The sequence below is a fragment of the Schistosoma haematobium genome, chromosome 3 (assembly GCF_000699445.3).
Source record: "Schistosoma haematobium chromosome 3, whole genome shotgun sequence".
Classification (NCBI taxonomy): domain Eukaryota; kingdom Metazoa; phylum Platyhelminthes; class Trematoda; order Strigeidida; family Schistosomatidae; genus Schistosoma; species Schistosoma haematobium.
The window spans coordinates 38,149,143-38,212,286 of NC_067198.1; the positions used below are offsets into that span (position 1 = coordinate 38,149,143).

General features: G+C 36.6%; 1 protein-coding gene across 1 annotated transcript; it reads right to left on the reverse strand.

Annotated features, from left to right (window-relative positions):
* Nucleotides 1-1,692: 1,692 nt before the first annotated feature.
* On the reverse strand, nt 1,693-52,174 carry MS3_00010665 (uncharacterized protein). Its single transcript, XM_051219060.1, has 19 exons — nt 52,120-52,174; nt 51,949-52,083; nt 51,574-51,917; nt 46,227-46,327; nt 45,998-46,180; nt 40,755-40,991; nt 39,644-39,822; nt 32,934-33,469; nt 30,873-31,054; nt 27,648-27,951; nt 25,467-25,757; nt 22,587-22,832; nt 20,625-20,875; nt 17,430-17,869; nt 14,172-14,248; nt 11,618-11,803; nt 9,953-10,464; nt 7,375-7,645; nt 1,693-3,190 (listed from the first exon to the last, which is right to left on the reverse strand). Exons 1-19 carry the CDS (start codon nt 52,155-52,157, stop codon nt 2,658-2,660), a joined length of 5,046 nt encoding a protein of 1,681 aa, XP_051069825.1. The 5' UTR covers nt 52,158-52,174; the 3' UTR covers nt 1,693-2,657.
* Nucleotides 52,175-63,144: the final 10,970 nt, after the last annotated feature.

The following is a 63,144-nucleotide window of genomic DNA, read 5'->3' on the forward strand; positions in this document are numbered from 1 at the left end:
TTCACTCTTGTGAAGTGTGTGTACTGCCTTTCACCATCACTTTGAATTACATAAGCATTTAACAGAGATGTTCTATGAGAGTGATGTTTTGATCTCATACAGAATTATCAAAACATATAATTTCTTAGCATCCGTGTCCTTATATCGAATATGTCTTCTGTTCAAAATTTGGGGTAGTTTTCATTTCTAATGATTTCAATGGGCATGTTGAATTAAGCACATTTCAACGTTTTTCTTTTCAATGAGCGTGTGTTTTGTACATCAGAGTAATTTTTATGAGATTTCATTCAAAGGTTTATTTTTTCGTCATAGTATGATACTAATCACTGACATGTTCAAAAATTCAGCTTTTTACAAATTCGGATTCTTGAAATGACGTTCTTACGGAAAATTACACTTCAATACCAAAGACTCACCTATTAGACAAATGGCCAAAAGCTGATAAAAACAAAGTTATTAGGCTTTTTAAGCAAAGACGGATAGTGGCTGGCAGTGGAATCCAGGACGCGCGTTTCGACCTACTTGGGACTCATCAGCTGGATGTTCAGTAGCTAAGTGGATAACGCGATGGCATTTGAAGCGGACGGTACTGGGTTCGAGTCCCAGAGTGAACATCAACTCTGAGATGCAGGTACATTCAGTTGACGAGTCGTGAATAGGAAGAAACGCGCGTCCTGGATTCCACTGCTAGCCGCTATCCACCACTGCTTTTAATACTTATGACTGAAGGTAATATCGAGGCAAACCGCACGGGATGCACATATGTCAACGAGAGACTGATTAATTGCAGTCCTAAATAACAATGGGAAGATACACGGAAGTAACACAAAGTTATTAGGCTTTAAAAACATTGTAAGTAACAGCCATTCAGAAAAAAGTGAAAGTTTGTGAATTAACTACCCTATTTAGAGAACACGAGACTTTCAAAACTGTAATACTGAGATACAAACATTCTCGATTATTTCTCAGTTTTTACAATTTGTTTGTTTTGTTCGAATTTATGAGCCTTATTCAACGAGTACATTTCTAGTTCGCCCTCGAATCCCCTGGTACGGCCGAGAGTGGAGAGAGACCGCTCTCCCTCTCGAAATGCTCTCATATGGTCACGCGTATATAACCTCTGCCAGGGAAGTCCTACTCATTGCCTTCTCGCACAACGAGTGTTGTTTACGAAATTGAGAGGACGAAAAGCGAATGTCTGGCGCTTTAACTGGGTTGGTGGACATTGAGAGTCCACTCAAGGGAGTTGGAAAACCCTGATTCCAAACCAACGGTGCACATGGAATCTAGGATCCTGAAGGAACAAATGGCGTATGAACCAATCGTTGGTCACCGGCTACCATGGGACTGCATCTCCTTACGATGCTCCACTGCCTTGCGGATAAGACCTTCAGGTCGAAGGCTTCGGATGTGGCGTCCTAAGAAAACCACCTGCTTCGTTTCGTGCACCCGAGCAGTATCGCAGCCCTCACACATATCAAATGAGATCTGTGTGGCGCATATGTATTTGGTGCCTCCTTGTACCACTATCTATATGTTAAAATAAATAAATAAATAACATTTCTAGTTCGATTGACTACAATTCGTTTAGTATTTCATTAAACAATTCTTTCCATCATAAAATACTAAGTAACAAATTTTCCTGGACATTTCGAAACTTCATTGCTTATTACGAAAAAAAAAGAACGCAATAATAATTGGTAAGTGATTTTTTTTGTAACCTTTGTTTATTCGTCTTACAGTGCCAGTTCAATTGACAACATTGAATAACAGTAATATAATGGAAATTACACTACACTACACCACATCACACATACATACATACATACATAGTTAGTATAAGAAAGACATTTGTTTAAAAAAATTTCTCAATAAATGCAAACATAGAGATAAGGTAATATCAGTAAAATAAAATATGACAACTAAAATACATCATCCAAAAGTGAATACACAATGTCATAATGTATTCATTTAAACAAAAGATATGACAATAATTTTTTTTTGAGAAATGGAATGAATAGGAAAAGGAAACAAACATTGAACAAACTCAAAACACAAAATAAAATGTAAATTATTATCTGCATATTTTCTATAAAAAAGAAAAACAAAAACAAAACCCCGAAAAGAATATCATTATCATTGATGTATGCATATTCATTGGTGAATGGTCAATGTTCTCTAAATCACCAATTAATAATCTTTATTCAAAAAATGATTTGAAATGAGTAAAATTTTACTGATTATAACTTTCTCTTTTGTTTCGTTCTATGTGTGTATGTTTATATGAGAGAAAAAACAAGAGTAAAATAGAGGACATCAAAATAATTTTCAGCAGTATACATATATACTACTTATGAGTAGTTAAAAAAAAAGACGGATTCACATAAAAAGAGAGGAGTATTCTTAAAGAAAACACGTGGAGAATATCACAATGTTATGAGTGAATGACTTATTATCTTTTTTAAAAATCGTTAAATAAACAAAACAACAAAGACAAGTTATAATTTGTAGGTGATTAGACAATATGAACACATACACAACAGAGATACAAGAATTAAAGGAATGGTTTCATGAATTCAATAATTCATTAAAATAAGGAGGAATGCATAACACAATTCGATGTGAGTTATTTATGTAAGTTGTGTTTTTTTGTTTTTTTAAACAAGTTGTACTTCTTCAAATGCATCATTATTGTTTGGTAATTTCGATAAATTTGGAATGTATTTACGAGTTTTATTGTGTAAACGATTAGTAACACGTTTATTATGCTTATTAAATAGTTTTGTTTTAATTAATGAGGTTATTTTACTAGCTTGATGAATATTAACATCATACTCGACTATTTCATGATCACCTGGGTCCTCCTTGTCCACCACATTCATATTATCATCATCATCATCATCATCATCACTGTCTTCATATGCATTGTATTCTTTATCACTTCTATGCTTTAACATGGATTCTAAGCAATTATCCGAATTGTTATCAGAACTGATATGATTGATGTCATCATCTACTGCTAGAAGTGAATATGGTCCACGTTTAATTTGATTGTTTGATGATAAGGATGTTGTATTGTCTGATTTACCAACAGAACGTCGTACAATTGCATATGGTGTACGAGCGTAACAACAGAAACGATAACACAAATATATGGTTAGACCACATGAAAATAATGCAATTATTGAGGCTGTAAAGCAAGAGAAACGTAAAAAGAAGAAATACACTTCAGAAGTGTTGTTTATCGTACAAAAAGAATAAAAGAATAACACACGAAAGAAACAAACACAAATTACGCTTTAAAGAATTGTAATAGAACGATACTCTTTTTCTACAAGGCGATAATTAACAGATCATATATGGGAAGTGAGAACCTCAATTAAATCTAATCTTTTTCTTCAAAATATAAAATAAGTTATACTTTACATTCGCCGTTACAATACAATCTGTAGAATTACCGAATTATTATATTATGATCTCTTGATCAAAAGTAAAATTGTCTCATTACACATTCATGCAATTTACGTATATTACTTTGCAAGTAAATCATCAAGATTTGGGTATAATCTCCCATGATCTGTTCATAAAACAAAATACTTACACAATTTGTACGCTATATCGATGAGTATCACACTTCTGATAGTAACATAAAAACGTTAATATAGTGACAATATATCACTCCGCTAATGAAATTAAAGGGATAATAAATGTTTGATTAGTATTATCGCTGAGTATACTCATTAAACTAAACTGATTGTTGATACTTTACCCATAGATTGTTCATAGTCAATTAGATTATTACTGTTATTATCTAAGTGCATACATGCTGCAAGAAAGAGGCAACAAAATGTATATGCCCCACACAATAAAAATCAGATTGTAAAGGGATAGAAAAATGAAGATGAGTATAATAAAAAAAGAACAGAAAGAATGGAAATTAATGAATGAAAGTGGAATAATAATGGTGATAATAATAATAATAATAATAATAATAATAATAATAATAATTATTATTATTATTATTATTATTATTATTATTATAGTCATAGAAGCGGCAGTTCAGTTAATAAGAATACAACCCAAATAGAATCTTTCAGTTACAAATGTTCCTTTCACTTATATGAACAAATTAAAAGTAAGTTAGAGCAGGACCACCACTAACTTCTCTTAACCATGTCTGATAACCTTTCAAGTCACTATGTTGCACCACCTCTAGAACACCAACTAGGGAGTTATGAAGAGCCGACAGATCCCAGTTCTGTACAAATTTATTTCATATCACGACAAAATCTTATACATTAACCACCTCTCTGCTTTTTACAACCAGTTCCGGAGTCCAGAAATTATGCATCATGTAGAGTTCGCTAGAACAACATTTGCAGAGCATGCTCAAGCCACCAAAGTTGGGGTTTCAAGATGGTAACATCAATTAAATTATTGTCACTATGCCTAAACACACACGTCGACAAAGCTTTGCATTACTAGCATGTTGTTGCCACTGAATGGATATCAGCCACCTATCGGAGACAACGATGATCAAACACGGAGAGTCACTTAACATCCTCAACTCAGAATGTTCAGGTTTCACAACCATAGAACAAAACTACTCTTATCGACGCGTTGTAGTGTAGATCCAACCTCTTACGGCTAGACTAACATCACGAAGGCACCGAAGATGGTCTAGATTGGCATAAGCCACTCTGACATTCATTATACTTGAATCGATCTCATCACTCACTCATTCCACCACTACCACCACTTACAGAGCTATACATAGAAGATGCAAAGTACATGCCATATCTATGGACACGAATCGTCATCTAATTAGGTGTGTATTGCATGGCTTGGGTGTAATCGTACAGTAGGACAATATCATCCGCACGATCAAGGTCGAAAATGTTTTCTCCAAATAGCAGGTCCACAACACCGCTACCTACATCCAACACAACTATTGGTGAGATCAGGCAACCTTGACTAACCCCACAGCTTGAACGAAACACTGTAGAGAGGTGGTTGTATGCACTTACTATGCCTAAAGTATTCGTATATGCGGTCTTCAATATATTGATAAACTTCTTAGTCACATTCTTGTTTAACGGAGAATTTGATTAATTTAAATATTCTTTCTCAGTTCTTAAATCACAAAACAATTTAGCGTATATATGGCGATAAACATATCACAGTATTTTCTGAAGTTGTTGTTCCGTAAGCCATGTTTTCATTTTGAGTTTGTCAGCTACAACATAGGACCAGGCACATATATGCATCGGTCCAAGTTGCCACACCTCATTAGCACAACAAGATAAACACCAAATTCATAGAAGTAGTTACTTCAATTGTAGTAATATATAAAAGAAAGATTGCATATGAGGATATGATACAGGGAGAAATAATTAGTTCGTAGAGAGAAAGGTATAAAGTAATTTTGATCTCACGGTTTAAGGAAAGGCAAAGAGTGTATACACCTACCTCAATGTGACTGATTCTGAGCCATGTCACCAAGAGTCTCCATCCACTGGTTACGATAGTCGCGCTGACCCCAACCAAGTAGTCTGAATCTACCAACATGGCTCAGATCAGAAGTTAGTGAATTCAAGCACTGATGCCACGTCTTGGTTTGACCGTCCCTAACTTTCTAACAACCATCCCCAACACCAGATAGTATTGTGCGTCGTGGTAATCGGGTTCAGGCATATGTAACACGTGGTCCAACCATCTCAGTCGAAGATTCACAACCACATCAACTGATTTACCATCATTCCCTAATACCCTGCGTCTAACCTCACTATTACTTAACCGGTGATCCCAGCAGATGAGAGCAATATTCCTGTGATCAAATATTAGTTAATTACGAGTATCTTCTACTTTTGAAAGCCATGTTTCACAGCCGTCAAGTAGGACAGAGTGAACTGTTGCGCAGTATACTCGTCCCCTAATCGACAAACGGATATCTCGCCTTCTTCATGTGTGACGTAAGCTGGCAAAACCAAAAGAACTTTTGGAATCCGCGCAGAGATTTCATCAGATCCCAACTTATTAGGGCTGATCAGACGTCCAAGATAAGTGAAGTTGTCGATGAGTCCAACTACTTCACTCCCTATCCTTAGTCCAGGTGTTGATGCAGGCCAGTCCTGAAGCAACAATTTGCAATTAGAAGAGGAGAAACGCATCCTAAACATCCCGGCATTGCTGCTCAGCGCTACCGCAAAAGTCTGCATTCTATCAGCGTCTTCACCAAACAGGGTTATGTCATCTGAGTATTCCAAGTCGATAAGTGAACCTCTCAGTAGGAGGTCAATTCCTAAAAATTCAGTCGGCGAGGACGTTATTTCCAGCAGTAGGTTTATGATAAAATCGAAGAAAAATGGAGATAGTGGACAACCTTGCCGGATACCATTTGAGGTTGCGAAACCAAGTTGTACATGATTATTAGTACCCTGTAACATAGGTTACTAGTATTCGATCATAGGTGTGTTTGAAGTATGGCCCGTGTATTTTGACATTATCCAGTGAGTGGTGCACAGGTTAAACACGGAACACTAGGTAAAGATTAGGACACCGCCTACCTCAACGGCTGATGTTGTATGATGTATGAGTAGGTTGGAAGAAATCTAGAAGTGGTTGAGGTTCAAGTGAATACTGTAACCAATGGTTAGAGACTTTGAATGACATAGTCAAAATCGATCACAATGAGTTAGGTGCATTCACTCTTTCCTTAGATCTATAGTTTATAAACCCCTTATAAATTTTTTTATTACACTAATTCATATTCCTTATCAAATTGTATATTCGATGTTTAATCTTTTCTAGTACGACTAATACTGCTACTATCTGTACTACTCTGGGATTTAATTTGACAATTTTATAATGAATGTTGAGGGAGATTAGTCAGTTGCTTTGAAGAGAAAATCTATTATAAATTCTATGAGACCATTTTATTCGTCTATTCAAAAAATTCAAGTGATCTTTTAGTCCCTTAAGGATTTCAGTAAATTCGTGTGAAAATGATCCGAATTCTTTTGAGTCAATAACTATGTACAAATCCATGTATTCGCATTTTGATCCAAACTATGGCAAATAATGAAAGGACATAAACTCAAAAGGAAGTTATTTTGTTGGTATATGTGATTCTTACGATGAGTTTAGAAACGTTGTGAAGCACTAGATAAACGCATAGCCTTCTCACACTAAAGTATTTCATTACTTCTCTGTGTTTAGGACATGACTATTCATACACAGTTTCTTATTCTCACTCAGTTATTCGACAAAATATTTTGTATAAAACAAAAAAAGACACAAAGATAGTAACATACATATACCGTTTAAGGTAAACGTGACTTAAAATATATGCTCGAATCTGAATTGATTTCTTACCAATCATACTAACTACATATAAACGGTAGGCAGGAGATAAACCACCAACATGTTTCATATAAAAAACATGATAAATAGGACTTTTCAATATATCCACATTGATTATTTCACTAAGATCTAAATAACCACGAGCTCGTAATGTGAAACGATACTTTCCTGGCGGTAGAATCATACTAAAATGACCATTTTGATCACTGGAACCAGTAGACAATTCACTACGAACATAATCCAGATGTATACGAACCCAGGGTATTGGTTGATCATTTGAATCCTAGTGAAAACAATTCGGAAAAAAAGAAGCATCAAAATCACATTACAGGGATTATTTTTTAAAAAAACCTCTACAGATAAATATTATCAAAGCCTAAATCACGAACTGCTTTTAGTTAGACCACCATTGCAAACCTGAAAGCGTTGGACAAACGCTTTGTCTTAGTATGGGATAGCTTAGCGGTGAGGATCTACGACCTTGAATGAGGATCTAACCCAGGACCTTCAGTCTCGCGCGCGAGAAATTAACCTCTGTCCTAAACTGATTGAAGTTATAAACTAACGGAGTTAGGTGCCAGCTCAGTGACCTATAGGTTAGGCGTTCGAGCGCGTGACCAAAGGTCCAGTATTCGAACCTCGCGTGCAGAATCGTAGATGCCAACTGTTGAACAGTCCCATACTACAATCAAACGTCCTTACAACTCTTCCAGGCTTTTAATGTTGGTCTAGATAAGATCATTTCGTGACATAAACTTTGAAAACTCTGAAATATCTATAAATCATTTTGCTATAACTGTGACGGCAGGTTAGAGGACAGTGAATTATCGATCGGACCAAAGACGCGCAAACACGTAAGAACAACCTAGGGTTCTGATTGGTCCTGCTTCCCTGTCTAGCCCAGCCAGTTGAGTCCAGAACACAAGTCTCAGCCTCGGAGATATGAATCATTATATTTCAAACATACTCTGTTTATATACCAACCAAGCAGACCACATCGTACCATAAAATAGAAAATAACATTGTACAATATTGACCAGCAGGAAAACGACACGTGAAATAAATATTGACCAATAAGAAAACAACACCATTTCAAGTTCAAGGATAGCGTTAGACTTAACAGAATAATTTTTGGGACATTTTCCCGAATATCCCAACACATTTATACTAATGTTAAATAATTTTTCACAGTTTAAAATTGGAGTCTTGTTACACAGAAGCCTATCAGTGCTAGTACGTTAGAATTTCAATCGTCACTCATATGTAACATATTTACATTTAAAAATTAGAATTTTACACCAAGTGTTACGTCCTACAGGAGGAAGATTAAACACTATTCTAAGAATCATGGGCCCTTAATCTATGCTACTGCTACATGACGAAAACATCTTAACCCTTTTTACTCCCAATGCGTCTAATTATAGAAAAGGATAGTTGGGATTTTACAAAGCTATTTGGATATACCTACAATTTTGTTCGAAAGATAGATGTGATGATGAAAAATTCTCTAACAACTTCAAAGCCTAAGATATAAGTAATCCAAATGAGGTATTGAAACATGCAGCTATCACTTCAAATGCGGTACTGCATTCCTTAAAATAAAACTTGTCTTTCTACCAATCTTATGGTATATTCGAATAATATGCATGATAATGAAGTAGTTCACTGCCATAGAGAGAGACTTTTAAGCTTTAAGCGAGTGAACAACATTGACTTAAGAGTGAAATATGATCTACGTAAATCCTATTCAATCAGTTGACAAACAAATAAATTATATCTTGTAACTGTTTTATACTATTGAAGTATACAGAAATTTATGATTAACTACCTGTTCCTAAACTCAATGCAAGTAGTCATTTGGTTGAATGAATAGATAAGTATTTGTTTGGCAAAAATCAAACTAGAATACAACAATCTGTCACCTATTAACATGACTCGAATCCACGATATTTCAGTAGCTTACAGGCTAGCACCACGCTAGAATTATTTGAAGAAGAAAACAGGCATCCGGTTTATAAAATCGCATCATTAAATTCAATATCAACAGAGTGGAGTTATCATTTATTTCAGACATCGGGGAGTGGATTCGACTAGAATCATGCTAAAAGTTATTGAATAGCATCCATATGACTATCAAACTCAGTGAACTGATTCGTCATTAAACATAATTTATATGAACTATAGGCAGCATTTTAATTATTACTGTATAAGGTTTTTATGAAGATTGTTGCATTTTATGGTTTACATCATGAAATAACTTGAACTAGACCACCATTTTGAAAACACGAAGTTGTTGTATAGTTATTTTGTGCTGATATGGAACTCCTCTTCAGTAAGTATTCAAAACCTCACTATAGGTCGAACCTAAAACCTTCGTTACTTTCCATATAGAAATTAAGCAAGTAACAAAGGTTGGAAGTATTCCATCGCTAGATCAGTGTTATTGAGTTTCATATTAGTTCTTTTACAAGAATTAAATAAATAGATAAACTCGAAGGGAAAAAATGGTACTTCTATATTTCAATAAAGATAAAAATACTGCAAATTGAAATATAAATTCAATAACTTATCAATGTAATAACAGACTTACACGAACATGACCTATTAATCCTAAACTTCCTAGTCCAATTAAACTAGTATGCTCAATTAAACCAGCCATTAAACTTGGAAATCTATAATCTGCCCATATACGTGCAACACCTGATGGACTAGGAGAAAAACAGCCTGGACAAAGTGTCAAACCAATACTTGATGGTATCATGATTGGTAATGGTGGTGAAAATGATAAACTTGACTGTAATTGAAAATGTTCAGTTTCTTCTAAAGCTAATTTTGGATTCATAGAAATTAAACCAAGTGATAGGGCAGCTGATTTAGCAAATTTATTTATGGATTTTTTTGGATTAACATATTGGATACGAAAATCACTGGGTCTACGACGTCGATCAGAAATTTTTGGAAATGTTTCTGAAGATATTGAATGAATTAGTGTACACATAGCAGATGGACGATGAAAGCTAGGAGAGAGTAGTTTACCAAGAAATCGTAGCCAATTATAACTTTCCGATAAAAGATCACGACCATAAGCAGATTCAGTAGGATCTAAAATAAACCAGTGAGTACAATTTTAATACTAAGAATTATAGTTGATCAATGAGATCATTACAGCTCAACATATGGATATGATGTAATATAAGAATTAATCAATAGGAAACTTGAATTGATCTAATTTCATTGTTATTATTCATAAGTGAAAAGTATCAAATAAACCCGATCAAATTCATACTGTCACAGAGATTAAAACACGTACTAGCGTTTTAGAGGTCGCCATCAACCTATTTAGTTTATATATATATATATATATATACTTTTACAAGTGATCATAATACTCGTAACGAATACACGCCGAAGTATTCATCCCATAGTAAGAATGTGGTATGACCACTTCAGCTAACATATATTTTCGTGCCGAACTCTATAACGATTAGGCTTGAATGACGAGCATAAACAACAATATTCACTGACTGAATAAAAAAGTGAACAGGAAAACTTTAAAATCAAATTTTGGACCCACAAAAATACAAAAAACGTCATTATTAAAGATAGTATTATGAGACTATTCAATACATAATGACAAAACATGTTCTAATGGAGAACCAACTGACTATTCACAGACTTTGAAGTTATATTGTTAACCACAGTATTACACGGTATAACATAGAGTTTTAGAGAAGCAGGAACTTCCGACATACATACTTATGGAAGATTACTAAAATGAAAGAAACCAATACTTTCTACCGATCTTATTACATGTAACTCATTTATTAAATATACGTTTATGCACTCATTTAGCTTTAAGGATTCGTCAAAGTACCTAGCTATCCAAACCGAAGCAGATAAAGCTTGGTTTAAACCTAAGACGGAGTAGTTGAAAGTCAAGTTTTAAGCACCAAGCCATCTATTCATAATTTTCTGTGAAAATTTTCAAGAACTAGTTAATCATTCTCAATGAAAGATGATACAAACATATAAGAAAAATGCATCAAACGACGATATATTCAGTTGATACGTTTCGGATAAGACATTAAGTTGTAAATAAAACCGATCAGGAGGTCTACATGCATATGCCTAGCAAATTGTCGACCAAAAGTGATAAGCTTTCAAAATCAAAATCAAATAAATAAACAGCTTTAGTAAATGTATCAGGGCAATCACTACACATATTTCAAAAAGATTCTGAAACTAGATAACTTGCCTGTATCATAATTAATATCAGATAGTTGATCAGTTGGAAAACTTATGATGGAATTTGCTTGGTACAACTGTAACCATTTAAGAAGAGCTATATTCTCTGGTTCAAGTGATTTGTAAGCAAACTCTAATTTCGATTTGGATTCCCACCACCAATGATGACTATCTGTTAAATTACTTCCGGTTAAACCTTGAATAAACAACATAAAACACTGTTTAACGGCAATACTGAAACTACTATTAGTATTCCTCTCTAAAATTGATTATATATATATATATATATATATATATATATATATATATATATATATATATAAACCCTTTAAAAAAATCGAAGACAAATAACAGGAATGAGGAAACATAAAGTTTAACTCTGAAGCGATTGAAAGCCAAGATCACTTCTCTTATTTGTGTACAAGTGTGCGTTTGATCTGAAAACTTGAGTGAATTTAACAGTTAAAGTTTTGGTTCACTAAAATCACTACAATCCACGTTACATAAATCTAGATATGTACTATCACTACTACTCTCCATATTGCTATGCTCGTTAGACGCTAAATTAGTTTTTTTTTAATGGTTAACGATGAGTTAGACAAGATCTAATATTAATACATAAAGTTAGTGAGCTGTATAGGGTGGTAAAAGGATTACTGTCGGAACATTTGAAACGATGAACAATCGATGATATTAATTTCAAAATTGGTTGCTTTTGGATGGACCAATTAATTTCTTGATTTTCCTTTAAGGTTCTATAATTGTTCTAATTTATATCGACAAAGATGTTATTGGCATCTATTTAATTCTCCTTCTTTTATGATCACAGCATTGATGTATGTCAAATTAGACACTCATTTATTTCACATCCTGTGTTGTTTATATACAACGTTTGAGTTTCAAATAGATTAAAATTCATTGTCAATAATCCATCTGGAACAGGTTACAAATAATCGCAAGGATTCAGAAAAGATTAGATTAAAAATATTTCATAGAATGCGATAGACCCCTACTGAGTTAAGGTTACAGAACCATACAATGTAATAAAGGAACGTAAAACGTCTGATAACAAAAGTTCCTTAACAAACTATACTTTATCGATTACGTTTTTACAAATGGAATCGATAAAACGTTGAATAACCACATTATATTGCCCAACTTCATGTAGTCTAGTTCATTGATGCTAATAGAACTTAAACAATCACGTATGTTGTGAAGTCGCTAACCTCAGTGACCACTGGAGATATGAACGGGATATGTAAACCAAACTGATAATCAAGTGCATAAACTACGGAGTTATAATCCAACTAATAGTTAGCAGTCATACATCGTGTGCACCGAACGTTCTAGACACTGAATCAATAAAGAATTCTTGGTTTCTCAAAACCTTTGACTGTTGGACAATGAACAGAAAACAAGGTGGGAAATATAGAAGAAACCCTATTTTGAAAAACTAACTATATATAGAAAGCAAGGGTACTATCAGAGATGACCTTGAGATCCTATACACATCGAGAAAAGATGTCAAGAGTGATCTTAAAAATGTTGACAGTGGTCCAATTAGGTTTAACAAAGTAAAATTGAATCGTTTTCTAAATTTTTCTCAGTTTACAAACAACCTTGATGAACCAAACGATTTTAGATATTTTTTCTCATTCCTGAAGAATTTTTAAAGGAATCACCGTCAACTTCTATCAAGCAGGTTTTTTTATGTTTATCGCTCAGTCACTAAAAATAACTTCACATAGTTTGATTGATAAATTTAAATAGTAAAATATCAGAGTAATTTTGCCTCTGATACTGAAATCTAATCAAATGGAAATCTGGAAAATGATTTACAATTACTTGGTCACTGAGTGGTCACTAATGTCACATATGTCATGTCCTTTTTAGTGCTGATTGAATTCTACCAATCGAGTTGCAGTATGGTCACTAGTTCAGCTAACTCAACATTCATTCTCCTATGTTGAGATGTTAGGTGATGGTTGGAGGTAGTCGACAGGAAACCCTGAACCAAGGTCTCGTACTGTCAGAAGCTCGTCAACAAGGTATACCTGTAAATCTCAAGAAGACTGGTGCTCCATGACGGATTCGATTCAGGGTCACCCAGCTTCACAATCAGAGACGTTGCCACATAAATGGCAGTGGTCATTACTCAATGATCAACCAATTGTAAATATATCTCAGTCCTACCGGAGTTCAGTCACGGCCCGAATAACTCAGTGGCAACGTATCAGTCAGTGAAACTAGGTAGCATAGTGTCGGGTAAGTCCTGCTGATGAGTGTCAAATAGCACGGAATCTAGGTCGTGCAGGGTATCCTGTAGACTAACTCCAACCACCATCTTAAATCTGGGAAAATCATACTCGAAAAATCTAATTAGCTAAAATTGACCACAAGAAATGAAAATAATAAATCAACTTTTAAAATTTTACACGCCAAGTCGTTCACCTTGAATAGGTGAATAATTTCATCATTTTTAATGATATAAATATTTTAATTTACAATTATTACAATGAGTACAAAAATGGTCAGTTATGTACAATCATTAACGATACACTTACTAATCAATTGTTCCCATAAATCTATGCCAGCTTCATTCGTATAACCAGTCAACAATTTTCTACTGCTACTGGAAGAGCTTGACGAGATTGACAATAAACGCAAATAAATAAAAACAATCAAATGAGATTCAACAAAGAAAACAATTATCAGTAACTATACGATAACTTAATTAAAACATTTAAATATATTTTTGATGAAATCAAGATATAAACGATCAACAATATGGCGTAGTTAGTTAGTTATAATCAATGGGACAGTCGGGGGTGGGGACAATCCGCTCTCCCTCTCGAAACGCTCTCACATGGCCAGACCTATATAGTCAGTGTCAGGGAAGTCCTACTGACTGCTTTTTCATGGTGGTGTTGTTTACGAAATTAAAAGGACGAAGAGCGAATGTTCGGCGCCTTAACCGGGTTGGTGGATATGGAGGACCTATCTAGCGGAGTTGGTGCACATGGGCTCTAGGATCCTGAAGGGACAAATGGCACGTAGACATATTGTTGGTCACCAGCTACCATAAGACTGCATCTCCTAACGTTGCTCCCTTGTCTTCTGGATTAGGCCTCTACGTCAAAGGCTCGGGAAGTAGCTTACTAAAAAAACCACCTGCTTCAGTTTGGGCACCTGGATAGTATTCCAGCCTTTACTTTCTATTCAAGTTAGGAAGATTTTAAAAAAAGTGAAGAAACACTACGTAATTTATTTGTTGATACTGGTGATAGCGATTATGATATTAATAGAGATTGTGTGAGAATCACTAGTATGATTTAAAGCATTGACATTCTAGAATAAGAATTCATGGTGCTTTTTTTCCTGGAAAATTCCAATGAATGTCAAATTATAGCAATTCTATTATCTTCTTGAAATGAATAGTCCAGGATTTACATGGTAGCGTGCTGCCTTGATATCTTCATTAAACAGATAAAAGGCATTCACCAAACTAGCACTATTTTTGTGTGCCCAGGTACTTTATACTACTAGCTGATATAAGAAAGTGATCAGTATTTGGTGAGTGAATAAGATGCACAGAATGATATCATGTAAAACCAAGCCAGAGATTTCACTTCTCAGTCCTTTCTACTCATCATAGAACCTAACACACGTGCATCGGTTCAAATTGCTACACTTCATTAGAACGGCGAGATAGAATCATTTCAGAACAAATTCCAGAGTACTAGGCGTTGTAAAAGTATCGGTAGTAGTAGGGAAGATTAAAAAAAAGTATAAGGTAATTTAAAAGGACGGGATCTAAAGGAAGAAAAGGAGTGAATGCACCTAACTCATTGTGAACGATTTTGACCACGTCATTCAAAGTCTCTAACGACAAGTTATAACACACTGGTTACAATAATCACTTGAACCTCAACCATTTAGTCTGAACCTGCTTACGTGCCTCAGTCCAATTGTAGTGAACAAGAACACCGGTGGGGATAATCGAATGTATTTAAACACAAATTTATAGAGCATCTCAATAAAATCTGAGAACCATAAAGTAAATGCTTAATTTGCAAAATGTCCATCAATTGTCTTAAAATGACTCAGACTTTATTGTTCTTGCATTTTCATGTAAATTGCAATCTGTTTCCATTCTTTACTGTCTCACTGCTGCCAGACATTCTGTTTCCAACGTCATATACTACTTATGTCTATATAAGTAGCACACCACACAGTGATCAATATTTTCATGGACGGACGCTGTCTTGGTATGGCCGCGATTAGATTTCTTCCCACCTATTCATACATCAGGCAACACCAGCCACTGAGGTAGTCAGTGGTTAGGTATACGTAACAAATATCTAAAATACCTCTATTGGTGGTTTACAACCTCATCAATCGATTATTTACCTTTATCTAGTGCTTCGTGTTTAGCCTAGGCACTGTTCACTAGATTTTCCCAAAATATAATAATAATAATAATAATAATAATAAGGAGAAGAAGAAGTCTAATGCATGAGTGGGTTTCATGCCAAAATCCAAGACCTGTTATCTTATGCCTGGTTGATTCGTTAATAAATTATAATTTCGTCTGAATTTATTTTATTCTGTACATCTTATTGTTCTTATTCTGTCATAATTGAATATTATGTACATAAATAATCGTTTTAATTGTCTGATATTCATATACATTTTTAATCATTTCACTAGTATGTTTGTCTTTCGGAATTCATTTCGAAAGGAGACAGCATGTGATCCAGCTTTGTGGTTAACTATTAAATAACATCTGCCTAAATCATATTTCTTGAATGATTATTATTATTTATTTATTATTTTAACACATAGATATTGGTACAAGGAGGCACCAAATACATATGCGCCACACAAATTTCATTCGATATGTGTGAGGGCTGTGATACTGCTCGGGTGCCCGAACCGAAGCAGGTGGTTTTTTTTAGGGGATCACTCCCCGAGCCTTCGACCTGAAGGTCTGATCCACAAGGCAGTGGAGCATCGTGAGGAGATGCAGTCCCATGGAAGCCGGTGACCAACAATTGGTTCATACGCCAGTTGTTCCCGCAGGATACTGGAGCCCATGTGCACCATTGGTTTGGAATCCGGTTAAAGCGCCGGACATTCGCTTTTCATCCTCGCATTTTCGTAAATAACACCCCCGCCACGAGAAGGCAGTGAGTAGGACTTCCCTAGAAGAGGCTATATACGCGTGGCTATGTGAGAGTATTCCGAGAGGGAGAGCGGTCTCTCTCCACTCTCGGCCGTACCAGGGCATGTGGGGGCCCTTGAATGATTTTTGATGTTATATGATTAACTGTCGACACCTTTAATTTGCTGAGGTCTTTTTGTTCGTCGAGGCCATTGACTATTACTACACATACAGAGTTATTTCACATTTCAAATTTTGATTTCACTGTTTTTGCTGAATACCAAGCTCTTTCTGAACTCATATATTTCTCCAGGGGTTCCACCACTTCAAGATAATTGTTTAAACAACGTGTATATCAATTGGCGTATTGTCGAGTTTGCATTATTTACTGTCCATATTAGAAAAATCCTAATCATTCGGAATTATGAAATATACTGTAGACCAAACAAATAATTTACAATGATTTAACAAGTTGGGATAGAGTTTATGTTGATGAGTAATTTGTCGATGCGGACACATCAATCAACTTAGCGTCGTACCAATCATCTACTCAAATATAATGATATTGAACTAAAAGAATTTTTCCAGATTATTTAGACTGAGACGCTTGTTCACAAAACATAGAAAGGAATATATATATAATGATAAAATTATATACCTTTCAACATGATGACAATAATCTCTATCAAATGATAACGCTTCACCTGTTTCCCAAGTAGATAATGATAGCATTGAATAATCTTTCCATGCTTTATACAAACCATCAGGATTTGGTATTGGAATAATAGTAATTATAGCAGAATTAAGTAAACTATGTACAGCTAATTGACTATTACGATTATCACATAAAAAATTTAAAAAATGAATTAATAATTGAGGTGTTAGTCGATCATGACCATGTAGATTACCAATAACAGCTATTTTTGGTATATATTTCATTGAATTATTTGAAAGATATGTATCATTGGTCACATCAAAAAGAAATTCAGAGTCCATCATAGTATTTGGATTAGTAGTTGTAGATGTTTTTAAACTATCAGTATTGAATTCTAAAGTTGTGTATTTTGGACCAATTTTAAATGCATAAATAGGTTTACCCTAAAAATAGAATTACACAATGAGAGGAAGTAAATAAAACATGTATCATAGAGTTTACTCTATAGTTCTTCATGTTATCGGTTAGTATTTATCCAATATAATCCATTAGGTTGATAAGATAAAATTAAATGGAATTACAGTGAACAACATGAATAAACAAAAGACACAATTACGCCTTCCCTTAATATTATACCGTGATTTTTCTGGATTATATGAATAGAATTTTTAAAAAACAACTAGTCTATAACTGGCAAATTAACCATTTATGTCATAAAAATACACCGCACTATCGTAATCAAGCTAACATTAAAATATGACAATATTTAGTCATTTATACAGATTCGTTCGAAAAAAAGAATAAACTATTCAAGGAGGTTACTTACACCAAATAACAACATGAATCAAACAAAATCCAACTTCGGATACATCCTATTAACATCACAAAACTTCAAACGTAATGGTTCGATGTACAATATCTCATATGCTACACGAATACAATATAGCAATATCATTAAAACAGTTCATGTAATAAGCTATGAAGTGATACCAGTCATGAATTAAATATTGAAATCAATGTATCAGTAAACCACCTAAACTATCATACAATTTGATCTTTAGTACACTGAAATCGCCTAATATTCGTCTATTTATTGGGTTCAGTGAGTTAATATTTATTTAACTTGAGATAACGCACATATTAAGTAAATAAATGTCTTTAACAATGGGTTGATTTATCTGATTGATACGATGTTCAAGAATTAAGTCTAATATTTAGGTTCTAACTAGTTAAAGAATAAGTAACCTACAAATCCGCCACAACATTCTGGAACATTTATTTTATGCTACTAAATTGTAAATAAGAAAGAGGATGTGTTATCTAGCTTCAATAAACACTTGATTACGCAATGAGTGACACTACGCACACACGATCTGCCTTAGAAGCAAGTATGTCATGTAAATCAGCTTAAGCACCATCCAATTTTACTTTATCGTTGTATAATAGATATTTCCATCGATTTCAAACATTTTCAGAACCAAATATTGCCAATTTTCAGTTGATTAAGAGCAACATACATGTTATTTATCACTGCAATTCGAACATTGCTCAAAATAATTGACGGATCATCTTAACTCTGAATGGTTAATTCAACGCCGTCAGCATATTGTACTTTTACTTATAATGTTATAGTGGAAGCTGATTACTGTGTTCTAGACTCAATGGGCAAAGGAGGGAGAGAAGCTGCCGAATCAAAAATCAATAAGGACTTGGTGTTAGTTCAAGGTTATTAGTGTTTTCGTCACGTGATGCTAGTGAGTATCTTTAAGTCATAACATTAAAAAATATAAAACACTTTAACTCAGCCAGCTGCATCGTTTTACTGAAGTGAGATTATTTTAATAAAATATTAATAAACCATGAATTCATTCAATTATAATAACTACTTTAAATCAGCACATTAAAATAGTGTAAAATCGAACAATGTATTGAATGTAATGAAAAGTTTTTAATTACGCTGTTACTGTGATAGAATTATATGTTAACAATAAAGTAATACTTCTATTTAAACACGAACGTAAAGGCAAGGATTGGAGAACTAAGGGGATATCGAACTCAAAACAACCGTTCACCAATATCAAAGTGAGAAGCCTCAATACCAATGTCAACACAGTTCGACTGTATGGAGCTGGAAATTCGAGAACTATCACAACCATCATAAGAAAGGTACAAGTATTTATAAACAATTGTCTATGCAAGATACCCAATGTCCGTTGGCCGAATAGCATCAGCAACAGCCTACTGTGGAAGAGAACAAACCATCTTCCAAATGAGGAGGAAATTAGGAAAAGATGTTGTAAGTGGATAGGAGACACATTGAGGATATTGTAACTCAGTAGCCTAGTGCAGATCATTTTCGCATTTATATTGACACGTGAATTTCTATTTATCCTTTTTCCATTTTATCTATCTCTTATTATCTGAATAACAGCAACTATATTCAACAGTTCTAATCAGTTGTCTGAATATGTTAAACAATTAACTGGAACAATAAAAACAACACAAACATTCATTTACAAATACATTCTTCCTCTTTAATGTCTCACATCAACTCGGCGCCAAAATACTGTGAAACTATTCAATCAAATTTAGACGGAAGTTTTTATAAATGATATCAGTTACAATCAAAATATAAACATAACGAAAATACTGTAAGAGGAATGCATAAGATAGAAAAGAATCAAGGGTACTGAGTACCGCTGGAATAGAAACACAAACGAAAAAATATATAATATCAACACAGGATAACATTTTGAGTAACGTTAGTTCAAGGTCTCCCAAAGATTTAACGAGAAACTATAACGGGTGGAATTAATCACATCATTTGTAGATATAACATCTTTCTTGCTCTCTGCCTCTCTCTGAGCCATCAAATTCTCACCAAGAAGTTCAAAATTAACTCTATTAGCGTACTGCATAAAATTTAAGGGTTCGACTACTGATGGGATGATAACGGGTGGATACTAATGAAAAATTCAAGAATAGGACGAGTTTTTCAGTGTTCCCTAGTCCTTAATAGTTCTCTAGTTTAAATTCAGTTCGTGATGAAAATCATTTTCAAATAAAACAAATATTTAAAGTTAGTTGATCAAGGTACAAAAATTACCAAGTAAGAAATGGGTTTTTCAGCTTCGGATGAATAATGAATACATATATAATTTTGTTGAAATATATCATTCAGTGAATATATTTACTTACTAAGCGCGAATGACCAATCGAAAACATTTTACCGCATGTAGAATGTGACGATTCAACAGTATGATTACGCATGTGATCATAGATATCATCTGGACCGTTAAAGTTAATTTCATTCAATTCTCTTTCAAGACGAATATGTGATCTTCCGTTAAAACGATCGACATGAAATGAAAGAGCCATAGCCACCTGCTCATAAGCAATATCAAAAGTGGAATTTTCTGGTCCAGCTGCAGCGAACATAAGATATGTGCCTAAAATAATTATCAGGATATGGTGAACAGACAAATTACTCAGTCCTCATAATATACCATATAATTATTCGCTTCAATAAACTAACTGGCCCTTAAACGACAAATTACAAGCTTACAATCAATGTGGTGTGGATATTGTAACTCAGTGGCCTAGTGGAAAACATTTTGGCGTTTATGATAACACGTGAATTTCAATTTGTCCTCGAACAACAAAACCTATCGACAAGACGGTACGTGAACTGATGAGACCGAATCGAACGAAATGAGAGTAATAATTAGTTACAGTGAGAAAAACTTAAGTACTTGAGTTTTATTAAATATGTCGTCATTAATTTCAAAGTACACATTGTGCTCATTGTTTATTATTCCTTTTTATACATTTTATTTTGAAGTTTCCACTGACATTAGTGTTTTCGCTCCTAAATAGTTCGTATCCTTAACTTTGACTGGCTATGCTGATGAAAAGTGTATCAAATTAGGCTTGTTCATTCCTCTTCAAGGTTGACATCAACGACGTTCTGGAAACAGCTTTGATGAATGTGTGTAACGAAAGTGTTACTTGGAGAAAGACTTTCAGACCTCACTCTGCGATAATACCTAAAAATGCTATCCGTACTCAATCAGATAACGATTCGTGTCCATAGATATGGCATGTACTTTGCATCTTCTATGTATAGCTCTGTAAGTGGTGGTAGTGGTGGAATGAGTGAGTGATGAGATCGATTCAAGTATAATGAATGTCAGAGTGGCTTATGCCAATCTAGACCATCTTCGGTGCCTTCGTGATGTTAGTCTAGCCGTAAGAGGTTGGATCTACACTACAACGCGTCGATAAGAGTAGTTTTGTTCTATGGTTGTGAAACCTGAACATTCTGAGTTGAGGATGTTAAGTGACTCTCCGTGTTTGATCATCGTTGTCTCCGATAGGTGGCTGATATCCATTCAGTGGCAACAACATGCTAGTAATGCAAAGCTTTGTCGACGTGTGTGTTTAGGCATAGTGACAATAATTTAATTGATGTTACCATCTTGAAACCCCAACTTTGGTGGCTTGAGCATGCTCTGCAAATGTTGTTCTAGCGAACTCTACATGATGCATAATTTCTGGACTCCGGAACTGGTTGTAAAAAGCAGAGAGGTGGTTAATGTATAAGATTTTGTCGTGATATGAAATAAATTTGTACAGAACTGGGATCTGTCGGCTCTTCATAACTCCCTAGTTGGTGTTCTAGAGGTGGTGCAACATAGTGACTTGAAAGGTTATCAGACATGGTTAAGAGAAGTTAGTGGTGGTCCTGCTCTAACTTACTTTTAATTTGTTCATATAAGTGAAAGGAACATTTGTAACTGAAAGATTCTATTTGGGTTGTATTCTTATTAACTGAACTGCTGCTCCTATGATTATTATTGTTATTACCATTATTATTCCACTTTCATACACTAATTTCCATTCATTCTGTTCTTTTTTATTATACTCACCTTCATTTTTCTATCCCTTTACAATCCGATTTTTATTATTTGGAGCATATACATTTTGTTGCTCCTTTTTATCAATGTTTATGTGTTTAAATGAAATTTTAAAAATTAATAAAATGCACAGTTGTTCCAGGTCCTATAATTTCATTACTGTACAAAACTCTAGAAATTATATACAACTGATTGCATCTAAGTTCATGTTAAGTAACCAGAAAGAAAAAGAAAAAGAAACCACCTGGAGGAATAAGCTCACAAAAACGACCAGTTGAAGAATCGATTTCCACGGACAACCATTTACTACTATTACTACTGTTTGAACCATCGTTCTTAGATTTATTGGACTGTTGAAAAAAATACATAGCAGGTTGCAAAATAATTTGTGAACTTGCAACTGGAACCCAATGACGATGTTCAACTAAACGAGTTACCAAATCTGATGTTAGTGGACCGGACTCAATCAAAATTTGACCACAGAATGATACTAAAATAATGTACAAAATTAAGATTCCTGATAAGATAGACTTCTAAAAATATTACAGTCAGTTAGTCAAATGCAACACAGAACTTGATACATATTTACATTCGTTGAACTTGTCACACCATATCAACACAGTGCGTTAATATTACCAAGACATACTCCAGAATAGCACAAGTAGTAACAATATCAGCAGCCGTATAAAAGATCAGGCATTGATGTGATTTAAAGAAAAAACAAAGGATTTAAAGTAATCCATAGTCTACTTTAATGACTGTTAAAATAATATTTATAGAAATGAAAATATAACTAAATATCCAATGATTTACACTACGAGAGTTAGTTATAGCTAGAAGATCATAAAAAATCAGGGAACATTAGATGACTAGTTCGTCTTCAGCAGTAGCATCAACCTACGATACTGTTAGGAACAAAAATCCAAGACAATGAAGCTTTGTTGTGATCATGTCACCTTTAACACTACTGGGTTTTTATTCAATGATCCATATTTTTTCAACTTCAATTTACTCAAGATATTGTGCTGTTCATGACAAACAGTTTAACAACTAACTCCAGTCGTGACTTATTTTAATGAATTTAGAAAGTCATGAAAAACACTTAGTTGTGTATTTATTGAGGTCAAAAATCGATCAAAGTTAGAAAACCAATGAACACGTGACAGCACTGAATGGCTGTTTCGTCATAATTTGTGATTTCTCAGCATTGTGTGTCTACGATCCTTTCCCCAAACTCGAGCTCTAGTAAGGAGCGTGACTAGTAGAGTTCAGCCATGTCGGGTGTGAGGAAGGCATCCTTCGAAGACAATGGAAGATAGTCGCGTAATATCGCAGATTGTTTTAAGTTAGGCATCAACACTTTTGAATGGTAACTCAGTGGTCTACAGGTTGGAGGTTCGCGTACGAGACCGAGGGTCCTGGTTTTAATCCTGAAATGGTAGGGTCGTCAATGCGCACTGCTGAGGAGTCACATACTATGATGAAACAACTGTACAGTGCTCCCAGGTTTTTAATGGTTATCTAACTTAGATTGGTTCGTGATAACAAGAGTTCGACAGCCTCTATAACCTGCATACTGAAACTTAATTATGTCATTAATGAGATGAAATCTAGTTACTAGTATATATATATATATATATATATATATTAATGTATTGTATACTGAGGTCAAGAATGCTATCGTTATTGGTTCTCTTTACTAACTGTTATTTGGTTGACTCCATGAGTTGCCAGTTAATAAAAGTAAGATTCTATTTCATCTTAATGTAATCAATAAAGATGAAAGCTGAATATTGAAGTAAAAAAGAATTAAATGACTTAATTGAAGTTTTTTATGCAAGAAATATAAACGTGAAAATTAAAAATCTAGAAGAAACATAAGTGTCTATACATATGAGAAATAAAAAGAACAACAACTAACTGACAGAATTGAACAGTGTCAGTTTGTGCATTGTTCTTATAATGAAACTACCATACTCTTATTCACATAATTAGAACGTCTTAAAATGACAGAAAATTGACAATAAATTTTCATGAAATCAATAATTTTATTAACTACTAAACAACTGAATGATGTTTGAAGATAACCAATTTACGATAATGTACGCATAAAGTATTAACAAAATGCTACAGAATTAGGCAAACATAAGACACCACTTACATAGAGATATAAAATTAAAGACAAGAGATAGTTTTAAAAAATGTATATATTACATTATTATATTGATAAACGTTGGACATTAGTAGCACGGATATTCAGGACTGAATTCTGATTAGTCATAGTTGACATATGTCAATAATACTGAACGAATTTTTTTCAATATAGCCATTTTGTCGCAAGTTTTATAACACATATGAGTTGTGATTAACCCTTACTGATAATGATAAAACAACATACACGCTGAACAAGCTAATCGCTATCTGAATTCAGTAGTTCAGTGAATAACGTATTAGGGTTTCATGTGAAAGGTGCTGAGTTTGAACTTCAATGTGAACATCAGTACTTCAATACAGATACAGTTAGCTGACGAATCTTGAATAGGACAAAATGCTCATACTGAGTGCCACTGTTAACTACAATCCATTGATTCCATACTAAGATTATGATCTTCAAGTAACTAAAGTTAAGCGAGTTCCCAGGAAAAGAAAGCACATTGAGTGAAACTGTGGACGTATGTTTTATGCATTACACTGATATATATATATATATATATATATATATATATATATATATATATATATATATATATATATACATTCCTAACATGTGCAATTGCCATCTCCTCCCCAGAATCTATATATATTTTAAGACGGCATATCGATCGAAATAAGCTTACATAAAGGATTATAATCACCAGGAAAATAAAGAAATTTGAGAATCATTCAAATACATATAAATCAATGACTACAAAGTGGATCGGTTTTAAGCTCATTTTATGCATAACAGCTCGTGATATTACCTACTAATGTGGATAGAAGTAAATGAAGCAATATTCGAAATCCCAAACCAACGGTTGAAAGTCAAGAGTTTTAATCATTAAACCACTAATTAAACATACTAATATTTATAACAGATAAACAGATTGCCTAGATGGATATTCATAAATCTTTAATATATACTTACAATTTCGAACAGATGAAAATAACTTGTTTAAACTAATCAGCGTAGAATGCCATAGTTCCGGTAATTGTTGGGCATCTAAATATGAACAGTTCGATAGATGCTTAGGGTGACAACCTGTTCCCAGACGTAAAATAAAAGGTTCATTATGATTATTATTGATCTCGCCTATGTGATCATTATCACTGGAAGTTAAGGGAGAAGAATAAGAGGACACATATGATGCTGACGACGAAGAGGAGGAGGATAAGGACGGTGAAGCGAACAAATCCAATAAACGCTTTTCAGAAGATGCTAATAACATGAAAAAATATACGTACACAAAAGGGAAATATGCAGAGAATAAATAGGTACAACAAATACAATTACCAAAGAAATATGAAATGAGAATGAAAAGAAAACAAAGCTCATGCTTTCCAGTCATTGGAGTATATTAGTCTATTTTACCTATAACACGTATTCCTATGTGATGAGTGATGAAAAAACATAGACTGTTCATTTGGGTTAGTCACATATGATGTACAGCAAAAGATTAATGAGTATTAATGACATTTAGCGGTGATCAAATCATCCAACTACCAAACAACAGATCGTGTACACAAACTCCGCTCTACTTCATTTCACTTGGACAACCATGTAGTATCACCATACTTCAACTAATCAATATACAACACAGCTGAGTATATCAACCTGTAATTGTTAAACAACCAACATATTTATTCTTCTGTAACAAAATTTTTCGACACTACCACTGTTTAGACAGTTCCATATATTGTGAAATTTGTGAGTATTTTGTGTTGCGAAGTAAATGGTAATAAAATTTAACATTTCATCTAGATATATTATCGTTAAGCCCGATTTATCAACTTCTCATAAACAAATGGGTAATTACGGAGACCATTGTGGACACACATAATAAAGAGAAACAATAAAAGTATACATTGTGGAAATTACTTGAAAATAGATCCAACATTTAAAAGCAATAAGTAATGAAAAAGCGAGTTGAAGATAAGTATGATTCTATGAATTATTGATATTTGCTGCTAAGGAGTAATAGAATGCGACAAAACAATGATCCCGTTGATAGAATGAGCAAAAATTGAGTTAGACAGTCAAACCTTAATTCCACGGAAATGTGAGTGATTTACAAAACTCGTGTATCTTTCAATCGCGTTTTTCCAAGTGACATATGATCCTGTTTTGTAGATAACCATGTTAATGTATCAGTAGAAACCTATTTTGCTGACTATTCGGACCGTTTACTGATTTCAGGTCATTTGTGATGCAGTCGATGGCCAGACCTCAACCGCGTCGTATTATATACAATAGTGCACATGAATGAATCACAATAAGAACCGAAATATACTGGTAGTCCCAATAAAGATAAATGTAATGGAACTCGGCTTCTTAAGTCAATGCGCGCTATTATATATAAAATTTAAACATTGCCAGATGTCAATGATACACATATTTTACGGAATTTAGTGTTCTCTAAACTTGAATGCTTGAACAGCGAACCTCCGTTTTTATTTTCTAGACATCATTAAGACGGACAGATAATCAAAGCTTCACAACTGAATCTATAACAAAACAAAATCCTTAGAACTTGAACATACCACTTGAGAATTATATTGGCAAATTCGAAATTAAATCCAGCACTGAAATCTCATATTCTTATCTGTAGACTACATTTAAGACCAGGATATATACGTGACAGCGAGACTATAATTTGTGGACGAACCAATCAGATTTAAGATAGCGAGTCTTAAATTCTGGTGCGAAATTCATTCACTCATTTGGCTAAGTACCATTTTGGTATTATAGCTTATGTCAGTTCGTGATGAAAACATTAAATCTGACTCCTAACCCTAACATTCAACTGTAAATCCTACCCCTAATTCCTAACACCGATCTATAACCCTCATTTAACCCTAGTAAGTAGGTGGACATTCCAAGGTGATTTTACCGTTGCTCAAAGGTTGTCCATAAATTATAGTCTCGCCAAAAATATATCCTTATATAAATGTATTACCTAGCAGTTAAAAGTAGAACATTATTATCAATTGTCATAAACAGATTTTTCAATCGGTAAAGTAACTTAAATGCACTTTATTTGAATACAATGAAAATTCTTTAGAAAAACCAATGTTTCCACACACACAAAAAAAAAACAAATAAACATACAAATGCTATTCATATATTGTGATGTTTCATTACAATGAAATGAATGTTTTGCAGAACATTTCACTGTTGAATTGAAACCAATAGCGAAATTATGAAATAGATCAGTATTTGAAAATTCTTTGTTTAAATCTCTTGGTATGTGAATTGCAGTTAAAGGTAGTTGTTGATTACGTTGGGTATTATTAATATTTGTTGTAGTTCTTATTGAACATTTTGTTAAATTGTTAGATTCAAGAGAAATAATTAAATGTGGTTGAAATTCACGAGTTATCTTTTGAAACTTTTCATTGTTAAATATTGGATTCTAGAATCGAGTAAAAAAAGGGAGGGAATACAAATTAGAACTTCATCATTAAATATAGAGATAGTGGAAAGTAATTAAACCATAAAAATAACTTCATCGGCAAAAATCGACACACAGCAATAAAATATTGTTCAGCGCACAGGTATACATGGATCAATGAAAAAAAGATAAATAAAAGTTCAGTTTCACGCGTTCTGATACAATTTTACATTTAATTGATATAGTTAATCATAGTAAAACTGAGATCATACTGAAAAACCAAGAAACTAAAACAAAACATATTTGTAGTTTACCTCTCTTGATGAACCCAACACATAACAGTGGTACGAGATGTTGTTACGTGGCTAAGCTAATTTAAACATTACTTCAAAATAATGTATTTAAACGTTTACCACTTCGATATGAAATTTCCTAAATGATGCTCAGTTTAAAAAGATGAGTCGCTAGTTATGCATACTGTTATTGTACACGAAAATGATACATGAATTCTATTATTATATTATGATTATCAAGATAATGTATATATGTATAGTCACTGATCAGTGAGTAGTAAGTAATCTCATGATTATTTAGTTCTGAGTATTGATTGAATTTTATTGGCTTACTGCTGAGCAGCATCAACCACATACAAAATTGAACCCATTCTTTACAATAATTAACTTAATTTCGTTAATATTAATCCCATTTTTATTTTGTTACATAATCCAATTGCTCAATGTGTAATACTTTCTTCATTTCTAACCTAAACTAAGTCTTTGTTTATGCAACATTCTTAAATGTCTCACTACCATGATATACTTGATTTCAATCAGCTTCATTTGGAATTAAATGCTATCATGGGACATCAAAAATAAAAGCTTCTTCGCGGTCACACCTTTAATTTATCGTTTTTTAACCAGAATCGGTAGTCACTAGTGGTTAGCTTCAAGAAGTAACTCCTCTAGTTTTAGTGAGATGCCATAACCATTAGAGTCCTACCACGTTGGTCGTGAGACAGTTCACTACCACAAGCAATAGAGAATGATCGCGCAATATCGTAAATTGATTGAATTTAGACATTAATGCAGTTGGATGCCAGACCAGTGGTCTGGAGATTAGTCATTTGCACGCAAGACGAAAGGTCCTGGGTTTGATCCCCAGGTGAAGGATTATGGACGCTTACTGTCGAGAAATCCCATACTACAACGAAACGGCTGTCCAGTGCTTCGGAATTTTCAGCGGTGGTCTAGCTGAAATCAAGATAATGCTTTACAGAACGAATACTTGTGATATTTTAAGGTTCTGGCAGTTTTGATGGTTGTACAACAATATTAGCTAGTCACTGTATAATAAATAATTCCATATTTTGTAATCCTTTGTAATCTAACTAATGGAATACGAAATGAAACACTTGGAACTAAACATTACATTAATTAGTACCATGTAGATAAAACGAAGAATGGGCAATTGTATGGTTAATAAAATTTAGAATCACTTTGAGAAAGTGAAAAATTATTAAAACTTTTGAAAAATGATCAAGTATCTCTTAATGTTTCACCCACTCATTTAATGTAGGCGATCATTAAAATTAATTGATTATTTAGAAAAACGTTAACTGGAAGGTTTCAATATAAGCTAGTGATTAAAACCTATTTCCAACCGAGTAGTGAGGTGTATTTTCAAAGAGAATTTAAATGTTTCATCCCTATAGCAAATGTTTTGCAGACAGGTGCACGCGCACAATTGTTTGTTCTTTTTAAATACAAATATGGCAACCATAAAAGACCATTCAAGAACATGCCGTAAACCACAAATTCAAATATGCAGACACATAAAATAAACACTAACTTGTAGTATAAAACAAAATACACCATAAAAAAATAATATAAAGAAGAAAATCTGAAACATTGCTTTCAATTGGTGCTACAATAACAACCTGTAGTGAAAGGAAAAAAGATGAAAACAATATGACTATTTTTCCAATAACCACATAAATAAAAACGAATTAAGAGTATGTCGAACTAATATAAACAGGATTTCAATGATTAAACAAATCAAGAAATATTGTAGATAGTAGTTGTTCAACGGGAACTAAGCGGGTAGGTTAGAGAAAATGTATTTGACTATTCTCACACATTGACATATGTTCAAAGAAGACTTTATATTTTGTCAGTATCATCTGAAAAATTTAATCAGACTTTCAATTCTTGAGAAGTAGAATGAAGTATTAACTTTCGACGAATTTAATAAAGGTTTGGAAAGTAAATAACGTTGAGAAGTACAAATTGATGTAGTCAATACTCCCCGTGAAATATGACAAGACTAGTAATGTTCAGGTAAAGAGTCATCAAGAGATTGATGTACTTCTTCTGTACGTCCTTCAAACTGAGGTAAGCCCTTTCTATCAACAGAGTATATTACCGCCTTTAAGTTAAGTGATATAGCTAATCGGACGTCGGTAAGTAGGGCTAATTCAAAAGCCGGTTAAAGATAAAGATTTTTTCAATACGTGGCTTTCGTGATCCGGAAACCCCCTTGTTTCTTATGGTTATTAGCAGTTATTAACAAAAAAATTTAGTCTTTTCTTATAAAACAAGACGATTGGCGATCCTGATTAGTCAGATAAAATTACATTTGGCTCTTCAATTTCCACACCACACTCAGTGTAACTAGTAGGTCTAATACACTAACTTTTACAATTTCTAGAGTTGTCCTGCTAGAGTTTGTTTTTTGCAACTTCGATTGAGTCATTCACTATACAACTTCACTGATAGCTGAAAATCTAAAGTTAATTACACATACAGACTGTTAGTGGATAGTTGGGGAGATTTCTAGATTTACATCAAGGATTTAAAAAAATAATTTCCACCTATCAATGACGGTAGGCATAAACACACAAAATAATATTACAAAGGAAATAAACAAAGAGATTAAAAGCTTACCGAACGATCATCAACATTATCTGAAGACAATTTACAAGTGTTCTGACTTTGATTCATCAAATTTTGTTTTTGTTTGACACTAAATAGTGACTCATGAATACCGACCGGATCCAAATATGGAAATATTAATAGCTGACTAGTAGCTAAAAGACGCCAAATATCCGGACTCGAAGCGGTTAATCCTACGATAAGGTAAGAAAATAAAATAGATTCAATCAAATTCACCTAGACAAGTGATGAATGAAATAGTCAGTAAGAAAATGTACATAAGGATTAAGTTCTGTGTACATGACTAGGTTATTGTACACATTTTCGAGCGGGCTAGTAGTAAGTTATTTTGAGTTCAGAATATCTATTGAAACGACAAAATCCAGCTATCTTAGTTGGAACAATTGTTTCTTGAGGTCTTATTACGTCAAGCGGTTCATTTCCTTAACGATAAGATTAAACTCAGAGGATTTCAAATCCCCCAGTGATATTGCACTGGTTCATACAAGACCTAATAAATATCCTCCATCTAACTGAAACAATATAAAGAATCAGAATAGTTTACCCTTCACTAAGATGGCAACTCAATCACAACTTTTATTTATCACTAGAGACATAAGTATGGCAATAAATACGGTAGATGAGCCAATACTCCTAGATAGTTTACAAATTCGATTGATTTACTTCAACGGAAGGATTATTTATTTATTTACTTTAACACATAGATATTGGTACAAGGAGGCACCAAATACATATGCGCCACACAGATCTCATTCGATATATGTGAGGGCTGTGATACTGCTCGGGCGCCCAAACCGAAGCAGGTGGTTTAGTTAGGGAGCCACTCCCTGAGCCTTCGACCTGAAGGTCTGATCCACAAGGCAGTGGAGCATCGTGAGGAGATGCAGTCCCATGGAAGCCGGTGACCAACAATTGGTTCATACGCCATTTGTTCCCGCAGGATACTGGAGCCCATGTGCACCATTGGTTTGGAATCCGGTTAAAGCGCCGGACATTCGCTTTTCATCCTCGCATTTTCGTAAATAACACCCCCGCCACGAGAAGGCAGTGAGTAGGACTTCCCTGGAAGAGGCTATATACGCGTGGCCATGTAAAGCATTTCGAGAGGGAGAGCGGTCTCTCTCCACTCTCGGCCGTACCAGGGCATTTGGGGGCACTAAAACAAACCCCGACGTTGTACTTCGGATAGATCCACTTTGCGAAATCAATGTTTCACAGTTCACCATAACTGGTTCCCCAATATACTTGGTCTTTAATAAACTTACGAATATTTCACCTACGCGAAAAATATTCGAAGTTGGTAAAAACCAAACGAGCGTTTTTTATCTGGATAGAAATTTTTCGACCCAATGTACTTTTTACTTTCCATATCTTTAAACAGACAATCTTGATATGTTGAGAAAAAAACAACTCTAAAACTCAATGAACTAAGTTCGAAGTTACTTGTTTGTAAGTGTAAAACCCAAATCTAATTTACTTCAATCAAACACCAAGTACGACCAATAAACCAGTAATAATTAACACGCCAATCAAGTTGTAGTAAATGAATGAAAGAATATGTAGCTCAAAAAGTTATTATAACTTACAGATTTATAGGCATTTTTAATGATGTATATTGTCTAACTGTAAAAACGTAACAACAGCAGAACCAGTCGCAATACAATTTTACGTAAATAAATCCAACACCGGTAATATTTTCACTTAGAAAAATCTATATTTCAGTCCAAACCACAATTATAAAACTTTCCTTATATCTTAGTTTAGATAAATCATAAGTTGTTAGTTGCATCTGAATTATAGCAGTTTTATAATACTACTTAGTATCTTCGGCAGTTTAATCACTTATAACAAATTAGATTGACATAATAATAATTATTTCCTTTGTATTATATAAACTTATGTTAATTTAATTTCGGTTATTAATTTACTCTGAAGAAGTAGCTTACATCAAGTCACGAAACGTCAGAGATACAATTTTTCTACTCATTAGGATGTAATAAAAATGTATTTATTATTAACTGTTATTACTATTAAAAGACAAAAAAAACTTACCCGAATGTAAATGACGTAGTAAACGAATAGCGATTTCTGTAGAAATTATTTCCTTACTATTTAAACCGGCTAAAATTATAATACGTATTTTATCGTATTGAGGCTGTAATTTCACATTATTGTAATTGTCATTTTGATCATTAATGGGAATAATATGTGAATAATGAGGAAGTGACAAACCAATTCCGTATACTGTTGACAATTTTTCACTATTATGATCATGATTATTAGTATTGTTAGTAGTAAAATTAGAAACGACCGTGTTTGTTGAAGAAACAGTAATTTGATGTAATGTAAAGTATTTCTTAATGGAATGTGATAAATTAGTAAACATATTTTTTATTGTTTCATCATAAGTTGATTCATGTATGAATGAAGGTAGACGATTCAATGTGATATTGTAATCTAATTGACTTGACCATTCCGCTGTTAATTGATTATCAGGCCATAAAGTGAAATTTAACTGTTCACTATTTGTAATTGACACATAAGGTAGAAGGGATGCATTCACTTCATATTTGAGTGAATCAAAATATCTGCAAGAAAACAAAAGGATCCATAATAAGAATATGCATATTACAATCTTATTCTTAAGTACACTATGAAAGTGTCATTTCTTTTTGGCTTTTAAATACACTAGTGGTGGTCACAGATACAACCTGGTTGATCTAATTAGTTTGGGACAAGTGAGCTCTTGAACTTAAAATCAACTTGGGAAATGCAAGTCTACAGACTACTGATTTGCAGCTACACGACATCAATCTAGAACTTATAAACTGCAACTATACCAGATCATAACTACACAAACTCTGCATCCGCATCTTGAAAAAAATGAGAAAAAAAATCCAATTACAGCATTTGAGTTGGATGGCATAGCGTCGAATTGGTCACAGTAGCGGAGTTGCATTGATTTTTTATCACTCTGTAAATTTGAAAATAGTTATCATATGTAACCTTCCATTCCCCCGATAAGATTCGTTCTTGCCAAACCGTACTTTGCAAATTAAAACTGATTATTATATCGCTTTCTATCCTATGCTTCATATTTCGTTGATTACCTTTCGCTGTGCTGATGTATAGTGTCGTAACCTGGACCGATGCGTATGCGTGTCAGGTCCTATCTCGACTACTGACTGATTGACTAACTCTAGTGCTTTAATTAACTATGTTAGCTAAACAATGAATTAATATGCATAAATTTCTCAACGAATGTGAATTAGGTAAACAATGTTGAAAAATTAAGAGCGGTAGGACCACCAACAGACAAATATTGTTGGGTATTATCACAACAGAAAAAAAAATTAAATCAAGTTGAAATGTGGATTCATGACTGTCTATCGACTGATACTACTGATTCAACATTGAATTTAATATTGCTTCACAATATGCAAGATCAAGATTTCAACAAGACAACAGTTACTATGTTTATCAGTAAAGGTTTATGCTATGAGGTTGTTGATATTCAGAACAGAAATTCTGTCAGTCTTCGTTGGCAAGTGGGGATATTAAGCGGACTCTTCGATATTACTTATTTGTTAAATTTTAATTAATTCATTAGTCGAATTTCAGTCCTACGTAACAGTGGGTTAATATAAACCTTACGGAATAAAACTCGTACTCAGTGAACTAGCTAGTGCCTATTTAAACTCAGTTACCTGGTGAACAAAGGCATTACAGTTTAAAGCAACGGCTATCGATTTTGAGTATCCGCGTGAAAATCACCAGGATATAGGATAAAGATATATTCACTTAATGAGTCCTAAATAAAGCGATTGAAATCAAAAACTTCAGCAGCACAGTTTTATTGCTCTCAATGAGTTCCCCTTCCCAGCGAAATTTCCGTACATAAACAGTCAGTATACAAGTGTCAGTCAGTCAGTCAGTAACAACGTAGAACTTCGTACGTACGTACGTACATCAGTTCGAGTTGCCACACCACATTAGCACAGAGATGCAGTTTTCGATTCAAATCCTGTAGTGGTAGAGGTGGTAAGAGTATAAGCAGTAATCGGAAACATTAGGGTTTGAAGATGTTATTCAAGCAGCATAATCCAGTGAAATAAATTTGGAAAGAGTGAAAAAAGAGACATTAATAATTCAGAAGATTAGAATTTGGGAGAACACAGAGAGTGGATGCACCTGCGCCATTGCAAACGGTTTTGAGCCATGTCATTAAAGGTCTCTAACCATCTGTTTTTATCGCTTCGCGGATCCCAACCAGGTAGTCTACATCTACCAACATGACTCAATTCACTTTGTCAGTAACTTCATGAATTTGTAACATGTTTTGGTCTGGCCGCCTCTAGCTTTCTTCCAACCTACTCCTATACCACTGAACATCGCACGTCGGGGCAGTCAGTGGTTTAGCATACGTAACACGTGTCCCAGCCATCTCAACTGATGAAGTTTCACTACTTCATCAATTGATTTGCCATCCTTACCTACTACACGTTTCCTAGCAACTGCATTACTTACTCGGTGGTCCCAGGATATACAAGCAATGCTTAGAAGACACTTATGATCGAATACTAGTAGCATACGAATATCCTTTACTCTTACTGGCCATATTTCACTGCCATAATGTAGGACGGGACGAACTGCTGCGCAGTAAACACGTCCTTTGGTTGGTAGACGGATATCTCGCCTACGCCATAAATGACGCAAGTTGGCAAAAGCTAGTCGAGCCTTCTGCATCCGTGCTGAGATTTCGTCACACACCAAACCACAAGGGCTGATGAGACTTCCAAGATAAGTGAAGCGGTCGACACACTCAACTACTTCACTCTCTATCATTAGTTCGGGTGTCGATGCAGCCCAATCTTGAAGCAACATTTTGCATTTCGAGGGAGAGAATCGCATCCCGAACATGCTTGCATTGTTGCTTAGAGTGATCAGAAGACTGCATTTTGTCAGCGTCTTCACCAAATAGAACTATGTCATCGGCATATTCTAGGTCAAAAAGTGAACCTCCCGGTAGAAGTTCAACCCCTGGAACTCTAGACGAGGAAAGTGTTATCTCTAAAAGCACGTCAACGACAAAACTAAACAAGAATGGAGAGAGTGGACAGCCCTGACGAACACCACTTGAGGTAATCAATTTTGATGACAGTTCGCCATAAGCTCTCACTCTACCAGTTGTATTCGAGTAAAGAGCCTTAACAAGGTTAATATGCTTCCTTGGTACTCCTTTCAGTGACAAACACTGCCATAGAACCTCACGATCAACAGAGTCGAATGCCGCCTTAAGGTCGAGAAATACTACGATTGTGGGGCGTCTGAATGTGTGTCTATGTTCTAGGACCTGACGTAGTGTGAATATCTGGTCTATACAACCACGTCCAGGTCGAAAACCAGCCTGGTTTTCTCTAGTCTGTTCTTCATGAGCTTTGATTAGGCGTCGAAGTATTATTGAGGCTAATATTTTTAGACACTATATTAGTCAAACTGACTCCTCTGTGATTGTCACAAGAGGATTTCTGTCCTTTCTTACAGACTGGCACAATCAGTGATTGAGACCAGTCAGATGGGATTACTTCCACTTTCCGAATTCTACCTAAGACCTCAGTTAATCTCACTGCTAATACTGAACCACCATCCTTAAAAATCTCAAGAGTAAACCTGTCAGGGCCTGCTGCTCTCCCTCGTTTCAGATTTCCTATGGCTTTTTCAACTTCGTAAAGGGACGGAGGACCTACATTAACTTCCCATTCAGGTTGACTAGAGATCGTGGGAAACCGAAGTGTGGCTGAAGGCCAGTTGAACTGATCCCTAAAGTGTTCTGCCCATCGATCCAATCTCCTGGATTGAGAACGTATAATATGTCCATCTTTCTCTGAGAGTGTTTCGCTAACAGTCGGTTTCCTTAACAAGTCTGAACAATTGTCTGCTAATACCTATTGCCGCTGCCTTTTCCATCTCTCTTGCTTTCGCTACCCACCACTGTTCGCGATCATTGCGTAGGCTTCTTTTCAGCTTGTGCTTAAGCTGACTCCGCTCTTCATTATGTTCAGAGCCAGGTGGAATGAGTTTCCGAGCATCTATCAGTGCGATAGATGCTGCTGAGATCCAGTGTTGCTCCCTAACCTTGTGGTTTGCCATACTAGCAGATATCACTGCTGTTTCCACAGCTTTTCGTATATCATTCCATGCTGCCTCGGGGTGGGCATCACATACACGGCTGCCTAACTGTTTTTCTAGTTGTTCCTGAAATATACTCTTAGCTTGACTATAATTAAGTAGGCCCCTAAGAGGTTTCCTGGCAGCGTCTTTCCTACGTCCAGTAAGACGCAGACAAATACGCGCTCGTACTAGAGCATGATCTGAATCTAAGCATGTGCTGCAGAATGAGCGACAGTCTTCTATCGAGCCCCTCCATCGGTGGCTGATAGCGATGTGATCTATTTGGGTCCAACGTTGGGACGAATTATGGGGTAGCCATGTCAAAAGGTGTTTTTCCTTATGCTTAAAGTTAGTATTTGCAAGGAACAGGCGGTTATCTGAGTATAGCTGCAACAGACGGTCGCCATTATCTGTTCTTTGACCAACGACACCATAAGATCCACCTAGGTGTCTTTCCCCATCGCTTGGTTTACCTACTTGATCATTAAAGTCACCAGCCACTATTACTACATCAGAGCGCCTAGCTTTTCGGAGAAGGTCGGAAAGCTTTCTGTAAAACTCATCTTTTACATCATCTGAGCTGCAGTCAGTGGGAGAATAGGCAGAGACGACGAAGAGGCAACGACGAGTGTCCCTATCTTTCCGGATTCTTACTGTTCCGTTCAGTCGGTCAGCGCACACACGACCGTTTACTGGGATCCAGTCTAAGAGAGCTAGTTCTGCCCTAGGACTCAATGCTATATCTACACCGGCCAGACCACGAGAAGCAGCGTCTAAGCTTCCAGATACATGAAGCTTGAATCGAGTCGGTTCTTTATTTTTGCATGGTGAGGTCAAATGAATGACACAACTCGGATCCTGTATGCGCGTTTCGGAGACGCAGCACACATCGATGGCGCGAGATTCTAAAGTCCTAGCTAAGGAAGCCTGTTTTCCTATTTGGCACAGTGTTCGGACGTTAAAAGCCCCTAAATGCAGTTTGGAGCGCGGTATCAGGAGACCGGGAATAACGTTCCGCATACTCGAATCGTTTGCCCTAGCGTTGCGAGGTGATAAAGGGACGTGAGAAGGGTTAATCTTGGAGATAAGAGAGGTATTAAGAGGCGTAAGAAAGATTTGAATGTGACCAACCTGGTCTCGTGTGCTGTTACGGGTATAAGGGCTGATGTCACTTCCCAACTGCCCACACCGTGGAAGGGTATTGCTTGAGAAGCCTAAAAAGGAAGTCGGATTAATGATGGCCTTAACGACTTTGGATTGTGACCACAGAGCCCAAGGTACAACTGCTTGAGGCCTGTCGCACACGGCCTTTTCGTGGGAGGTTTTTAATGTGTTAGCTCCGTTCTTCAAAGGGCCTTACCGCCGGAGACGGAAACCCGTGAGGTAAGGTGAGGTGTGACATTTTTAGGGTCAACCTTTTTTAACCCCTTCCTTCCTTGTGAGAGGCAGCATCGCTGCAGATGCTGATTGTCCGAGGGAAACACCTTACTGTTGTCACAACCCTCTACAGTCAGCAGTACGATTTCGCCCTCAGACCTTTAGTTGTTGCTTTTAGTCTTACCGTTCTTCAGTCGACCTGCCTGGCATGGTAAAACCTACAGGAACATATGTTCCAGCCAATATAGCTCGGTTGGGTCATGATGATAGGCAAGCCCGACCACCGCGTCAAGGTAGCAGCTACGGTCGGGGTATACAAGTGTAGTGATGCAATACTTAATAACTTATTTAGTTTAAGGCATACTCCAGTAGTCCATTCAAATCCATCAACAGATGATTAAACTTGATCAATAAAGACAAAAAATATCATTAACTTATATATATTCAGTCGTTAATATCTTAAAAGGATAAACTTAACTAAATTAAAACTAATCAAAGATTGTACTAAGACAGGATTACAGTCATAGAACACAGACACCAATTGATTCCGCTGTGGTTCTGCATTGATTAATACTATCGGGAATCCCCAACCAACACATGTTTCATGTGCAATTGTTGACTGATTTGACGTAGAGTTGGTAAAATTCTCAACAGACAGGAAGAAGGTAAGAAACGAATTTGAAAAATTGCTTATTATAAGATTCAGCTAGGTTGAGAATTTAACTTTTTGGTTGAAATAATTGGAATGATAAAAATGACTAGAAATCAGTGAGATGGCACAAAACTTTATACAGTTAGATCTAGTTATTCATTCTTAATTTCGCTTTTCAAATAGGAAATTTCACTGTCTCACTTCTATGAACTCATCCCAACCTATTGTCATCCTGTTATTAATGTTTACTTTATGAAGTTACGCTGATAACTTTATTCATTTTAATGACGGTTAACTGATTGTTCCCGAGACTACCGAACAATTTGATAATTTTCGATTTGAAATATGTATTGGTCATACGCTAAGCAATTGCATGGAACCTTATATCTAAGATATTACAAAATCAATTTTAGCGGTGACAAGGCGGTCCAGGTGCTTAACTCTTAATCCACAGGATTTTAGGTCTGGCGTGAACGAAAGACTGGTGCAACTGACACTTTCTAGATAATGAGTAAAAGTGACTATCATGTAGTCAGACCACGTGAGAAGCAAAACCACTTACCCAATTTTTGAAGCCCACACACGATATACACCACCAGTAGGTGGGAGCAAACGCCAATAATCACCATAGTATGGGGTGGAATTAACTAAATGACTTAATCCCTCCACATGTATAGAAGCTCTCCCGACAGGAAGTTTCGTGGATCCATCAAATACGAAACCACGTAAAGCTCGATGAACCTAAATTCAATTTTTACAGAAGACCAATTTTTACTTCGACAGATTTAAGAAGTTATGTAAGGTAAATTAATGAACTGGGATTATCTGGCAAACGTTTTTCTTATTTCTTGCCTTTACTTAGTATGTGCTTGAAAATCATTGTCTATATTTCCATCAAGATTTCTTCATCGGTAATCAGTAAGCATCCTCACAACTTTTCTTCCCACCAGTAACTCTTTATGAGAATATGTCATGTTTATTCATATATATCCTAAGATCAAATACTGGTTAAGCAAGAACCAAGCTATTCTACAGTTTCACTGGTTGAAATCATGAGTCAATTGAAACTAGACCACCATAGAAAATCTGGACGCACTGGACGGCCGTTTCGTCCTGGTATGGGACTCCTCAGCAGTGCGCATCCACGGTCCCGCACTCCGCGAGATTCGAACCCAGGGCCTACTGGTTTCGCGCTCGAGCACTTAACCATTAGACCATTGAGCCGGCATCCAACGGTGTTAACGTCTAACTTCAATCAATTCAATTCTACAGTTACAATTTAATTCTAAGATACAAGCTGATTCATTTGCGGGACGACTGGGTATGAGCCCCACTCTAGGTGTGAGGGCTAGATACAATACCTGGTTGATCTAACCGAAGTAGGTGGAGCGGGATTTAAATTTTGGACTTAGTGGCTGAAAGCCAATCGCCCTGACCAACAAGCTGTCCCTCCACTTAATTACACAGAAAACCATTATTTAAATATTAATAAAGCATTACATGTATTTTGGGACATTGACACCAAGATATTTTAGTTCTCATGACGTGTAAGTACATCAACTATGGCTTTTCATATAACAAATGTTTCTTTATGAACTAAGATTAAAATGCGAAATGAATAGAAAACTAACTTTTAATTAATACAATAATTATAACAAAATATGGAAACTAACTTCAGATAGAAACGCTATAAGGGAATATTTATTGTCATCCCAATAAGTGGATATTTCTGATCCTCGCGGATACTTAACACATCCTAATTCTAATGTGATTTCCATACATCCCGTAACTAGATAATTCCAATCTTGCATACCACCTTGCAGTGGGTACCAGTTATTTCCGTTGGTAATTCCATTCGGAAAAGTCTTAAAATCACATTCAGGTCTACCCAGGTACATGCTCTTGTGAGCCTGCAATTTACACAACATAAAACACAAATTTTTAATGGCGTTTCTTTAATACATCTTTAGAGGAAAAAAGAACCATATATAATCATTTATCCGAAACCGAAGCTTACAAAAGAATGTCAGTCAGTCAGTCAGTCAGCTACAACGTAGGACCAGGCACATATATGCATCGGTCCAAGTTGCCATACTTCACTAACACAACAATATGGACACCGGATTCATAAAAGTAGTTAATTCAGAGATGGTAATATATAAAAGATTGCAATAAGGATATAGTACAGGAAGATAGAATTAGTTCGTAGAAAGAAAGATATGAAGCGATTTTAATCTCTTAGTTTAAGGGAAAACAGAGAGTGTATACACCGACGCCATTGTGATCGATTCTGAGCCATGTCACCAAGAGTCTCCAACCATCGGTTACGAAAGTCACGCGGACCCCAACCAAGTAGTCTGCATCTACCAACATGGCTCAGACTAGAGGTTAGTGTCTTCAAGCACTGATGCCACGTTTTGGTTTGGCCGCCCCTAACTTTCTTCCAACCATTTCCAATACCGGATAGCATTGCACGACGTGGTAATCGGTGTTCAGGCATACGTAACACGTGGCCCAACCATCTCAGTTGATGAAGATTCATAACCTCATCAACTGATTTACGATCATTCCCTAATACCCTGCGTCTAACCTCACTATTACTTACCCGGTGATCCCAACAGACGCCAGCAATATTTCTAAGGCATCTGTGGTCAAATACTAGTAGCTTACGAGTGTCTTCTACTCTTAATGGCCATATTTCGCTGCCGTAAATTAGAACAGAACGAACTGCTGCGCAGTATACTCGTCCTTTTATTGATAGACGGATATCTCGCCTTCGCCATAGGTGACGTAAGTTGGCAAAAGCCAATCGAACTTTTCGAATCCGTGCTGAGATTTCGTCCGATACCAACCCATTAGGGCTGATCAGACTTCCAAGATAAGTGAAGTTGTCAACGCGTTCGACTACTTCACTCCCTATCCTTAGTTCAGGTGTTAACGCAGACCAGTCCTGAAGCAACAACTTGCATTTAGAGGGAGATAAGCGCATTCCAAACAATCTGGCATTGTTGCTTAGTGCTACCAAAAGACTCTGCATTTTATCGGCATCTTCACCAAACAGGACTATGCCATCTGCGTATTCTAAGTCGATAAGTGGACCTCCTGGAAGGAGATCAATGCCCGAGAATTCAGTAGACGAAAATGTTATTTCCATCAATAGGTCTATAATGAAATTAAACAAAAATGGATAAAGTGGACAGCCTTGACGGATACCACTTGAGGTTGCAAAAGCAGATGACAGTTCGCCATAAACTCTGACTCGACTGGTAGTGTTCGAGTAAAGAGCTTTCACAAGGTTTATGTACTTCTGAGGTACGCCTTTCAATGACAGACACTGCCACAGAATCTCGCGGTCTACCGAGTCAAATGCTGCTTTTCAGTCAAGAAAGACCACCATTGTCGGACGCCGATAAGTATGCCTATGTTCTAGAACCTGACGAATGGTGAATGTGGTCGATGCAGCCACGACCAGGTCTGAAGCCAGCTTGATTCTCTCGTGTTTGCAGTTCACGAGTCTTAGTTAGGCGTCTGATAATTATCGAGGCTAGTATTTTAGATGCTATATTAGTTAAACTAATCCCTCTATGGTTGTCACAGGATGATTTTAACCCTCTCTTATATATTGGGACAATCAGTGATTGCGACCAGTTGGATGGGAATTACATCCACTTCCCAGATCTTAGCTAAAATATTAGTCAACCTAATCGCTAAAATTGGACCACCATCCTTAAAGACTTCTGGAGCCAATCCATCTGGACCAGCTGCCCTTCCTCGTCTCAGATTAACTATAGCCTTTTGAACTTCAGCGAGAGTTGGGGGACCTACTTCAATGTTCCATTCACGCTGTCTGGAAATAGAGGGTAGTTGTAGAGTAGCTGACGGCCAGCTGAACTGCTCCTTAAAATGTTCCACCAATCGTTCTAAGCGTCTGGACTGAGAGCAGATGAGGGTGTCGTCTTTTTCCGAAATAGTCTGACTTACACTTGATTTATTAATTCCAGTTTCTTTTATTAGTCTGTAGAGCTGTCTTGTGTTCCCTATAGCCGCCGCCTTTTCCATCTCTTTTGCTTTCGCTGCCCACCACTGCTCACGGTCGTTCCTTAGACTTTTGGTTAACCTAGATCTGATTTGTTGTCGCTCTTCATCGTGTTCAGAACCTGATGGGATGAGTTTACGAGAATCCATCAGTGCAATAGACCTTGAGGAAATCCATTGGTTCTTTGTAACCATGTGGTTTAAATCACTGATAGATGTCACTGCTGCTTCCACAGCTGCCTGTATTTCATTCCAAGCAACATCTGGGTCAGCCTCGTCTTCAGAACTACCTAATCGTGACCTCAGTTGTTCCTGGAACCTACTTTTGGTTTCCTCGCTACTCAGTTCGGTTCTAATGGATCTTTTTACTGTGGCTTTTTTTGCGTCCAGTGAGGCGCAAGCAGATGCGTGCCCGTATTAGGGCGTGGTCGGAGTCCAAGCAGGTACTCCAGAATGAGCGACAATCTTCTACCGACCCTCTCCAACGATGATTGATGGCAATATGGTCTATTTGAGTCCATCGTTGGTTTGGTGTAGGGGGTCAATATATTAGACGATGTCTCTCCTTATGCTTGAAATTTGTGTTTGCTAAAAATAAACGATTGTCTGAGCACAGTTGCAGCAGACGATCATCATTATCTGTTCGTTGTGCCGGAATACTAAAATACCCACCTAAATGCCTTTCTGTTTGGTTTAAACTACCTATCTGGGCATCAAAGTCACCTGCTATGAGTACTATGTCTGAACGTTTAGCTTTCTGAAGAAGTTCAGATAGCTTTCTGTAAAATTCATCTTTCACTTCATCTGGGCTGCAGTCAGTGGGAGCGTAGGCAGAAACGACAAAAAGACAACGACGTAAGTCCTTCTCCTTCCGAGTTCTTACGGAGCCGTTTAGCCGAACAGCACATAAACAACTGTCAACGGGGATCCACTCTAACAGTGCTTGTTCCACCCTCATGCTTAGTGCTATCCCTACACCTGCCAGTCCACGAGAGCTGGCCGTCGGGTCACCAAATACACGGAGGGTGTATCTCGTCGGCTCTCTGTTCTGCCGAGGTGAGGTCAAATGAATGACCACATTGAGATCCTGTATGCGTGTTTCAGAGACACAGCATACATCAATGGTACGAGATTCTAGGGTTCTAGCCAAGGAAGCCTGTTGACCGATTTGACATAGGGTACGTACGTTGAAAGCTCCAATGTGTAGATTGGAGCGAGGTTTCAGTAGACCTGAGACAGTGTTTTGAGCACTAGAATCGTTGGCTATGGTGACACTTGAGGGGGAAGCCGAAAAAGGAAGCTTAGAGGTGAAAGTCGATGTAGGGGGAATAATAGGAAGTGAAGACGGAGGTTGATTATGAATACAATGGTCTTGAATGCTGTTAGAGGTATGAGGGCGGTTATCACTTCCCGGTTGCCCACACCGTGGAAGGGTTCTTCTGGAGGTGCCTGAAAAGGAAATTGGATTAGAGGCGGTCTCAGTGACCTGAGAGCGTGACCGTAGTGCTCAAGGAACAACTGCTTGAGGTCGGTCACACACGACCTTTTTATGGGCAATTTTTGTGTTAGCTCCGTACCCGTTGAGACCTTATCGCCGGAGACGGATATCCGTAGGATAAGGTGAGGTGTGCACTTTTAGGGTCGACCTTTTCTAACCCCAACCCTTTCTTGTGGGAAGGCAGCATCGCTGTCATGCTGGTTGTCTGGATGAAACAACTTACTGTTGTCACACATCTGTACAGTCAGCAGTACGACTTAGCCTTCGGACCTTGGGTTTGTTGCTTTTAGTCTTACCGCTCTTCAACCGACTTGTCTGACATGGTAGGACCTTGAGGAACGGTTGTTCCAGCCAGTATAGCTCGGTTGCTTCATCACGATAGACAAGCCCGACCACCACGTCAAGGTAGCAACAACGGTCGGGTTACAAACGAATGACTAATGGATGAAACATACTATGTGAGTATAATATAGTAGCAACGTGCATCATGTAGATACTAATGTCTTACAACTTGTAATTGTTATTCATAATTGGTACAGGGAAATATAAGTTAAATCAGACAACTGAGAAAGATGATCAACAATTATTATTATGAATTGTAAGAGTTTTATTTTCTCCGTGAATAAATGATAATTAAAATTTTAGAAAATCGCTATGCTTTGTCGTGTCATTTATTCATTTAATTTATTAGCAATGTATTAAAATCTGACGAAAATTGAGTGGTTCGAACAACTCGACTCGGAAGTATTTACTTGAAAAAATGGCTTGCTAATCTAAAAATAGTTTGCAAACTGTTAATTACACGTTAACATTCCCGTGATTAACGTTTTATGTCACCCAAAATTACTCTAAACATGGTTAAAATGCAGTGGTTTTCTAGACTGTTGAGACACTTCAACAACAATAGTATTATGTTTTGGAGTGTTTTATAATGGGAAAGTTAAAATTCTTATCAAGCGGTGATAAAATACACAACTGTGAGAAGTGTAGACAGCCTTTGTGTTTTATTCATGATTTACCGTGGGTTCCACAATCAGTGCTCTGCTTAAGGTGAAATGACATAGAAATTAGCTAAGCTAACTTATAGTTCAATAAAACTTATCTTAAAACTATGATAATGATAAATTACTTGGACCCACTGAACGGACTAGAAAGATTTAAACCGAAGAAACTATACTGATACTTATAACTACATGTCATCCCACTTGCTTATAAATAACCAAAATAGATGCGGACCATCAGGCTATTTTTTGATAGTGTTCGAAATCAAATATATTTTGGAGTTTAAACTCGCGAACGGCCAGTATGGGCTGTCTAAACAGTTGTAAGGCATCTATACTACATATTCAAGTGATACTATATCAGTAAGAAATCACAACTTACACGACTATACACTGAAGCCAAGTGTTTGAATGTTGCATCATCAGGAGATGCAGAATAATAGGCAGTCATATTTGCACTACCGTCAAATGGATATGATGCAACCAGTGCTCCAGCATGTAAATTACCTGATAAAACAAATGAATGCTCCTGTGACCATTGCATTATTAATTTGGTTTCTGGTTCCTAAAATTGAAAATAATAGTTTCAAACAAGTCAATACTGTTCATACTTGTACTAAGTTTTCGTCAGTTTCGCCAAACTGGTCCGGGAAATTACGATTCAGATCCACATTATGGAGATTGTTTCGTCCAATAAGGCCACTTGTGTCACCTGTAGATGGATGAAATCATTAGAATTTATCAAGTACTAAACAGAAAATTGAACTATTTGAAAATTTATTATGTAGAACTGTTTAACTTTCAGAAGTGTGCAACAGAATAATTTGAAATTTAATTGAAGTATAATGAAATACAGTAGGAGTCAACTTGCCATACATATTCTATTGCTTAAAATTAACTATTTTATTTAGGTTTCTAAATTCCCAAACTGAAGCTTTTTGAAGTGCGCTGAATCAACCACAAATTCCAGAGCAGAGAAACTCAGCATAGTTGATAATATACTCGTAAAGGAAGAACCTAGGTAGAAAATAAACTGTCTAGTTGTGAAAGTAGTGCTTCCAACAAGACTGAAACAACTTTCTGATGCTTGTATAGTTCCTCAGGTTATTTGGTGATGGGGAATTTAAGTGAAGGGTTACAGGCAATAAAAGTGAGAATACGGAAAACAGAGTTAGATTTATTCATAACGACAAATCAAGATCGAAAAAGCGACTTCAAGACCATGGTTTATCTATTGAGCTAGGGTCATTATTTTTAACTTCGTTAAGAAACGTTCAACTTTTAAGGAAATCATCTATAAATGTGTGTGAAATAGTTATAGGGAAATACAAAGGTGTACGACATCAAGCTACATGTACTGTGATACATATTAGTAACAGAAAGTGATTAGAAGAGTTTTTTCGTTTAAAGCAAAAAATCCAAAAAGGGATTGACGAGAAACTTATTAGTAATATTAACAGAGGTAATTTCAAAAAGGGCAGTGAATTTTGTACTTGTTGTGATTATACTTGCTTTTGGTACTTATTGCACTAAAAAGCATTCTTGGTCGACTTTAACTAAGAGTTCTTTGGTTAAAGTTTGAAATTTTTTGCTACATTTTGTCCTGAGTACCTATTTTTAGTCCTTGACTAACACTTGTGTTCACATTGTTATCATTTTTTGTTTTTAAACCCTTTAAATCGAATTACAATGGTTGGTAAGACTCACAAATGTGGGCAACCAAATTGTTTGTTCTCCGTTGAGGAGGGAATGCAGTGTGACGACTGTAAAAAGTGGTATCACAAAATGTGTACACGACTAAGTCCGACAGCTTATAAAAGATGCTCGAAGCCTAACTCGCATTGGCTTTGTATGTTCTGCTGTACGGATAAAAAGGTACTAATACAGGAGGCTATGGGCCTAATGGCTTTGGCCTGCAAGAAAAACGATGGCGGAAGCACTGATAACAGGAGCACTGACGATGAAGAATGTGTCAGTGTAGTAAGTGCTGCTACTGGACCCATTAAACACCTGACTGCGGTTGACGGGAACTTGAAATCTCCGTTGACATTAACGAGAAATGAAGTGTCGCTTGATATCGACATCGGCAGTCATACACCTCTAGTCGAAATAGAAGATCCGGATAAAACTGTCACCGTTCCACATAGTCCAGGTGTGGCTGTTCTGAGCGGTGACAAATGGACTTCGGTAAGAAGAAAAAAATAAGAAGAAAAAGGCTGTAGGCAAAACGCAGCTGGTCAGCAAGACATTGGAAGGGATGTTATCAGAAGAAAAATCCTCACCGCGTGAAAAGACAGATCTCTCTGAGAGATCAGTCATTTTTCATAAGATAAGAGAATCTTCAGATACTGAACCAAAGGCAAGGTTTGAACATGATCTCAATCATATTAAGACATCATTAAGTAAACTACTTCCAGATACAGTTTCAGGAGTTAGTATTTGTAAGCTTTATAGAATAGGAAAAAAGGTGGATTCCGAAAGTCCTCAGAAAAACCGCCTCCTAAAGGTTACATTCAACACGGTGGAAGAAAGGAACCTGATTCTAAGTAATTCACGTAAACTGATTGGATCCGGAATATATGTCCGTGAGGACCTCAGCCTAGCTGATCGTATTAAGAGAAGAGCTGCAGAAGCGGAAATAAATGAGCGTCGCCGAAACGGTGAAAGAAACCTCGTTCTTAAGGGTTTTCAGATTGTAAAAGTTCGGAGCAAAACGATCCCCAAGCCACTCTGGGTGGCAAGGGAAAGCTCTCCACATACTTAAAAGTGTGCTACACAAATGCTCGCAGCCTACTAAATAAAATGGCGGAGCTGAAGTCATTGGTGGATAAAGAAAAACCGGACGTTATCGCTGTCTCGGAAACTTGGTTAACGTCAGAAGTATTAGATAGTGAAATCCAATTGACTGGTTTCATAACCAGTGGGGCTGATAGATTAAACCGAAGGGGAGGCGGGGTTATTGTGTACACGAAAAGTGCCCTAACCATGAGATTAGCTGAGACAGTAGCACATGTTTCAGGGACATGTGAACTGGTGAGATGTAAGTTGAAATGCCGAAGGCAAGATGTTGAAGTAGTTGTAGTTTATCGCAGTCCAGAATGTGTAGCAGATGATTTTCTCCTTAGTAAACTTAAGTCCTGGTGTAACAACGGTAAAAGCCTTGTAGTAGGCGACTTTAATGCACCATATATAAACTGGGTTAACTTAGAAGTAGGGTCATCCATATCGTCGTTCGACTGCAAACTGTTAGAAACCTCGATTGGACTAGCATTATTCCAACACATTAGAGATCCCACAAGATACGACTTAAGAAACTCTTCTCTTTTAGATTTAGTCTTCACACACGGTGATGACGTTGGTCAAACGGCTTTTCTCCCACCACTTGGGAGAAGTGACCATGCAGTCATCTTATTCAAATTCATGGCTGAGATTGCTTGTCAAACAATTGCGCCGGCCCGTCCTAACATATGGAAGGCAGATATGCAGGCAATTAACTCCGCAGCATCGGCTGAGAACTGGGAAACTGACTCAAAGGCATCAGTACAAGAGGCATGGACTCTATTCAGGCAGTTATACAATCGGGTAACTCAACCATACATACCCTGGACTGTCCCAAAGAAAAAGAAGCACGGACATCCCTGGATAGGGTGGGATATTCGACGCTTACTAAGACAAAAGAAGAGATGTTGGGATGTAGCCATCCGCCTTGGCACGATGGAACGCTACAGATCGATAAGAAACGAGTGTATAACTAAAATTCGGGAAGCGCAAAGAAAATATGAAATGCAGCTGGCAGAATCTGCACTCAAGCAGCCCAAGAGGATATTCTCGTACATAAACTACAGAACAAGGATTCATCATTGGATTCCCAACCTAATTAAAGTAGGAAGTGAATCTGAAATGATAGAGGATGATCAGGAAAAAGCTGAGGTTATGGCTGACTACTTTGGGGCAGTTTTCACTCAGGAACCTCCTCTAGAGAAAGAACCAGACCCAATTACAGAGTCAACAAACCAGCTGCTCACCGTGGACTTCGACCAAAACGATGTGCTTAAGGCTCTTAGCACCCTAAACATGGAGAAGTCAACAGGACCAGATGAACTACACCCTAAAATCTTGAGACATATTGCCCAATATATCGCAGCCCCACTGACTGTGATATTCAAAATGTCACTTGACCAAGGTGTGTTACCTATGGACTGGAAGGACGCAATCGTCACTCCCATACATAAAACAGGTCTACGACAAGTTCCATCAAATTACAGACCCGTAAGCCTCACCAGTGTTGTAATTAAAATACTGGAAAGAATAATCAAACGGACCATAACAGCATTTATGGAAACCAATAACTTGCTGAACATGGCACAACATGGTTTTAGAAAGGGTCTATCCTGTACAACGAACCTCCTTATAGCTAGGGAGCTCTGGATTAATGCGCTAGACAACGGAAACTCAGTAGATGTTGTCTACATAGACTTCAGTAAGGCTTTTGACAAGGTGCCAACTAATAGACTGCCATTGAAGTTGGCAAACCTTGGTATTGCCGGACCTCTTTTAAAATGGATTAAGGATTTCCTAGTAGGTCGTAGGCAAAAAGTAAGAATAAATTCCAAGTGCTCCATCTGGAGACCAGTACTTAGTGGAGTACCCCAAGGTTCCGTCTTAGGTCCTTTACTTTTTATAATGTACGTTAATGATCTTACAAGTATAGTACAGTCTCCAATGTTATTATACGCAGACGATGTAAAAATTTGGCGAGTAATAACTGGAGACAAAGACGCATTTACTCTTCAGGAAGACTTAAATAATATGATAAACTGGTCTAAAGAGTGGCTAATGCCTATCAACTCGGAAAAGTGTGTCTACATGCACTTGGGGGATTCAAAGGTTAATACGTACAACATAGGGGATGTGTCATTACCCGTAGTCCGGTCTCATAAGGACCTAGGGGTGACAGTGAGCAATGATCTTAAGACGACGGCCCATTGCCGGGAGGTCGCAGTTAAGGGGTTTCGAACCCTCTGGGCTTTAAAAAGGACATTCACTAAGTTTGATACTACCATGTTCACCACATTATACACATCCTTAGTGAGAACTAAGTTAGAGAACTGTGTTCAGGCTGCAAGCCCCTGTTTAAAAGGTGACTCAGACATACTAGAAAAGGTACAGAGGGCAGCTACGGGTGTAATTCCGGAACTCCGGGGCTTATCATATAAAGAGCGGCTTGAAAAACTGAACCTCTTTACTCTGTCCCATCGCAGACTAAGGGGAGATCTAATATTGATGTACAGAATACTGAGAAATGATTTCGGGCCTAACTTATTCTCTCTCTTTCTTCCCACTAGATCGGGACACCTCAGAGGACATAGCAGGCGAGTAGAAAAGCCAAGAACGAACAAAATACCCGTGGCATACAGGTTTTCACACCGAGTCATCAATACTTGGAACCTGCTGCCTGAAGCACCTTCAATTGACTCTTTCAAGAGAAGACTGGACACTCACAGAAGCATACTAGAAAAGGAATAACATAGGCCGTAGGCCTTCTGTCCTTACTACACAAATCTGAATCTGAATCTGAAATCTATGCTCATTGATTAACTCGATTTGTATCAGAAAACATTACCCCTTAAAACCTGTTTTTTATTACCTTAAAGTAGAAGTTTCCTTAAGATAACTCCTTTAGTGACATGAGGCTGAGCAATAATTAATAGAGTACCTAAAAAGTGAACAATTTATTAAGACTGAAATATGGGTCATAAGCCTGGTAAATGTGCAAATTAGTCACATCTAATCCATATCCCACAAAGGATACATAGTAGGCGTGAGAACTAAAAACCATCACCTGTGTGCATCAAGAAAAGTTAATCATCGGTATTACCGAAGTTTAGAATCATCACCGTCAGTCCTCATCACGACTATAATTTTAAAACACCGCGGTGCGAGAACATACCAACCTACCTTCATTTGAAATTTCAAAACCATCAGGGTTAGCTGAAGGCATAAGATGGATTTGTGTGTAGTTTACCAAAAGTGTGATAAATTCATCAGAACCATAATTTATACACAGAAGGTATGCAAGGCGTAGTATAAGTTCTCTCCCAATCGCTTCGTTTCCATGCATATTACCCACGATCTTTACTTCTGGTACCCCAGGTACATGGTAATTCGGCACTTTTCCGAAGGATAATACCCACAATTCTCTACCAGCAACAGATTTGCCAATGGTATATAATGTGGTTATCATGGGACATTTTCTACTGACTTCCTGCATCTTTCCAAAAAGCGAATCATAGTGATTGTAACTACAAACAAATCAGATTACATGTAACTCACCTATTTCCAAGAGGAGCTTCGAGAAGATCCCAATATCTATGTTCTGTGGATACAGTAAACGGTTCAATCAGGCTTAAAATTTTATTAGAAATATTAGCAGTGTAATAGGATTCCGTAAAAGTGGCCCATGTCACACTTACTGATTACAAAAACGTCAACGAATGAACTTACATTAAAAAGTTGACGGCATAAATTAACGTAGCACCCATTGACCTTGACAAGGCGTACAGCCAAATGAGCCGGTGGTGTTAGCCAAAATTCAATGTCTTTTCATGTTTGAACCACAACAGCCGGCAGGGACGTTCAAGACTTGACAAATCGCCGCAAGTAGGAGGTAAGGTTACCGTTCAGATTGCTGTTTCGTATCTCTAATTTTGATACATCATTCCTATGGTTCTTTTTGGAACTTAAGCCAGATAAGAGGTCCAAACCAAATGTATTAGTGTTTGAGATGCAATACGTCACCATGAGGTCGCCCCTCAGCCTAAAAGTTTAACCTCTGGTTAATGAAAGCATCACTCGTAAGGCTTAGATTTTAGTGGACGAAATGATTTTTTACCAGCTTTGGGACACACTCCAGAGTATCCTTGTCCTCTTAGAATGGAGGAGACAATATTATCACACTTCAAATGGGGTCAAATAAAATCATTCAGCATTGAATGTGGAGTCCTACCGTCAGGATTTCTGGAGTATTTTTTAAAAGTTACCGCTGTAAGGTATTTTTGTTGTAGTTAGCATAGGTCTTCAGACCATAGGATATTAAGATTTCTTGATCTTTTTAACTTGTAAATTGTCCGTAAAGGACTTAACCAAGTTTCATGTGTAGTTTAGGGCGTGTGTTGAATGGACTGTTTTGCAACTTGAAGTTTTGAAAGTAAGTTCAGCGTTATAGCCCAAACCTTGGAGTTACCTCAGGCCCTCATTAAGTGCCAGGCTGAAGTCCTTCCTGTAAACTTCTCTTCAAAGCTTAATACAATCACAGAAAAGAAATGTCTCAGGAGTTATCAGCTGAGGAGAGTCATTGACTTAAATTGGTCGGAAGAGGCAGCAGAACTGAATATTATGTGGCCCCATAACGACTCTATAATTTGTGAAAATCAATGATTTACATTGACCTAACAGAGGCTAATAGCATGTCACTTTGAGCTTATCGACAGGATGGTCAACTGTATCTAAAGCTCATAAGACGTCGAGACATAATATGTCCACCTTCCCTGTATGATCAAGGATAGTGACACATATATTATACGATCTGCAGCTACATTATCTAGGGGATGATCCTTCCTGAAATTGTGCTGTTGGAGTGAAAGTCACTGAATACTAAATAGCTTCTAATCTGCCTAAGACTAGAGAGTCACTGACTTGCGCTGCAACAGACCAGTACTTAGGTTCACTTACGAGAGTCCAACCACTGAGATTCAAGATTATAGGAATAGGTGGGCGGAACACTTTGAGTAGACCAGCCCCACTGAACCCACCAGACATCACGGCAACACACTCAGGCCTCCTCATAGATGTTACTCCATCAACGATAAAATATGTTAGCGTTATCATCGTTATGTCAACTGGGCCTGTTAATATGTCACGTGACTGAATTGCCAATAGAATACAGATTTGTATGACCGTGGCACTGTACCAAAGTCACGATCTTCAATACCAGCGCCAATGCAGTTCTACTGTATGGAGCTGAAACTTCATCACCAAAAAGGTACAAGTATTTATAAGCAATTGTCTACGCAAGATACTAATGTCCGTTGATTGTAAACCATCAGCAACATTCTGTTACGGAAGAGAGCAAACCAGATTCCAACTGAAGAGGAGATTATGAAAAGACGTTCGAAGTGGATAGGACATACATTACGAAACTAATCAAACCGCATCAAGAGGCAAGGGCTAACTTGGAATCCTGAAGAGAAGTGGAAAAGAGGAAGGTGGGAGAACACATTACGTCGGGAAATAAAATCAGATATGAAAAGGATGAATAACAACTAGAAAGAACCTGAAAGGATTGTCCAGGACAGATTTGAGTGGGAGTGCTGGTGGGCGGTCCGTTTGGTCCTTACCAGAGAGTTTCGTTGGTGTGGGTTAAAGGCTACGGTCGGAACCTTTGAAAGCACTGTTTTCTCACAAAGTCTACAATTTTACTGTCGTCGTTGTTTAGACAATTAGGACGTATCATCTGAGAAACTCTGGTTTTAACTTATCGAAGTGGGACCGGATAATAGAATTAGCTTTATATATTGGAGACAGATCTGTCGACTGGCTTAATTTGCTACTAGTATCTGCTTTTTTATGAGTGCCGTCGTACACAGTTTCTTGCGTTGTATGAACTTCCTATGCATGTTTTCTTTTCTGGTTCGTTTGGATTTCATCCAGAACAATATTTTGAGTTTTATCATTCCGCAGGTACAAGCCCTTATGATATTAGGTAGCCTGTAAATTTCAGATCTGACACAGAAGCCACATCACTGTCTATACTGACTCGTCCTACATGATGGTCAGTAGTGAGATTTTTATGAGCCCATGAAGAAAGCATTCAGGGTGAGGATAGAATAATATTTTGAATATGCAAGACATCAGGTGTCAGAGAGTGACCACGTCTGCTTGACAAAAACGTGATGTTTCGATTTACTGTTCCCATATCCATCTTTTCTAACCTCAGACTGTGCAGTTGCTCATGTAAGTTTACTCAGTCACTGTTTATTTCATCTTCCAGAATCATGTTGTTAGAAACCACTACTGCTAAATTACTCTCCCATCATAAGAAACTTGAGGTTGACATGATTCCAAAGCATATGGGATAACCCCACGCAAGATGTCACTAATAAATCTCTGAGAATCCTCCTGGAATCAGTAGACTAAGAAATAAACCAAAAATAAGGAGGTGGCAACTGACCGGGAAATATATGTACTGGTTCTGAAATGTTTTGTTCAATTCTTAACCAGCACATAGTTTGAACTTACGTACAGACTATTCGACTTTTAAGAATTGGGATTGTGATGTCGAAGAATGATTTATTAAATATTTAATCTAATAATTCACATCGAGAGGTAGAGCAATAACTTGTGGTCAACAGTTTTACTTATGAACAGCACCTGTATTTTATTCTCAAATTAATCATATTCAAATAGAAAAAGTCAATTTGCTAGGAATGTTGATATTATGACTTCATTTGATTTAATTCATAAAGCCAAGGGATGGTAATGCTAGTATATCTTCCGCTTACATGGATTTCCAAATACGTCTTCACTAGTGGACGAACCAAAGGAACTTAAATGTGATTACGGGGGAAAAAATTCTCACTAAGCATCCGGCAAGTTTGTGAAGTTCGTGTTGGACCAATTATATCAATTCCAAAACAATTAAAAATTTACTGCAAAAAAGTAGTGACAACTAATGGTATATCAAAATATAAGTCAAGCACAAAGGAAAGCATGGGACGTTACATGAAATGTTAGAGGAAAACGTGTCTGAGCTCGTTTTAGTTCTCGCAATCCATAGTTATAAGTAACGCCGATCCTAAATATGATTGATATAATCCAAGGTGTGTTTCCAGAATAATATTGCAATGAGGATGTTCGTGTTATCTACAAACGTAGATAGACAATATATTAGAGTTCTGTTATTGCGACAACTGATATGGGAGAACAAGAAGTTTGTTTGCGCAGTAGTGTATTTGAAAGCGCTAATGGGTGTGTCATACCACTAGAGTACAAAACGGGGACGAAAGGTCAAAGTCAAACTTTTAAAACAACAATTTTACAGTCAGTGATCGTACAACTTATGCTGACAATGACAAAAACTAATTAAAAATCGAATTCACGTTAACCGTGCCCCCAACTCTAATACTGCTCATTTATTTACGGAAAGAATTGCTCGATCTCATCACTGCTTAGCCGTGACAGGATTTAGTGTTGCTTCCAATACATATACAGCGATGTCGAAATGTATGTTGTTACGTATTTCAGATAAGACTGGAAGCAAATATTTTAACAGAATTGCATTCTCAAGAGACACCCCAAACTCAGTCTTTCGATGTGCTATAGACCAATTATTCATATTCGTACTTGGTGGATCCAAGGTAACTGGAAATATCAAGTTTGGGATGCATTAGAAATCAGCTAATTTTAAACAGAGTGATTGTAAGCTCTTGAATTTGATAAAGCCTATATTCCACGAATGTCAATGACGCGATCTTGCACGATGTTCTCAGCTAAATCAGTCTTTGCAAGACGATAAATAGTGATTGATTTCGACATCATTGTTAGGAATGGCATAAGTGGTGATCAAGGAGATCACAACTCGTAACCCATGTCTATGATAATGTTCTGAATATTAGACCATGTTGGGGTGAACTGAACAACCGTGCTTTCAGTTCGCGGGAAATTTGTTTGGCTGCTTACACTGATGATTTCTACGAATGGTTGTGTCACCAAACATCCAATTAGACTCAACGTTCTAAGCTAATTTCTATAGAAACACAATCTAAAAAGTTCCTGAAATCACCAACGTTAGATAAAGGTGATCATGAGAAAACAACTCTATTTAAGAAAAATCATAATCCCTTTGTCGACGGGCATTTTCGTTAACAGATTCATAAATTGTATCTATCACATGATGCAAGTGTTAAACCATGAGAATGCTCAATGACGCTGTTGAAAAACCATAGTTAATACCCATTTTAGTATTAACTGGGCATGAGCTGATGAATAATAGGTTTGCCGTTTTATATACCTTTGTTGGCTCAGAATTTGTCCATGTTTTATGACTCAGAAATGTCAGCGGATTAATATGGTTTGTGAAACATCAACAAATTTGAGTTCCCCGATCAGATTATATTAGTTCACTCAACTAGGATTTGATTATGGGGTGGAGAGCTTCTATTTTGGGCATTCGTATTGTGGTGAATGCTACTTATGTCAATAGACATAAGTAGTTTGTAACGCCAAATAAGAGTGGAAACCCTGGTGGTAGAACTCTAAGAGGACCAAGTTAAGCAACATAAAGGGGGGAATGGGAAGAAATTGCAAACTGGACGAATCATACAGATTATGAAGTATAAATTATGGAAGTTTGCATATGAAGTTGTAACAGCTCAGGTTGGTTGGTTAAGAGTTGACCCCAAACAACCAAGCATATGCCAAAACAGTATTGTTCAAGTATTCATTCACTTCCTTATTTTTTATAAGCGTTATATTCCCTATTATCTTATATTGAATGTTTAGAGCCTTTGTTTGTCTGAACAGATAATCCCACGCTCCACTGTGACTGCGCGAAGATCGAAATAAAGACCTATTCACTACTTCTCTGGTTTCTTCTATCAATAGCGCGAGGGTTACCTTAGGGCACGAAAAAGTATTCAATGTATAGCTCTCATGTTTCACTAAAACATTCTGTAATTGTGTAATAAAATACACTAATTGTCCTCACCTGTGTTCTCGGTCACAACAATGTGAATAGTAACTATGTTTGATAATGTATGGACGCAGTGATCCTTTAATTAACTATCGTTTTAACTATGTTCGATGTCTGCATCGAAAATCACTTTGATGGCTGAATTTACAATCATACATACATCTGGCAATAACGACTACAGTGGGTTGGGTGAGAAATGTTAGTGGCAGTTCAAATTCTTGTGAAATTCGAATGTCATATAAATAATATAACACTGGCGTTTGTGAAAGTTAGTTTAATATCTAAGTTGATGTGGGATGTAACACATTTATCAATGAAACTTGAAATTTGAGACATTATTTATAGAACTACAGTTATGAGCATAACAGGAGTGTAGCCTTCCAATAATTGATTACTATAGATAATATAGTGGATGCCACAAATATGTAGCAATGATTCTTAGAACAACTAAGTGTCAGAATAATGTCAAGCGTGACATATATAGTCTAAAATCAACACACTTCCTAATGGTGGTCTGTTGTTATATAAAGTTCTAAATATATCGCATGTCAACGACAGGTTTGAGAGTGACGTTTCTGTTACAATACCTGACTTTTATAAGTGAGAATTTAAAGCGTTTAGTCCTTTATACGAATTTCGATGAAGCAGCGAGAAGACAGAGTTGGTCTGAAAAAATTGATGTGATTGAGCTATACATGGATAGTGAATCATCAGGTGAAGTAAAAAACCTGTTGAGCTTAGTCGTTTACCTACTTTGAACGTTTCCGCAAATATTAAACGCCCTAAACCTCAAAAATTAGGTGCCTATTCTCCTTGAGACGTTCTGATTCGGGTCTACGTATAAAATTGTGCCTCAATTTGATGTGGTTATCCTTTATCACTTAAGAGCTTCCGTTAATGAAGGTGCAGCCTCTGTGTGAAGGCCTCTGGTTATTCTTCCACCGAGTCTCTAACTTATTATTTCCAAATGATCCTAGTTACGCATTAAGATAAAAGACCTGTGCTTCAGTGTTGTAGCCCTTTTCATTTTGTTAGAAAATTTTACTTTATGAAGGTTGAAGTTTCTCTTAACTAAGACGTGATTGTATTCTAGAGGAACAGATAGAGTTAGTAACTCCAATATCCTATGGTTTCACTAGGTGTCAACAAAGGTTTTGCGAACCACTCCATTCAGCAGTCTTGAGGTGTTAGACAGTCCCATTGCGTACCATATGGACCGACAAACTCATGAGTAAACACTATATTCTAGCAAGTACATATAAGGCAGCCTCACTTCCCACTACAGTTTTAGTGTTGTTAGAACCGATAGATGTTATGGAATAGGAGGCGGTAAAATTATCTATGTCCGTTCAGACATTCAAGCATGCAAATTTGAGGATAAATCCCTTGATGCTTTAGACGACTCCACTTGGGTTACTGTAAATTGTGGATCCCAAAATTATTTACTGGTGGGATGCATATATAGACCACCTCATGCGGATACTAAGTTTGATAGATTACTAACAAACATCTTTTCCATTGCTTCGCACCAACCGCATACTTTTAAAATCATCGGAGGTGATTTTAATCTGCCAAAAATTACATAGGGCTTGACTCCGGTACCAGGTCGATATAACAAGCTAGTTGAAACATTAGAAATTTGTGGATGGGTTCAACAGGTCCGAAAACCAACCAGGGGGAATAATACACTTGATTTAATGTTCACAATCAACATAGACTCTATCTCAGTGCACACCAGTCATGAGTTTTTTATGAGTGACCATAGAGTTGTATTGAGCATTATTCACTCTTTAAACGCCATACAATTAAACTCTAAGGCTTCAATGACGTACCAGAGCAGATATTTTGATCAACAAACATGGAAACGGACTGAAACTCTCATTCGATGTTTACCATGGGAAACTTATTTTACCACAAATAATGTTGACATTGCGCTTTGCAATCTATACCACAACCTGATATATTGTCTTGACTGCACTGCTCCAGTTATTGGCCGTGTGGCTTATAATGCTAATAGGGGCCAAAATACTTTTAAAAGAAAGCTGAGGAAATTAAAATGCCGCTACTACGAGCAGAATGATGTGTATGCACTTCAGAGTATACTTAAATTAATCAACAGAAATGCTTCATCTAAACGTAAGTATTTTATGAATATAGAAAATAAAGCTCTATCTAGTAAAAGCCCAGAATTATCAATACTTCGACTTTTTAAATCCCGCGTAAAGTCAAATTCCCTTGGCATGACTAAATTCTTCATAGTTAACGGAAGCATTGTTAACGACCCGAATACTATATGCGAAAAATTCAGCAAGCACTTCTCACAGTGCTACAAAACTGGAACTGAAAACTCCATCATTACATTTCCAATGCTGACATCCGGACATCTGTCGAAAATTGATTTTACACCCTCCAACATCAAGCAGGCCATAGCTGCCCTGAAAAAGTCTTATGATGGTGGACCTGACGGGATACCTTCATCATTTGTGAAATATGGAAGTAGAGAATTTCCACTACTTTGTTTGAAACTTTTCAATCTATCCATGGAATATGGAACCTATCCATCTGTATGTAAAACATCCCTTATCACCCCTAGATTCAAAACAGGACCACGTAGTGATATTATTAACTATAGGCCAATTTGACATCCGTGCTCTCAAGAACCATGGAAAAAATCATCCACAAACAGCTATTATCATTTTTACTTTCGGCTAGTCTGATCAGCCCATCCCAACATGGGTTTATGACTAAACGCTCATGTTTCACATCGCACCTGGGGTTTTTTCATCAAATTACCCAGAAAAGAGATGTTGGTCAGTCAGTGATAATTCTTTACTTCGATTTTAGTAAGGCTTTCGACAGTGACTCACACAAACTTCTTCTTTTAAAACTCTCTTCATTTGGCATACAGAATCCCCTTTTCTCTTGGCTCAAATCTTTTTTAGAAGAACGTAGCCAAATCGTTCTCTATTCCCTTACTTTCTCCATTTCCTTCTTTAAACTCAATTCAATATTCTTCTCAATTACACAGACCTGATCTATTAATATTAATATTCTATTATTATTACTCTAAATTTTTTTTAAATATGGCAAGTATAATGTTAACATTATTGAAAATTGTGTATTATTGCTTTTTTTGAAGAAACCCGAAATGGTTTCTTCACAACACTTATGTACCCATAAGATGTTTGTGAATAATAATAAGAAGAAGAAGAAGAGAAGGGAGGTCAAGTATTACCAGTTCTCATGTAAACTTTGGCAAGATGCCCATTTTTCGGATATTCCTATTAGATGAATACTGCTTTAATTACTTAATTCATTCAACCCATTCATTTTATTCGGTTTGCTTTCGGTGTTCGTAGATCAATAGTTGATGGTTTTGATTCGAAACTCACGAATGATCTTATTCCATTTGTCCGAATGAGCCTTAAGTGGGTGGGAAAGAAACCTTTATGCTATTGAAACATATAGTCCCTACTCAAATTTTTCGTGAAAAAAGCGGTCTTTTATTTGGCCTGTCTGGATGTATGTGAATTTCGGCTGGTAACTAACGTCATAAAAAGTTTCTAAGCTTTTATAGCCCATTGCGTTTATTCATTAGTGTAGAAATCGAACTTGTGGTACTCGGTTGTTCATCTCTGTTGGCTCGTTTGCTTGGTGTCTCGGTTTAAATTTATCATTGCTGAAGCAGGGTAATAATATGGTTTCATTACCAAGATTTGACTTGACAAATTCAAATAAGTTAAGGGTTAGGTGGATCTTCATTTGAAGAAACAATTTATTTGTAATGTCACAATCAGTAGAAAAATTAGGCTTTCTCGTGCTTCGTGGCTCAGTGTAGACCACTTTTTTCTGAGAATAAATAAACAAAGTGAACCCAAGTATAAATAGTACGGAGAGACAAAGCGAAAAAAATTTTGTACAATCAATAAACTATACGCCTGACCAAGTCAATGTCATGTCACCTCGGTCCAGGTGGTTTGTGTACGACGTGTTTGTGTGCGTATTTGTTGACTAGTGAAAAATGTGATGGTTGTAACATGAAGCGATAGAGCTAATTTGGTATGTAAAATTATGATGTGAAATGCAAACAAAATTGTTCTCGGAAGCTCGGATAAATGGATCAAGTTGAATGGATAGTAAGGCCTTCCATTTTGTTGATGGTGGTAGGATCTAGCAGTTTATCGGAAGCTTCGGTCACTCGCCCTTCTTCGTTTTTGGAAAAATCTTCTTGTATTTTTTTGGTATTTTTTAATACCGACTTCATGGTTATTGGGAATGAAGTGGACCTCTATTGCCGATCTAATTTGGAGTTTTTGGAGTTTCGCCGTATTATTAGGTTTTCTTGCGTACCTAGCGTGTTCTTTGGATCGAGTCGAGATTTCACGAGATGACAACCCAGTATAGAAAGCATCACAGTCAATATATCCTAGAGTGCAGACACGATTCTGTGTTTTTATGAAGTGAGTCATCTTAAACGGTGTTGTTTGCATTGTAGAGTCCTTTGACTTTGTGTTAGTTAAGACTTTTCAGACTTCTGTCGTACTATAAATGTAGCATAAAATGGTTTCTTCACAACACTTGTTTATCCATAAGATGTTTGTGAATAATAATAACAATAATACAGTACTTATCCATTACACGTCATTTAAACTACTGTTTAGCAGTAAATTGTCTCGTTTTACTGCATTTTTAATGATACCCACAGGAAAATCACTAAGTTGTCACATATAAATTGTTTTATTTCGCCATTTTTTAGAATTTTCCTTATATGTAATAATCCTGTTTGATCCGCAAGATACAGGGACGGAGACATTTATGCACTGAATGGGTGTTCTAAACTTAAGCTGATATAACAATTCGAGTGTGTTGGTTTTCGACAGATGGCTAGATTTAGAGCTCCACCTAGATTTCTCTTAACTAAGCAATCGAAAATTTATAACATACCGTGTTTATTTTCATCCTCGTATGTAGATTTAGTGTGGGATCAGAGTGTATGAATATCAGGTTGTTTTCACGAAGCATGCACAGATCTTACAGTAACTGCTTACAACAGACTCAGCAGGTCGGATCATAGGTGGGGGTATGTGGCACGTGCAACACGAATGCTGAGTTTTCGCCAAGCAATGCCATCATTCTCTTCTCAGGTCTGCGGAAAACGTCAGCAAACCCAAAAAATGTAGTCCTCAAACGGGTCAACAAACAAAGACGCATAGTGAAGCAAAGAAGATGGACCTCAACAACACTAGTATTGACGGAACATGCATCAACACTAGTGGGGAAATGCTGAGGCTCAACACCATCATAACACTGACGGTACTAGATTCCTTTAGCAACCTTGGGCCACCCAGCACAGGGGCCATGGATGCAACGGTGTTCCCCAAAAGTCTGAAGGCGACAAAACCCCCGTCAACAAAGTTAAAAAACCGGGTGTCACCGTCTAAGAAGCTGAACAATTGGTGAGACTAGCTAAGGACGTGGATTTTAGACCCCGGCTGGTAAGGATTACTCCCCTTTCCTCACATGCGGCGGCTGCAACTTTCAAGACCTTCCATACTAACAGACGCCGGTTATCAACTGGAACCCATATGCATCCGAATAGGCCACACAATGCCAGGATCAAGCACGAGAGCAAGTTGGGGCGGACCGTTCCACTTGTGGACTGTCAAGATGATGAAAAGAACGTAGAAATGACAGGGGTTACTGACCTGTAAAAACCAGTGTAGGTAGGTTATCTGTCCATTCACATGAGACTCATACAAATAAACAGGACAGAGAAGCTC

Coding starts and splice junctions, on each gene's coding strand:
- MS3_00010665 (XM_051219060.1), bottom strand. CDS start 52,157: ATGGGTGCTACGTTAATTTATGCCGTCAACTTTTTAAT. Junction 51,918..51,948: donor GAAGCTCCTCTTGGAAATAG/GTGAGTTACATG, acceptor ATTTGTTTGTAG/TTACAATCACTATGATTCGC. Junction 39,823..40,754: donor TTATAGCGTTTCTATCTGAA/GTTAGTTTCCAT, acceptor AATTGAATTTAG/GTTCATCGAGCTTTACGTGG.